Source organism: Rhamphochromis sp. 'chilingali', assembly GCF_963969265.1.
Source record: "Rhamphochromis sp. 'chilingali' genome assembly, chromosome: 8".
NCBI lineage: Eukaryota > Metazoa > Chordata > Actinopteri > Cichliformes > Cichlidae > Rhamphochromis > Rhamphochromis sp. 'chilingali'.
Genome location: NC_137935.1, coordinates 12,669,570 through 12,730,517, shown reverse-complemented (window position 1 = coordinate 12,730,517; position 60,948 = coordinate 12,669,570). Strand labels below are relative to the sequence as shown.

Here is a 60,948-nt window from a genome sequence, read left to right as displayed (position 1 = left end):
TAGGAAAGAGTTCATATTCAGTGAGGGACAAAATTTGGTACAAACAACATGACATTGTGTATCCATCCTGCCTTGTATCATATGTTGGTGCAGGTTGTGTAATGATGTCAGAAACGTTTTCTTGTCACACTTTGGAACAATGAGTATTATTGGTGACCATGTCCATCTCTTTATAGCAAGTGAATCCATTTTCTAATAGCTTCTGCTAGCAAGATAATGTTCCATATCAAAAATCTAGATCAATGACCATGACAAAGGGATTACTGTACTCATATGACCTCCAGCCAAACACGATCAGGGCACCTTTGCAATGTGACGGAACAGGAGACTTGCAATACGGATGTGTGTAGTCGACAAATCAGAGGCAACATTGTGATGCTATCAAGACCAAAATCTCTGAGGAATGTTTCCAGCACCTTGTTGAATCTTTGGTTCAATTAAGACAGTCAATAGGGTTCCAACCTGGGTACTTTTAAACAGTTTCTGTTCATGGACTCAGCCTTATTCATTTCCACTTAATCATGCCTTTTTTTTTTTTTTAAATAAATGTGTTTAATGTGATCATTGAAGCAAAATACATTAAAAAAAAAATACACAACCACAAAGTAAGCCATACTAAAATTACTTTATTACAGCTGATTTCTGTTCAATATCCCTCTGCCCACACAATAGTAAATACAATACAAACAATATAGTAAATTTGATCCTATTTTTTTAAATTCTGCTCAATATTTGTACACAATTTAAATCCACTTTTTGTACTTTACCATATCTTATGTAGTATCTTCATAATCTCTCTGACATTCAATAACAAGTTCCACCATCTATACATTTTATTATAGGTTATAAGTTGTAGTGGTAATGTGGCAAACAATACTGACATCTTCAAAGAAATGCAATATCTTTTTCAGAATTTGCCTGTCACCCCATCATCTTTTCAAGCCTTTTTACTTTGGCCACTACACCAGAACCTTGTTGTTTTGTTTCATACATTACATGTGGTCAGCCCAATGATAGGTTACAACCATGGAGATGAAACAAATGCAGTGGTATCTGGGCTTGGCAACTAAGGTATGGCACAGTGTTGGACCATAAAAAGGATCGCTATTTTCTGTCGCTGATTCTCATTCAGTATCCTACATGCTTTCAGTCAGTAGGAGAAATATCTGAAAGTTAAAGTCAAACAAATAAAACAAAACAAAATCTAATCCAGGCTGGTGGAGAAGTCTTTCGACTGATAACAAAATCCAGGTTCCCTCACACAAAACTATGACACAAAAGTGAACAAAATGTGTCCGCATAAACAAAGTTGGCATCTATGTGAGGTCTGATCGACCTAACATTCAAACTCTTGGCCGTGGCCTATGAATATAGTAACAATCCAATAAAGATAAATACATTCTCATCTTCTTTACAACATGAATAACTCAAAAGAAAAAAAATGATGACTACAACCTGTTTTGTTACAGTAGCTGGAACTAATCAGTTGGCATAACAGAAAAAAAAGTTTCGGGTTCAAACCATATGTAACTTGATACAATGCATACTTTCTAGGCAGAATATATACATAATGAAAGTTAAAATCCCACCTAGAAAGAAAAATATCCCAGCATTTTTGTGTGTCCTCAAATATGATAGGAATAGAGCAACAAACAACATTCAGAAAGAGCCAGCCAGAAAGGGCGGCTCTGAATCAGAGTGGAATGGAGACAAATGGTCGAATGTGTGCAGCGACAGAGAACTAACTCCGCAGTGGTAATACTCAGAGATGGTGACTAAACGAGTGGTATTTAAAGATGATAGTAAAGGCAATTTGTCAGTGTACACAAACCAAGCGTAACATTGAGATATGTCCACACAACTTAACACCTAAACTCTGAGCGTGAAAGGTTTACACATGTCACTGTAGTCTGTCAGTTTTTAGAAATCATTTTCTTAAAATGTGGGTTTACATTTAAAATTCCTGTAATTAAAAAAAAAAAAAAAAAAAAAAAAAAAAAAAAAAAACCCATACACACGCATACACACACATAAATTCCAGCTTTGTGAGGAGGAGCAGTCACTTTTGCCAACTCCAGAGAATTATCTTTAAAGTGTTTTATATTCTCAGTGTCAAAATGCCAAGTCTCACTTGAATGGAGAGGCTGTTAAAAGGTAAAATGGGAACATACTTCTCCAGCGATAGTTCATTAACTACAAACTGAAGAGAGAGAAAGAATGCAGACATGAATATAATTCAGAGGAGGAAAGGAAGTGTTTTTGCCACATGTATTTCGCACTTGGCTTGTGTTTTTTTTTTTTTTTTTTAAACTGTGCACTGACTAAGTTTTACATGCTACAACGTCAAAATGCAAGCATGTGCTCAATTCAGTCACCCAAGTTTTGGGGTTCAATGACTTGGTGTAACATTATTAACTTAGCACCTTTTAAATTATTAGTGTTGCTTACTTGGGCCCAGTGTTTTCATATTTAGTTGTGCCAAGCCTGCTGTTATGGTCATGACAATTAACTCTAACTTCCTGCCTGCCATAATAAACTCTCCAGTTTACTCGCTTCAGTTCATAGAAACTCTAGCCAAAACATACGCGCACACACACAAAAAAAAAGCACCATCCTCACATATTCTCTTCACTCTGAATTTAACATAAACACAACTGAGAGCAACAACAGCCATAGCTTCACTGACTGGCAATCTCCTTAGTTACAATTGTATTGGGTGTAGTTGTACTCTGTACTTGGGAAATTGCTCTAAAGAAAAAAAGAAAATGGATCACAGCACATCTAAGTCTGCCTCCTAAACTTAACAATATGCGTACCAATGATCACTCACCAGGTGTTTTGCGAAAAGAAGTCAACTATTAAATCTCACACACATTTAGTTGTATAAAGTGCTTTGAACAAGGCAGCAGTTTTAAAAGGCACTAATAAAAATAAACAGATGTCTATTAGGATTCTTTATGAAGGCCAATAAGTCACAATTCCTTCTGAGAACATGTACAGTGACATTCTCTGTAACGCAAGGGTTTCCCCCTCAAGTACCATGTGAAGGCATGAGAACTGGTTGCAGATATGCACCAGCAATGTTCTGTTTCTCGACATACATAGGACTTAAACTGTACTGAATATGAGAATCTGAGGAAAATGTCTGAAAACCTGCTAAAATAGGCTAAACAAAAGAAGCTAACACTGATAAGAAGTGGAAGAAGGAAATTTAAACTATAAAGATCTGAGACTAATTTCAGTTATCATAGGTTAAAAAGGCACTGTAGGATAGTTGTAGCATGTGTGAAACAGTTAAGACTAGATTATTTGGCTCTGAATCTGTAATGTTTCGTTTTGGTAGAGGAAAGAAAACTAACTAAGATAAGAGGAATCGAAGTCATCATGACGACCATTACAGCAGGCTGGCATCACAAGCATCTTCACTCACTCTGCTGCGTTCGTAACCACCATCAAACAATTGCCCAGTGTATTACTGAATACGAATGGGGAGAGTGAAGAAGGGAGGTCCTGAATAAAATCAGTTCTGTGATTGTTTGATACATTTAAAAAAAAGGACAAAATTAACACATGTCAAAGGCTTTTAACAGTGTTTCATGTGCAAAATGAGAGCAATGGCTGTGAGTAGCACAAACTTATGTTTTTTTTGTTTCTTTATTTTATTCTTTTAAATCCTCCTTAGGAGAGAACTGTAACTAAACACAAATGAAAGTAACATATTGACACTCAAACTGCTTATGCAACATAAATTTTAAGGATCTGTATGTGTGCCGATAAACTGCCGTGAGGGCGGGCTGTGCTTTTTCCAGCCCTTTTGACCTGAGCAACATTTATTTCATCACACATCCACATCTGTACATGGGAGAAATGGTAAATGGTGGGGTAGTGTCTGAGAAAGACGGAGCAATAGAGCTCTGCCTTGATGTGTTTTTAGATTCCCCGCACTTGGATTCTTGATTCCATGGCTGATGAGGGATCTATGTGTAGGAGAGGTGGGACCCGTTAGATATTTGAGAGGTCACACTGGTGCTCCTGCTCATTCCCTGCTCACTGTGCCCTCCCGAGGGTGTCCTTCCCATCCCCTGGGGGCTGTTCTGAATACCACTAGTGCGTGCGCCCAGAACTCCAGCTGATGGGTGGCCCCATGGCGTCGAATCCCCTCCTCCCTGTATGCCCTGTCCCCAGCCATGTTGCATAGATGCCCCTCCTGGACTGGAGTGATATCGATGGTAACTGCCTTGGTGACTGAACCCTGCACCTGAGCTGCTGCTGCCCCAGTGTGCACCTTGAGAGCTTCCAGATGGGTGCTGCTGCTGATGTTGACACCAACTTACTTGAGCCCCGGGAAAGTTATTGCCCATGGCCTCTGGAGAGATGTTTGATAGCACCATGTTGCTAAAGCCTAGGCGCATACTCTCAGAGTCAAAAGCCTCAACTTCTCTGGCTTGGCGTTCCAGCACGCTCTGGATTCGCGCTGAGCATTCATTCTGCAAGGACTGCATTTCTTCCTCAATCTATAGCAGAAAAGGAGGGAAAAAAATGAAATTCATATTAAACTGTTCGCAATATTGTTATGGCTTACAAACATGGCAACTAAAGTAATGTTCAGGACTCTTAAAATCCCAGGACGCTCTCTACTATGCCATAGTTTCCCCCCTTTTTTAACCTGCTTAAAGGTAAATAGTAAACATGTACACAGTGGACATTATTGCTTTCCCTTTCTCTCATTTTAATCATGTTGCAGCTCGTATGGCAGGACGAATTAACTCTTTATCATTATAACGATGAGAAGGCCACTGACCTCATGTAAATCCCATCAGCACTTCACCCACATTGCATGTAAAACAAACTGGATTAACTGAAGGTAGGAGCATTTTGCCCCTTTACATCCAAACTCTGAGACTCAATAGCTTAAGAAAATATAAATGTAAATCTTAACATGAACATAATTTATGGCGGAGAACCTTTGTTTCCAGCAGGGCCCTTCGGAGTGACACCCTCTGCTCCAGATCTTTCTTTTCACGCTCATGCTGGGCATCTGTCTGCATCTTGATCTTGCTCTGGTAGGCGTTGAGAAGCTCCAGCTCTTGCTGTAGCTGCATTCGTAGGGCTTGGTACTGAGCCTCCTGAGTCTCATCCAGACGAAGCTAAGACCAGCGAGAAGATCACATTCAGGGTCCAAGCAGTAAAACATATACTCAACTATTACTGATGTGGCCATATCCATTACAGGTAAGAGACTAACAGTCTTACAGTTTTACCAGACTCACCGCCTGAGTAGAAAGCATTTCATTGATAGAGTGGTCATACTGCTCGGCCAAAATGGCAAGTTTGCGGTGCTGCTCTTGCTTCAGCCGTTTAAGGACAGCTTTGTGCTCCGACTTTGGTGTCGTCTCCAGCAGATGGTTCCTCAGTGCTTTATACTGCCTAGTTTGGATCTTGCAAGTGTCCTGGAACTGCTTCTTGATCTGTAGCTCTTTGGACTAGATTGTAGAGAAAGGAGTAAATACTATATGCACTATACTTCCCAACTATTATCTACAGATAATAGCTAGCATGCTTAGAAGTGAGGAAGTACAACCAGAAAACAAAGCATTACATTAAAGTAATTCTGGGTTACGGTCTATTCAGTTTGTTGCTGTTTTTTTTCATTAAAACAGTAAAATATCAAGAGGTATAAAGCTGGGCACTCCTAATTCTGAGGCTGACATTTTATTCCTAAATCTGTGCATCTTTTTTTCCAGCTAGTCCTGACCCAAGCATGATGAAGTATAATTCAAATAGTGCCTAGACAAGCACTTTTACTAAAATCAGCGTCTGAATATTTAATATACACCCATGTTCAGAAACTTCTCCTGACCTTGAGACTTTTGGGTTGCTGGCGAACCTCCATAGCATGTTTGCGTCTAAGTTCTCTCTCCCTTCGCTTGTTGTACTCCTGCTGATTGGTAAGCTCCGTCTGGTGCTGTAGTCGGGTCAGCTCAGCCCTCGTCTTTTGGATGTTGTTTAGCTGGCGGAACTCCAACTCTTGCATGGACTCGTGGTGCCGGAGAAGCATAGCATGTTCCAAGTCCTTCTGGGTTTGACGCTTACTTAGCTCCTAATGATGTCCAAATGGAGATAAATAACATTTACAAGATAAGATTACTTCCAGAACAACAGACCATTTTTAGTTTGTGGATTACTTAATATTTGTAACATACTGTTCAACAGTATAGTGGTAGAGAAAGGTACAGACCTCTCGCAATAGATCCTTTTCGATTCTGTGGCGAGTAGTCAAAATCCTCCTTTTGAACCTGCGGCACTCTAGCTCCAGATACTGCCTCTGTCTGCGCTGTAAATTGGCCTCTTCTTCTGCTTGATAGTTTTGGAAGTTCTCCTTCTGTTTGGACAACCACTCCTGCTTTTCTTTCTTGGGAGTTGACTGGTTTTCATTCAATTCCTAAAGTAATAACAGACTGAAGGTCACTACCAGCACTTAATTTATACTGATTAATGTTTACTAACTGCTAGTTTAAAAAGAAAAAAGAAATCTGTATGTATTTCTGTGTCTGTAACACCAATCTGCCTGCCTCTTTAAGTTGCTCCTTGCGAAGTTTGTATTCCCGTTTCTGGTTTTCAAGAAAGCTGTTGAGCTCTTTTTTCTGTTGACTCTGGATGTGTTGCTGGAACTTCTTTTCATCATTGCTAAAGGTTTTTGCCTGATAAAGAAACAAATATAATCAGTTTTTTCTATGCACAATAACAGTGAGTGAATGATAACACTGACAACACACTTAATGAACACTTAGAAGCTGAAAGCATACATCTTTCTCCATTGACGCTTGGTGTTTCTTGATCAGTTTCTCCATCTCTTGGGCGAAGCTATTCCTCTGATTCTCCAGTTCCTTGTCCAGACGGAGTCTGTTCTCGTCCATTTCAGTCTTCAGCTTGTTTTCCAGAGCCATCAGCTGTTTTTGATGCTGTCGCCTCATGCGCTTGTAGCCTAATATCTGCTCTCTTAACTCAGAATCTTGCTCATGCTCCTTAATCTGGCGAGTGAGCTAGCAAACACAAGACAAAATACTTATCTTTAGACATGAAGTTTATAAGGCACACAAGTATTGTGAATAGATTTAATTGCAAGCTTGTTCAAAACACTTCTGATGATTACATGAAAAAATATATTGCTTGCCTTAAGGTAAACGCTTCTAATAATCACGAGGACACTGGGTGAAAATATTTTTGCCTTTTTACAATCACAGAAACACCCAGCAGGTATATGCATGGTTATCTGAGATATTAAACAGTTCGTTAGCAATGATGTACAAATGAAATGACAGCATCATTACCACTGAAGCTGTGCGTATTGTGGCAAAGTGTTCACGGTTTCTTCTTGGCCGTGGCGTGTGTGGAGGAGGGGACTGCTGCTCAGTTGGCTGGTTGTGAGTCTGTAAATCTTGGTTACACGTCTCTTCTCCCTAAAAGGTGCACAACAATACAGACATTGCAGGCTATTTAGAACCAATCTAAACAAGACTCCAGTGAGAATAATACTAATAACACTTTACTCAATGAAAAGTGAAAGAAAGATGTCTTACTTGTTTGACATGTATGACAGAGCTGTTGGACATTACTGTGTGGTCCCCTTCGATGTCTGCCTCACTTTTGTCATCGCCTGCATCTGTTAAACTATTAACAGAGCTGCTCTGCGAACTGGCACTGATTGACATACTGGGGATGGATTGGTTGCTCCCTACACTGTTCACTGTACCGGTCCTACTCACACTTGGTTCTGGCTCCTAAAAGTAAAAGAAAGTAGAAAGTAACAAGATTACAACACATCTTGTGTCAGAGGACACAATACTATGAAAGGCAGAGAGGCAAGCAAGGAGGGGTTAACACAATTTCAAACAGACCTCCTCTTCATCTTGTGTTGTTGGGCCATTGTGGACTTCCTGAAACAAGATCTTCTTCATCTTGCGATACTGCAGATTGTCTAGCTCCCGTACTGCATCCTTTGTCCGGCTTATCAAGTCTATTAAAACCGATTCAGGTCGCTCACGCTGGACAAATGCATGCTGGACGAGCAACAGAAAAGCCATTTTGCGTTAAATTCATGAATTTGTCTATAAGGATTCATCACAATAACAAATCGGTCACAATCATTTTTGGTTGATTACCTTTAGAAGCTCCTCAGAGTTTGGCCTATCCTGGGGTAATTTCTGAAGGCAAGAATCTACAAAGTTTCGGAAATAATCCGTCCTACAGTTGGGAGATCATATATGAACAAAGTTTAGAATGTAGAAGAACAACATAAATAATAAATAGACATTATTCAATTTGAAAAACAAAATATGGATCCAATTCTAAACTCACCATTCACTCGACTGCAGTGTGGGGCTGTCATTCTGTGCTATATGGTATAAGGCACTCATTGCATTCATGTTAAAGAGTGGCGGCTTCCTCTCAGCTATGAACCAAGAAACAGGTTACATTAAGAAATGCATACAAGGAAAGTGAGGATGAAAGAAGAAAAAGCCACATCAGTAATTGAATGAACCTAATGGTGTGAGAAACACTGCTGCTGACTGTGAGCAGTTAACTGAAGTATAAAAGCAGATGTGTGAATTCTAACAATGCAACAGCAAAGGAGCTAGGACATACCTAATTCAATGCAGGTTATACCCATAGACCAAATATCCACCTTTCCATCATATTCACCTTCATCCATGGCTAAAATTACTTCTGGGGCCATCCTGAAAAAATAACAAAAAACAAAGAAGGCATCACATTCACAATGCTAACTTCATATTCCAGTGGAAGGCAGGGATGTGAAGCTGCAAATGGGCACCTGACAGCTGTCGCTACGTGACGGATCTGAATCTCAACAAGTAAAAATTGAGTTGGCCTCAACTCTGTTCAGGCAATGCACTTTATCCATGACGCTGTGAAAATGTCGCTGGCCATGATTGGTCACTGGTAACTTGGCTGCTCGCAGTGTGAAAGTAGCAATAACATTAGTCTGGCAGCATTTCTTTCCATATTTAGTGAAAAGAATGGGGATTTAGAAGGTTTTTTCACATATAGATGTTAATTATGTTTAATATGTGACAATGTTCTTGTAAACAGATTGCCCATCTGTTAAGAAGGAGACAGGGTATATACAGACATATATAGATAAATTATTATAGTAAGATGTTTTGAATTTTACCAATATGGAGTCCCAACGAAGGAGTTCGCAGGACAGGCGATGGAAGCAGAGCCAAAATCTGCTAGTTTTACCTGCCCTGGCTCTGTCAGCAAGATGTTTCCTGCCTTGATATCTCTGTCAAACACATGAGAGGAAATGGTTATAGCAAGACGTAGAAGACACAGTGCATGAGGGCTAAAGCAATCTGTGCACAGCATGCTCCTAAAAAAAACTTGAAACACTCACCGGTGAATCATAGTTTGGGAGTGAAGATAAGCCAAACCTTGAAGAGCACCATGTGTAATTGCAGCTATTTCAACTTCCTGCAGAGGTTTCTTGTGAACTGAAGAAGATGTATAATAAGTGATGTAAATCAAGAAAAAAGGTGATGGGGATAAAAATGGCAAATACAGGAATGTAATTTCTTCCAAGGTTTTCCACTCACCTTCTAACAAATCGGAAGCAGAGCCAAGGCAATACTCCATTACCAGCTGTAAGGAAATCAGAAGTGCTTTGTGTGAATTTATATTTGGCCCTTAAATAATTAATAAATATTAGTCTTACATCAAGATCATCATCATTAACACAATGTTGTAGAACCTCACCCATGCAGTGTGCTCTCGTAGGTAGCATCCTTTGTACTCTATGGTGTTTGGGTGTTGTATTCGTTGCAGGAATTTCACTTCTTTGATTATGTCTTGCCATTTCTGGGACAACAGTAAAACAACAAAAGGACTGTTACAGCAAGAACAAGTTTATTCATGAATAAACAGTTTATTAACCTAATATAGAACATTTGAGGTCATCATACCTCACTGGATTGCTTCCCACTATATGACATCTTCTTGATGGCCACCACATCATTTGTCTGCACGTCCCGTGCCTGAATAAAAAACACATTACATAAAACTGATTGTCAAGATTTTTGTGATTTAAGCTACGGCGAGATAAATAAGGCAATAAAGGTCCTACTTCCATATAGCTTAATTAACTTTGCATTATGAAACTGTAAAGATTAAATTATATCTATGTGCTTTGAATCAACATTAAAAAGCCCCATTGTGATATCATGATACCTGAGCTAATCGGTATTAAGTCACATGCACAACAGCTACAAGCAGACATGTTGGGGCAACATGGGAACAACATTATGGTAATCAGTTCTCTCTAAGCTGACTAACATAAGCAAAGTTTAGGCGTAATATCTGTATTAAAACCTTCTAAATCCATTACACGCATCTAATTGATTTGTGGGTATGTCTGTATGCATGTGTTGTTAAATACTCACAAAATATACAGCACCAAAGCTGCCATGTCCAATTTCATGAAGATCCGTAAAGAGCTTTTCTGGGTCCTCCTTGAAGAAGAGTTCAGCAATTTCGGGGTCTTTGAGGTTCCCCGCCCGACTGTTATTGGGCATAATTAGGGGTTGGGGGCAATGCCGCTGCCGCCAGGAACTATCTGGGTCTGCGACAGCGACGTGAAAGCCCCCACTGATGACTCATCTGCAGGACAGTGGTTTCATATGTGTTCAGAACTGAAAGTACAAGAAAAAAAAACAAGAGTAAACACACTAGCAGAGATGTACACATGCATTGCTATTCTAAATTAGAAAGCTACAGCAACACTGTATGGACTGTGAAGCACAGCACACTACAAGAAAAGGAAAGCTGGATGTTATGAAGTAAGATTCACTTAAATGCTGAATTACTAATAATACTTCTTAACACTGATTATATCATATTAGAAGTGAGAAAGCTCTTAGTTGTTCGGATGAGCAACAGACATGCCTAATAATGTGGGCATGAGAAGGCTAAACAAAGCATGAACTTAACCATGATGTCAGAAATCCTGAGGTAGCAAGAGATAAGTCTCCTGTTTCCATAGTAACCACAGCAATGAAATCAGGCCAACAAAACTGGCCTCACACCTTCAGTGACTGGTGTGTACACAAAAAGATGTGAGGAGGATACAAAGACGTGCCTGAGAGCTGCCCATCTCCAGCCTGAACGTGGAAGAGAAATTGAGCACCTTCACAGTGTTAATGACTGAAGGAAAACTCAGTATTCCAGTGACGGGATGACTGGTTAAACCTGCAGGTACATGGAAAACATTCTCAAACGCAGCAAACAGCGTACATGCATCTTCCTAAAAGTGATCAAAGGGTTTGTTCAGCAAAAAAAAAAAGTTTATTCAAAGGTTATATTTATTAGTTTATTAAAAGTATTGTTTGAAACCACTTATTCAAAGTGGTGTCATACCACAGTAACGGCTTAGTTTTCCTTTGCCCTGACTTTGGAATATCCACAACAGAAACACTCATTAGAATTAAAATAAATTACTTGTTTGTGATTCACACCATGTGGGAAAATGACATCTGAAAAGCAGCGTGCCTTTTCATAAGTGGTGTCTTACTGGAAGCAGTCAAGTGTGCCGCCTTCTCGTGAATGTAAACAAATTAAACAAACAAACAAACAAACAAATAAATAGATCAAAATAACCAAAAAATAATCACAGTAGCGTGTGTGGATTAACATAATATATCAAAAGCTCAATATAATTTCACTGGGGTTATGGGGGTTAACATGGTTAGCTCTTCATTGTCAGCAAAGCCAATACCAAAATTATGAAAAAAACCCCCAACAACAGTCATTTTGTTAGTTCGTTTTTTTCAGTACATCACAATAACTGCTCCATCGTGTAGTAACACATTCACCTTATACGCAATAGATACCCGGTTTGAGACTGAGTGGAGACACTAAACTTAGTTTAAGGAGTCACAAGCTAGTATAAGCCTAGTGCCAAGCAAAGATAAATGGAGAGGTTGTGTCAGGAAGGGAATGTAGTGTAAAATCTGTGCCAAAACAAACATACTGATCCATCTGCTGTGGCGACCCTTAGGAAATAATGGAGCAGCCAAAAGTCACTGGCAGAGTATGTATTGACTCTTCTGGAAGTGATGGGGGCAAAAACGCCTACAAGTGTTCCAGTCTATCTTTACATGATGAAGGAGGAGGAGGAGGATGCCCATGAGCCCAGGAAAAACTACACATGGAAGATGGCTACGACTATAGCGGCCACTATAGCGCAGGCTCTACTCATTGATATAAAAGGCAGTATGAGTAGCGTGTGGAACTACTTTGTGTTATTATCCTGAAATACACTAACCTTTTCTTTTTGGAGACACCTGGCACTGCCATTGTGAAATCACTCATGCACCTAAATGTTTGCAGTGGTTAACTATCAATAAAATGTTAACATTTTAAATGTTTTAAACCACCATGACAGTGATTTAAAATGACTTTTGTGCGATTAAAGGTATTTTATGTCCAAGTACATCAAATTGGGTATTGAGACTCGTGCAATTCTACTGATATTGATATCAACTACTAAATTTCAGGTTATCATGATGTCTCTGCCTTTTAAAAATACAGAAATTAATAAAAGATTATTACTAAGCCCGCAACACCACGCTCAATACGTTAATTTCCATTATTACTTTGAAACAGCTTCACTAATACTAATGTAGACTGTAAAAGATCACCGAGAAAAGTTTACTGAGTCCATTCGGCTCAGATGATCAGTTGCAAACAGATGCAAGGCTGACGCTAGAGTCACAAGACTTCTTTCCCAGCCTGGGAGAAACAGCCCCCAGTTCCAAGCAGACATCTTTTGTCTCACAACAACACTGAACAACTCACTATACTACACAGTTGTAGCCACAGCTCTGAAATAAAGCCCCATTACCATGTGGGACTGTGGCTCTTTATTGCCATTGTTCTTCACTACATTGTTTCTCATGAATGAGCTTTGTTGTCATATCTCATGATAGCATTTTCAACTTGTGAACATGTGAGCACAAAAGAGAATGATGATAACTGATACTTTCATTAAACAAAAGAAGAAAACAACAAACACAAACAACAAGATCAACAACAATATAAATACCCTGGTGTTCCAACTTGCACAAATGCATGCACAAGAATGCAGCAGGACAGGACAACAGAACTGGAGGGCTGGAATTCTCAATGTATGCCCTCACTGCGCTGCATTTCTCAGCATTTCCTGTTCGTGCAGCTATAGGGAGGTAGGAATGGGCCTTGCTGAGCATTTTCACTAGTGATTATCTGTCTATCTTGGTATTGCAGCAATGGCACGCCTTCTTAAGTGCGCCGCAATTTAATAAAGTAAAACATTTTTTCTTTCCATGTCCTAGAAGTAACTTAAAAAAATACAGGTAGTTTTCATTACTTTGAAGAATCCATTAAACAAATGTAAGCGTAATGGAGGTCATTTAAGACACCTCCGTTTGGCACGCCAACCTATGGCACAACATAGCACAGGGTTTACGTCTGTTTCACCCAAAAACAAACAGAAACGGCACTGTAACATTGTAGCCAGTGTATCTTTATGCCTTCAAGTATATTAAGTTAGTTGGTAACTAGGCACCAGTTACCCAAGAGGAATGGGGGCGATAGATCTGAAAACCTTTAAAATATCCAACGTTTGCCCAAACTAAGATTGGTGAGGCAAACAGCAGCGCAGCATTACCTGCTGCGTTTTTACCTGTCTCCTCCTCCTAGAGTTTCAAAACAACCGGAATTTCACAGATTATTTGGTTGGGATTCATTAAAAGTTAACACTTTCCCACAGCGGTTTTAAGCGTCGTGTTAAAAAAAAAAAATCACATCAAAAAGACGGAAATATAAAAAGACAGCAGCTTGGGAGTGTGATGTCATCTACACACACCAAACTTAACGTTAGCCAAGTTACGTGTCATATGGCGAAACAGCCCAAGCATAATTGGCGTCGTGTTTACGACGTGAACAGCTGAACATAAACATGGATAATGTGGAATTAAGCGACCTGTAAGAACTCGCTTATCAGAAAAAGCTAAATTAGCTGGCTAACGTTTGTTATGTTTGCTAAGTTAGCTTAGCCAGTTAGCTGAAACTCACCCTCTTTTGACAGGCCAGGCTTCAGCGCTGTGGAGAATGTCGCTAATTCAAAACAGTTTGGGATTTGAAAAGTATCCCCTCAGTTTCATCGCCAGTGAGGCAACTTCGTGCGCCAAATCCTTGTGGTTCTTCACGCTGTCAGTCGATTATAACGCGCACATTTGTGAATTGTTACAGGTTAAAATCCCCACCCTTCAAGTAACTGGGGTGCCAGAGATCCCACTCCCAGACAGGTCCAAAGATGGCTGCCGAGCGATCCGCTGCCGCCTCCCTTCGTGGAAATGCGTCGGGGGGAATGTGAGGGAAGTTCAAACACCTCCAGAACCGCATTAAACAAGCCGCGATAATGTCCGCCTTATCGTTGGGGGAAAAAAACCTCGGGATTTAACCTCTCACACTGGCAGACTAACCGCAGCCGTTTAGACGTGTGTATGTGCCAGGCTGTCTGTGCTCCTCAGTGCAAACAGCAGTTCCGCCCTGCCTGTTGAATTTGCTGTAAACTCTCCCTGACCCATGTACATCCAGAGGCGGAGACACTGGAACATCATTAAAGAACACTGGACCTGCGATCACGTTCATATTTTTATCGAAGTTACTTTTAATAATTTCACTTTTGACATTTCTGGCATAAGATGTGAGTGGGGGGGGGGGGGGGGGGGGGGACTTTATAAATGTAATATGTATTTTAAATGAAAGGACTTGGTTATCGATGATGAGGAAATACAAGAACATTATAGAACTGAGACAGACTGTTAGAGAGCCCAAAGGTGGATAGTAGCTGTATTTCACAGTAGTACTGTATATTCATGAGGCAGTAAAACATCTTTGGCTTATTACACATTTGCCTAACAAGGGAACGCTGTTTCGATTCCGTGAGGAGACACAACTCTCTTGGGAGTTGCGTCAGGAAGCGCATCCGGCGTTAAACTCCGGCAACTCAAATATGCAAAGCAGCTACCCGCTGTGGCGACCCCTTGTGAGTAAGGGAAGCATTGTATGCAGTTTACTGTATATTAAATTTATCTATTTGTTCATCCATTCAGAAGTGGAATACTTCTTTCCTAATAGGGGCACCATTGTTAACTGTCTGTAAGCAACAACTCATTGCTCCACATCACCTTTTGTTGCTTTTGTTTTGTTTTCTTAAATAATAAGAACATGAAAACTAACAGAAAAATACAATAAATGAATGGATACACAAAGCCACCCAGGGGGAATGTTAACACAGACATGTAAGATAGGTTGTAGCAGTTTATCTATCACAAACGCAAGTTAACAGAAAACAAGTGATCTCAAGGTAATTTCGGTAGATTGTACAATGCAACAGAGGGTATGTATCTAACAGCAATCACATAATCACACTGTGGCCATGAGCAGCCACATGACTACAGTGGGGAGGAAAAACTCCCTTTTAACAGGAAGAGACATTTGGCAGAACCAAGCTCAAGGAGGAGCAGCCACATGCTACAACTGGAGTTAATGACATGCATTTGACATGTAAATGTATTGGGTGTGACAAGAAGGAAATAGAGAAGGAATGCTCATTGTATCATAGGAAATCCCCTGCAAGCCTGAGGCTATAGCACAATAGCTAAGGGACATGATCCAGCCCAGCTTTCTTAAAAAGGAAAGATTCATATGCTCATTTCTAATCCTTGCCACTCCATCCTGCTCACTCTCGTTAAAAATCTTAATATCTTCAGCTCTGCCACTTCCAGCTTGGCCTCCTGTCTTTTTGTTAGTCCCACTCTCTCCAGACCATACATCATAGCAGATCTCAATACCATCTTGTAAACTTTCCCTCTTTTGCTGCCATCCTTCTGTCACAAATCACCCCTGACACTGCCTGCACTCACTTTTTCACCACTCTTTGTGGACCATCTGTTGCTTTTGGTGGTTGATCCCAGATAATTAAATTTATCCACCTTCATAACATCTATTTCTTGCACTTTCACTGTTACACCCGTCTCCCCCTCATTCCTCATTCCACATGTACTCTGTCTTGCTTCTACTTTTCACTCCACTTCTCTTCAGAGTAGAGCTGGGCGATATGAGATTTTTTCATATCACGATATGTTTTTTTCATTTCAGGCGATAACGATATCTATCACGATATAAGCCAAATAACTATATTTGTAAGATTTAAATGTGCCGTTGCTCACAAGTAAAATGTGAAATAATCAGCAGCTTGTTTTTATTTAAATATTTATTTCCCATAATAAGTTCAACAGGGTAGATGTACTTAAGGAACATGAGACTTTTTCAGATAAATAAAGGCAAATATTGCAAACTACACAAAAGGCAGCCGCTAAAGCGTTTAAGTTTCAAAATAGAACAAACGAAACAGACTAAATTGTCAATTCCACTTAGAAACAAAATATTAATTCTAAAAATAAATCTTAGTTTGTTTTACAGAAGAACAGACAAAATTGACTAACTTTTGTCAATATCAAATAAACTGAGAACTAAAAGGAAATTCTCAATCTCTCCTTGTTGTATAGCTTAGCTTTTCAAACAGTTTTAACAGTTACTTTAGTCTGACAAAAGCCGAATGACGCATTAGCGCTTCCAGTCAGAGACTGAGGCTACGTCCACACGTACACGGGTATTTTTGAAAACGGAGATTTTCCGTTTTCGTTTTAAAAAATAATCCCGTCCACACATAAAGGCAGAAATGAAGGAAAACGCTGCTATGAACACGCCAAAGCAGCAGGTGGCGCTAGATTCCTAACCGTGCAGAAATGTTGGCCAATCAGAAGTCTAGAAGCCTCGGTGGGAAAAAGTAAACAAAGCTGGGGCATAGAAGCAGAACCGAGTCGTATGTGTGGACGGACAGTAACTGTGTGTATATGTAAGCATTTAAACACTGCAGAGAGTAGAATTAACAGTAACAGTATTGTAGAAATTAATTTCACCGAAACAATAACGTGGCGCACAGTGTGACGCATGCACCAGTTTATTGTATTTCCAGACTTGCTTTCGGCACGCTACTCTGTTTTTTGTCAGACTTGAAATAGCCGAAATACCTTCACACTACGGAACTTCTATGGCTCTTCCGTTCGACAATCTCTCCGGCATTGGAACCATCATCTGTTTTCTCTTCGGTCATGCTCGGTTGATTTTTCTAGTCGGCACACTCATTTCCTCCATTATGCGCTGGCTCCATTACCCGCCGGCTGCTTCCCAAACAAACACACGTGCGGCTTGGTACTTGTGCTGTACGTAACGCGACGTGACGCTGCGGCTGTGATTGGTTCGGCTCTGCGCTACGATACTTGATTTGGATTGGCTGACCTTTTTTTTTTTTTTTTTTTTTTATATTAAGAGGACAAGAGCGGGAGGTCTATCGCGATAGCTTGATTTCTCTATCGAGTAAAAGTTATATCGCGATACATATCGTTATCGTTCTATCGCCCAGCTCTACTTCAGAGCATACCTCCACCTCTTAGGCTTTCTTTCTCTTCCTCACTACTCTCACAAGAGATCACAACATCATCTGTAAACACTGCAGTCCACAGAAACTCCTGCCTGACCTCATATATCAACCTGTCCATCACCACTGCACACAAGAAGGTGCTCAGAGCCTCTGTGCCTCCACCGAGGCACAGAGCAGCTCCTTTTGACCTCATTTACACCTCTTCATCAAGACTATCAAAGCAAGTTCAAATAATGCTTATCCAAGCTTTTATTTTGAAGAAAAGCTTTCCGGAAGACACGTCCCTATCGTGACGTTGCTGCAAGTGCGGAAGTAAATTAGCTGACATACCCACATGGTGGAAATGGCTGCTGATGGGGAAAAACAACAGGGCCACAGACCCGGCATATACAAACAAAAAAATAAAGGACACAAACATGGCAAGCACCGGACGAAAGGAGAAATTGAAAGGGAAAACAAAGGCAAGTCGCGTCCAGCTGCACAGCGTTAAACCTGGGGCTTACATGTGTGTTGTTAGCATGTAGCGGTTGCTTCTGCAAGTACACGTGTTGGGCTTTAAGTGCTCAATCCTTTCAGTACAGTATCTTATATCGTAGCACTTTTCTTTTAAAGGTATTTAGTGAAAGTCTGTATTCGCTTGCGAGCCTCGTTTGGTGTTTAACTGGAGATTGCCAATGAGCTTCAGCTATTTAAACGTGGTCCGGGGGTCTTCCAGATATCCAGTTACTGGAAAATCAGAGGACTTAACACTCTGTATTACACCGAGAAAGTTTATCATTAAAAACATTTTTGTTCTATTTAAATTCAAGCTCACATTCCGACTTGTACACGTTTTACACCTGATTTGAATGATCGTCAGATAGTAACACTACATGTCAAGCAGTACAGCAATGATAGTTTATGCTATAATTTAATGTTCATTTCATTTCATTCAACGTAAAGCAGTACACAAACACATTTGGACACCTTGTAGCTTAAACAAATATATTCAGGCAAAAGTCTTATATCTGTAAACAAACCTAAATTTTGTGGATTAGTGAATTTGTCGGCATTTTACATTTATTGGAATGTCTGAGATACAAAGTAACGTGGACACTTTAATAAAAAATTATTTGAGCACACGTGATTAACATACAGCCAGATGACGCAATCGTGCCCTAAAGAGTACACACAATAACCCCCACTGCTCAATAAAAGCCAGGAATGTTGATTTAAATGACTGAAGTGTCTGCACTGCAGTTAAACTGGATTCCAACAGAGGGCGCTCCACTAATGTGTGAGAATAAATGTATTATGTATTATGGCTGATGGATAATCATCCAGCCGGCTTGTGCTGTTATTCAACATCATATATGCTGTCAGACCTTAGCAGTGATGTGTCATTCATCAATATATCAGGTATAAATAAACCCCAGTCTCAAACTGGAAAAATATATTCACATATAAGGCAGTGTGGTAGTTAAAAACAACAAAGGAATGTTCGTCTCATTGTTGTTCATTGATGCTTGTATGTATTGCAGTGGTATCAAAGTTGGTTAGTAAAAATAGTTTAACATAAACAGAACAACATAATGAAAAATTATTTCAGTTAATTGATATTTATGATAATTATGAGTATGGATTTGTTCATAATTTGTCTTCAATATGAAATTCATTATTATTCATTCACTGATGCACATGTGTACTAATACTAAATGGTAAATGTCAGTCATTGTACAGTCTGTATTGTAATATGTTTTATCAGTTACATCTGCAGTAATGCATAATTGACAGTAGGCAATTGGCTTTAAAAGCTAAACAAGAATTTAAGTGGACTGTTTAATGTAAGTAATCTTTTTATTGGATTATCAGAGTATAGCACTACAGTCTTGTCTGCAGACTTTAGCCAGCGGGGACAACAGCAATTTTCTGGGGGCTCCTGGTGAAACCAGCATATCAGTTTCAACTACAAGTGGGATACAAATGAAAACCAGAAAACTCTTGGAACAAAAATGACTGTTTCTTGTCTATAGAGTCTGCTTTATCTCTTGTTATATAAGGTTTGACACATAGCTGTAAAAAATAAAATATTCTAACAAAGTATAGTGCCATTTCTACTGAATTCATTGACTATGAAACAAATCAGTACTGTGCATATAAAATTTAGTCCAGTTGTCTAATGTGTGGTCTTTTGCTTACTTTATTTATATCAGCATGACCCTCTGGGGGCGGGGAAGCTTTGTCTGCTGCAACAGCTGCGCTGTTGTGTTGACTTGAACTTCATTCTGCAGGTGTTTTTGATTGGTTGTCTTGCCAGCATATGTTTTAAAGCAGCAAAGATATTGTAAAAATCAAACGGCCGATGTTCACACACTGTTTTTGTATTTGCCGAGATTTACTGACATCTTAGACTTCAGCTGCTTTAACATTGTGCAGCAGAGTGGAGCATGATCCATATGTGTGTGTTAGAATAGAAGTTCTTTCTAAGCAGCAAGGTTGTGGGTTGTAGTAAGGCCTATATTAAAAGAATACTATACACATTGTATAAATTAATAAATAACTTGTGTTGCAATGTCTCACAGGCAGAGTGTCGGTGACAGTCCTTACCAAAAAACAGAGGAAGGAGCAAAAGAAGATGGACAGAAGGCACAAAGCCAACCAGCTGCGCAAGAATAAGAAAGACATGGTAATTTAAAATATCACATGATGGATCGCTGTTCTTAAATTCTTAATGTAACGAATCTGGAGTTGCTTGAGTTTCTTTCTCTCTTCCCAGGTCCTGACTGAAAAGCGACGTCTTGGCAGCAGGGATGGTCCTCCTCATTTGGTTGTTGTGGTGTCCCTACATGCTCAAGCCGATGCTGGAGCCATCACTAAGCTGCTTCGTGGAGAAGGCGCTGGGGGCATTGTACATCACGACCGGTGCATCAGTGGTGTCAGTGACAGTTTTGGGCTGATTCTGCCTCGTTTTAAACAGAGGTTCACCTTTCTAAGTCAGAGTACAGGTAAGCATTAGAAAAGAGATTTCCTTTGGGGAAAAAAAAGTGAGCCAGAAGCACAAGTAGTGTTGCTTCTGTGATATCTATTGATGTAATTTTAGTTTATCAAATGTAAAAGACATTACAATTTGAGAATTTTGTTCATAGAATAAGTAAACATCCCTGGTAATGCTGACACACTTGTGACATACTGTAGAATACCATAGAAGAATAAGAAGTTAAGTCAGATATGTTACTGTACTTTAGATACGATTTTTTTTATCTATTTATATTTTGTGTTGTAAAATTGATGTTGTGTTCAGTAAATGACATTCTAAAACAAATATTTTAAAAATGTACTCTGTTTTTTGTGTGTGTGTGTGTCTTTAACACTTCTGTAATCTCTTTTTATAGCTGACATGCACTCCCTACTGGATGTGACAAAGATTGCAGATAGCCTTGTATTTGTGTTGGATTCTACTGAAGGCTGGGACACCTATGGAGACTATTGTCTCTCTTGCGTCTTTGCTCAGGGTCTCCCCAGCTATGGTAATTATAAATCTTTCTTCCTTTTTTCTTTTTTAATTTAATTGACTTCGTTTCTGATGTGCCTCTACTAAGCCCTTGTCTCTCTCCCATATTCAACCTACATAGCACTGGTGTGTCAGGGTGTGTCTGAGCTCCCTGTGAAGAAGAGGGTTGAGTCCAGAAGAGCTTTGTCAAAGATCACAGAGGCCCGTTTTCCTGATGCTCGTCTCTTCCCGCTGGACTCCGAGCAAGATGCCACACTACTTCTCAGACACCTGGGGACTCAGAGACAGAGAAAGTTGGGTTTCCGCTCCAAACGGTCACATCTCATTGCTCAACATGTCACTTTTACACCCAACAACCCTGTTGATAGTACAAGTGGAGCCACTGGCCTGGGCACACTCTGTGTGTCCGGGTATGTCCGTGGCCGCCCTCTGCGGGTTGACAGACTGGTACACATCAGTGGTCATGGTGATTTTCAGCTCAGCCAGATTGATGCCCCAGTAGACCCTCTTCCTCTGAACTTAACAGTGTCCAGACCACTGAAGCCGAGCAAAGGAGGAGATGTTGACATGCAGGTAGTTGTTGCTGCTTTTTTTTAATACTTTAACTTTGCAAATGTACATGCAGACCTGATAGCGTACACTTTATTAAACAATAAATTATATAAATGACTTCATTTATTGCTCTACTGCATCACCAAAATTAAAATTTTTGGGGGAGTTTTACCTAGCTTTGGACTTTTTTGATAAGTTGTATTATGGATATTTGTTTCTCACTTGTGGACTCAGGCATGCATTTTCCACACTATACAAAGCATAGCTCCAAACTTGAAGCATGGAAACCTGTTTAAGTTAGGTAATCCATTACAACTGTCAGCATCTGTTTTTATCAGTGTAATATTACTGTTGCATAACAATTGGAATGTACCCCTGCTAAAACTCTGTGCATTTTCCCCACGCTGTTTTTAACCATTAAAACTAATTCAAAGTGAATATAATGAATGGTGGTCAGTTGGTTTAAATGCGAAGTGAAACTTTAACACCTTTAACTGTTTTGGAGTGTTAGTTGATATGGGTCACATTTACCTGCTCATTTGCGTTTCCCACAGGAAAATGAGGCCCCTGTGAGGGTGCTCATGAAAGCGGACCCATCCAACAGGGAGAGTCTGCAGGCAGAGGCTGAGGTGGATCCCATGGACGGAGAGCAGACATGGCCAACAGAATCAGAACTGCTGGAAGCTGAAGGTGAAGAAACAGAATTTATAGATAATGCTCTCAGAAAATGATGATGACTAAGATACAAAATGACAGATCTTGTGTTAGAACAGTCACACTTGATTTGAAGTTACAACTATATCACTTTATACTTTCAAGTAGTGGGAAACTGTCTGACTGATGTAAATATATGTAACTTAATTGACAGTTTTAATAGACACAACAAACCAGTTAAACAAAGACTTTGCTATAATGTTATTGATGTACAGTAAAAATTTGGATGGTTACACATAGCTGAAGCAATTCAGTCATTTCTAGTAAATAGAAATGAGTAATGTGCTTTTCTTGATGCAAGAGTATACAGTTTATCGTGCCAGGAAAACACAGGATTCAAAGTTGTTTTTTGATGTTTCTCTCTTTAGAAGCCAGGAAGAAAAAACGTGTAATGAAGGTCCCTAAAGGAACATCAGACTATCAGGCCACGTGGATTGTTGATGAAGGTGAGGAGGAGAATGGCGACATGGATGAAGAAAGTAGTGACAACGATGATGATGATGATGACATGATGGATGAAGCCATGGATAAAGAGGATGGGGAGATTGACTCTCAGGTACACATTTAAAGTAATTTTGACATAAGTCTTTAATGACACAGTGAAGCAGAAGATAAATAAAATGCAAATATCAGTTTAAATTTTCCTTTTTTAAAACTTTTCACAAAAAAGACGGGTATAAAGTTTATAATGATATGACAGCCTAGCCTTGTAAAATGCGATACACTGAAAAGTGGGCATTAATTGAAATGGACATAAATAGTATATATATTTTTTTAAATAAAGCTCAGGTCAGGATATAATCTAAGCCAGGGGTGGCCAACCCGCGGCTCTCGAGCCGCATGCGGCTCTTTGCCTGGTTTCATGCGGCTCTTACGTTCATATCAAAGTTTGTGTTTTGATTTTTTTTATGTTGTTGTTTTAAAATGTGCGCGTTCGCTTCGCTTGAGTTCAATACGGTATTTTCATCAAATGCGCATGTGTGTGAGATGAAAATACCGCAAAGTTTCCCAGTAGGAGCAAGTTCGCCCTTAAAATGGCAGGAAAAAAATGCACAGCAAAAAGAAAATATGAAGATGAACACAGGACGTTTTTAACAGAGTGGGAGAGTTTATATTTTTTTGTTGAACGCAATGGTAAGCCATTCTGCCTTATATGTCAGACGTCATTAGCACATTTCAAAGATTCAAATCTTCAGCGCCACTTCAGCTCACTCCATGCTAACATCGACCAGGAATTTCCAAAAGGGACTGAACTTCGCAAGTACGAGTTGGCCACTTTGAAAAGTCAGGCAGAAAAGCAGATACAGTTTTTCCAAAAATTTACGAAGCGGTCAGAGCTTCTTTGAGCTTTTGGATGCCGTGAAACTGTTTATGGAAAAGAAGGACAAGGACTATCCCGAGCTCTCGGACCTCAAGTGGATTATGGATCTGGCCTTTTTGGTCGACATGCTGTGTCACTTGGACAGACTGAACCTGACCCTGCAGGGTAAGTTAAAAATGCTCCCTGACCTAGTGCAAAGTGTGTTTGCGTTTGTCAACAAACTGAAGCTGTTCAAGACACATATTCAAAAGGGAGATTTAACGCATTTTCCCACTCTGCTAAAAGCCAGCGGGCAAGTCGCCAGTGCTGCCCTGAGTAAGCAAAGAGCCAGATATGCAACGCTGATTGAAAACTTGCACGAAAGCTTCGTGACCCGGTTCCATGATCTACAATTGAAAAGGCCACAGATTACGTTCCTCGTCGACCCATTTAATGCAGAGACCGGCTGTTTGAAAGTCCCGCTAGTCACAGATGAAGCTGCGGCTGAGTTGGAGATGATCGATCTTTGTGAAGAGGACCAATTGAAACCTGCTTTAAGGGAAGGGACCATTGAGTTCTGGAAAAGTGTGCCAATGGAAAAATACCCCAATGTCAAACGGGCTGCGCTTAAGATACTGTCAATGTTTGGGTCAACATACGTCTGCGAGTCTGTGTTTTCTACCCTAAAACATGTGAAATCAAAGCATCGATCTGTTCTGACTGACACACATGTGAAAGAATTGCTTCGAGTGACAACAACGGAATACAAGCCAGATTTAAAGAGGATTGTTCAAGGCAAGGAATGCCAGAAGTCCCACTAAACAACATGCATTATAAAAGTAAATGCTATTGTAGATTATTATATTTTTGTTTGTGGACTTGGTTGAACTGAGAGTTTGTGTGTGTGAGACAGTGCACACAATGTTCATTGTTGAAAATGACTGGCCTGTGGTTTTAGTACTGTAGGAGTCCATTTCTGTCATTAACATGTTGGTGTGTGACATTTACAATAAATCTGGCTGAGCAGAGATGTGTGTATTTTGTGTGTGTGTGTGTGTATGTGAGTGAGTGAGTGAGTGAGTGAGTGAGTGAGTGAGAGAGAGAGAGAGAGAGAGAGGAAAGGATGGGTGATGTTCATGTGTGCCCATGCGTATGATGTGGCTCTTTGCGGTAACACAGTAAAAAAAAAGTGGCTCTTGGTCTCTGACTGGTTGGCCACCCCTGATCTAAGCAGAGATGCTCAGACATCTCTTTGTTTAGCCAGCTCGTCTGTCTAGCTAGGTCTTGAGGTCTACTGGTTTGTTAACGAGGCGTTCCCAAGCCAGCCAAGATGTCTGTCCAGCTTGTCCTCAGTCTACCTTGGTCTCTTCCTGGGTTGGACATTCAACTCACCTAGGAAGCATGCAGGAGATATCCTAGGCTCATGCCCTCACCATGTCAGCTAGCTCTTTTCAATGGAGGGGAGAAGCAGCACGACTGTGAGTGACTCTGCTTTTCACCCTACCTTTAAGGCTGAGACCCCCTTTGGAGGAAACTAATTTCCCGTGCCTGTATCCCTGTTCTTACTGTTTCAGTAACTACAGCTTTGCCTTCCTGCTTAGCTCTCTTCGTAACAGCAGTCTGTTTCAGTGCAGATACTGCACTAATCCTCTTTCAACCTCTTGCTCAATTCTTCCCTGACTTGTGAGCAAGATTTAAAGATACTTGCTCTCAATGGGGCAGGTTCCTAACTTGGGGTGGACACGCCATGATTGAAGAAGTGCTCTGTTTCAAGCCATGAGGCCTGAGTAGGCTCAGACTAAAAAAAAAAAACAACACACGAGTCTGCCTACCTGTGGGCGCACCACCAAAAATTAAAGCTGGATAATTTACCACTGTGGTAAGAATAATAAAGCGTGCTTACATGCTAAAATTGAATAATTCAGAGAAGCCCTTAGTCCGTAGTATCATATTTAATAAAACGTTTAACAGCATTTTACTGCAAAACAAGGTACAGTAAGTTACCAATTACTTAGATAACAACGCTTTCCATGGAAAATACCAGAGACTCACTACAGGATTCAGATGACTTGATTACGACAGGTTTTTCATTCTAGTATGGATGATGTAGAGGGTTTGTGTGTCAGTGATTGTACAAATGTTGTTATATTTGGAATTTTTCTTTCATTTCTCATTTAGTAGTTTGACCAGAAGTTCAGCCAGAACATACCTTTTATGGTTATTTTGTTGCGCGGGGTCGTGTTGTCATAGCAACAGTGTACCGGTAGCTAAGGTCAGGCGGTGCAGTCCTGTGGAGGATGATGAGGATGGTAATTTGTGAAGAAGCAATAAAGTGTTGGCGGTTCCGGGGCTGAAGCGGTGCATACGTGACCCACAGGCAGTGCACCTCACTGCTGAGAGGCACTGTTTATTTTCTCAGTGTCTGACTCTGGCGTGTAGTGCCAGGCTGCTCACCACAACAATAGTGTTTGGAGCAGGAATCCCAAGAGAAGCCTCCTGTCTTCCTGTCTTGTGAACAGAACTTCCTGTCTGGACGAAGGGAGGGGTTGGCCATTTATTTATTTCCCACTCCGCTTGAAAAGAAGTCAGGGAAACTTTCCTTATGCAACAGGTTCATTACGATCTGTGATTGTTATTAGCATGCATTTGATGTCAAGGTTAGCGCACAGTCATACGTATCTAGACGAAGGTAACAATAGTGGAAAGGGTACTTCAAATGATAATGATTATTATTACTATTGCAGCAAGGATGTTGGAAAGGTTGTGTATCAGCCGCATGCTGAGAGCTTTCCGCTCTTGCGTCTGGCTTCTCCTGTAATTTGCCAGCCAAGGGAGCACAGCAAAGCATGTCTTCTTTGATGATTCATTTCCTTATCCAAATATGTTGCCCTTGGATGCTCAATTTCTAGATATTGTTTTAAGAGTGGATGTCTTGCACTGGAGAGTGTCTTTACGTAACACACTGAATTCAAATGTATGCAAAGCAGGGATTCCCATAGTTTGAATTCGGGCAATTGCTTATCCCATTCACACATACAAGGCCCCTCAGTGCTGTTTGTTTATTGTGGCGGAGTTGTTGGTTATGTTACATAAATATTTTCTATAATTAGGATCGTTTTGATGTCATTTGTTTTCCTGCCATTTGTGTCTGGTTATTGTTAATACTGGCAGCAACTAACAAAGTAAGTGTTTTGTAATAGTAGGACAACAATATTGTACATTACATTACAGCAAGAGAACATTATCCAGGAGTAAGGCTGGGCGATTTTGTTTTTTGGCTATATCATGATATATGATATATACCACGATATGTTTAACTAGCCTCCAAAAACAAATGTTATATTCAACCATATATATCATTCATACAGTCACTGTCTGTGGTCAACACAGACCTTTTTTTTTGTCGTATGGGATCACTTTGGCAAACGAAGACGCCAGTGTCATCTGCGTCATGGCTGGTTTATTTAGAGTTTTCTGTGGTGTGTGGGGAGATGTTGACATGCGGACTTTAAAACATTCTTCATTTTGCAATGGATGACTTCTCAGGTGGTGGAATAAATTTGTGGTGCTGCGACCTTTTGTGGCAATGGTTTTATGCCATGTTTTGCAAATTATGGCATTTTGTTTGACATGCTCCTTTTGAAAACCAAACCACTGCCAGTAAATGTTTCTCTTTGGAACTAGCTTGTCCGACTCGTCTTCAGTTACAGTCTCATTCATTTCCTCGTCTGAAACTCCGGCTGTCACCATATTTTTTTCTTATAAGGTAGAATATAAACACGCATGCTCAGCGCAGTGTGCCGTGCAGAAAACCTTCTGCTTTGGAGGGAGGATTAGTCATGCAGTCGCTCCAAAAAAACCTCTGAAAAGCTTAATATTGCCAGGGCAGTTCATACTCAATGGTTCCGATAGACCCATTTTAACCATCGTACGTGGAAAAACTTTTGATACATGAAGTATATTCAATATATCGCCCATGCCTACCCAGGACACTTGTTTAACTCAGTATATTAGGATTAGAAGCTCAGGGTTTTAAAAAGAGGGAGCCAGACTCACAGCTGGTAAAAGGTTATTTAAACATGTTTTCAGTGGTCTTGTAATTTGAAAATATAGTTTGTTTGTTATCTGAGTTATATCTACTATATAATGCTGAAATTTGGCCTTGGCACAGAAAATTCCATATAAAATTTTGTTTGGGTGGCAAAAATGTCAGAGACAGATGTCTTAAAGTCAAGGCCAACCAAACTAAAACTACTGTGAGGCTAGCCGTATTCCCCTTGTGGCCCATGACCTTCCTTCCTTCCTTGAATTAACCAATAGTGTTATCTCTGTCACTGCATTTGCTGTTAGTAAATGCCAAAGCATCAAAGCTTCTTCACTGATCACTAAAAATGAGTACAATGATTGTTGTGTTTATGGTCAGAGAGCAGCTTGCATTCTTTGTTCAAACCTCTTGTACTAAATTTGTCCTGTGTCCTCTCTGCCCAGGACCCAGGTTCATGCTGTGATTCAGAAGAGGAGGAGGAGGAAGAGGTGTGCTCCACAGAGCGAGCGGGTGCAGATCAGCGCTATGATGAACATATGGATGAAGCTGCCGAAGAAGAAGGCCTAAAACGCTACCGTGACGCTCGAGCCAATGAAATGTTCCCCGATGAGGTGGACACGCCCCTCGACACTCCAGCTAGAATCAGGTCAGTAGCGTTTCTTTTATGCTTTTTGTTTCTTTTACATTTCCTTTTGGGATGGAATATTTATTGTTTCCTGTTTGTTTGGGTTGCCGTCCTGTTCTCGCAGGTTCCAGCGTTACAGGGGGTTAAAAAGTTTCCGCTCGTCACCTTGGGACCCCATGGAAAACTTGCCCCTCGACTATTCGCGTATATTCCAGTTCCAGAGCTTTGAACGCACTCGCCGCCGCATATTGGCTGAGGCTGCAGCTGAGGAGGATGGAGCCATGGTAAAGTAGACAACAGTAGTTGTCTTCAGCTGTAAATGCTCTCATGTTTAACCATGATTTTTGGCTTCACTCACTCTGCTGTCCTCCACGTTTCAGGATGGCTGGTATGTGACCCTGCACATCATTGATGTGCCTTTTTCTGTGATGGAGAGTGTCCAGTCAGGCAAACCTCTGGTTCTCGTGTCTCTCTTGCCCCATGAACAGAAGGTATTCACATCTGAAAATGTTTCCTTTTCGTAAGAAAAGCTGCACCAGCTACACAGAATAATTTTTGCTGACCTCATGTTTTTTTCTTCTGTGCATAGATGTCAGTCATGCATGTTTTGGTGCAGAGACACCCCAGTAACACAGAACCGATCAAATCTAAAGAGGAGCTTGTGTTCCATTGTGGATTTCGGAGATTCCGAGCCTCTCCCATCTTCTCTCAACACACATCAGGTAGAAAACCTGCTGAATTCATCCAGTACATTCATCAGAACAAATGGCAGTAGTGATCCTACATAAACAAACTTAAATCAAACGCATTGCCAGAGATGTATCAATTCAGGGCTAAGGGCTTGTAACGTCCAACTTCCTGCATTCTTGACTGACCGGTAACTGACTGATCAGTCTAACTAACATATCGTTTATTGTTTGGCTATAGCTATCAAGAAGAGATAAAGCTTGCCAAACTAAGTCACAAACCGCCATAATGTTTGTAACAACAAACCAAATCAAACAGTTAAATCGCCCTCACCGAGCTGAACATGGGCATTTTAAATAAGCTAACAAAGTAACGTGGTTAAAGCGAAAACTATCCAGAGTTTAGAGCTAGCCGCAAGCTAGCAGCCTCGGTATGAGCAAAAGATCCAACCAGTTATGACGAAAATTATGGAGATGAGAGAAAAGGATATCCTGTTATCTGGTGAGTTTATAAACACTTGAAAATTATACAAGAACCTGACATTTGCTTTGTTATATAAATATGTTGTACCTGCTTCTGTTTGCCAAGGTAAAATATGTCAGATAAAGGTGGATGTACAGCAGGTCGTTTTGCCTCTTTGCAAAAGCAGAGCACTTTATTTTCACTTGTTTCACTGAGAGAAGTTCCTGTAACTTACTGCAGTTGAGGGCAAAAATCGGTTAAAAAATACAACAACAAAAAAAATCAGATATCATAACCAGCCAACATGCAGACTAAATGCAGTGTTTTAACATCTGGTTCATATTACAAGTAAATCTTGTAATATTGAAACACACCTGGTGCTAATCTAGTATCTATTATTCCACGAATTTAGTTATGATGGGTCACCTGGAACTCGGTGGGTTCATTGTACCACTTGATTTTTTTTTATTTTTTATGATGTTGAGACGGCGTCCTTAAACAGAACCACCTCTATGCATTTGCATTACGGGAGTGCTATTACTGTAATATTTGTTGTTATAATGCTATGCTGTGTTCTTTTGAAAAAAAATGTATAAAAAGGTATCATCCAGTAAAAAACATAAACGTAACCTTTTTATTATTAAAATAACCTTTTCATTATTATTATCATTAGTATTATTATTATTATTATTGACATTTTAATTAAGATGTGTCGATCTTAAGCTGAAAAAGTCAGAAACTGAAAAATGTCTTTCCACCATGTAAGGTCGACTTTCGGTTCTTTACAAAACAAGAACTGTTAATCAAGTTACTTTATTAGTATAATGATCTTAAAAGCTACTTCTGGAAACAAGATATCTGTTGGATATATTATTATTATTACTATTATTATTATTATTATTATTAATAATAAAATCTTTTTTTTTCCCCTCCACCTTTTTTTCTAGCTGACAAGCATAAGATGGAGCGCTTCCTCAGACCAGATGCCCCCATTGTAGTGTCACTGTATGCCCCCATCACCTTCCCCCCTTCAGGAGTCCTGCTTTTTAAGCAAAGGAATGATGGTGAGATGGAAAGTCCTGTTTACGTCAACACGAGTAAATTGAATTAGTGGCCTGGCTGCCCTCAAGTTAAACTTTAGACCATTCATCCTGTTGGTGGTTTTGATTAATTATCCACTTAAGCAAATTCTGTACTGGCCTTTGAGCACGTGTTCTTCTTACTGTGTCTTTCTAGGCATCCAGGACCTTGTGGCTACAGGCAGTCTGCTCAGTTGTGACCCTCAGCGTGTTGTGCTGAAGAGGATTGTTCTGAGTGGACACCCATTCAAAATTAACAGGCGCTCTGCTGTTGTTCGTTACATGTTCTTTAACAGGGGTGAGAGGACGTTCTCATACTGTTATTACTGTCACTGCAGACATAATTCCTAATTTTTTCATTAAAATTTTCTTGACTTTCTTTTACAGATGATATCATGTGGTTCAAGCCAGTGGAGCTGCGAACAAAATGGGGTCGGAGAGGTCACATCAAGGAGGCCTTAGGTGAGAAAATTTAAGAATAAAACCCTGTGTCTGTGTCTCTGTGCCTTATTCGCTGTGGATTCTCACTGCCATTTCTTATTTTTCAGGAACACACGGTCACATGAAATGCGTGTTTGACAATCAGCTACGCTCTCAAGACACTGTGCTGATGAATTTGTACAAGAGAGTGTATCCTCGGTGGACGTATGACCCCTATGTGCCCGCGCCTTTAACTTGGGTGAAGAGAGAAGGCACTGTGGAAATGGAAGACTTGGATATGGAATAGTGGAGGGACAGAATGACAAGCCATGTAATAACAGAAACATCCAAGTGGTTTCAGGACACTTTAAAAGAGTGGAATGCGTATTAAATAAATCTATTTTGATCCAAAGTTAAGCTTTCTTGTTCCATTTTGCATCCAAGCCTCAAACATGCTGCAGAGTTTGTTTTGACCACTAGATGGCAGGAATGGATAAGTATTAATAAAGCTTCCTACGTGTTTGTAGAGCATCTCACTTTTTCTTTTTTCCTAAATGGGTAAAAAAGATTTGAGTCACTGCCTCTAAACAAATAGTTGAGTTGCACTGAGTGCTTTATGATTAAACAAATCTGAGAGCTGGTACCACGACGACTGGGTGAGTTCAGTAATTTAACATTAGGCATGTATCGAGCTCATTACATGGGCAACTCTTTGAAGTCATGCATGTGTGGCTTAATGCCTACGCACATTAAAATGTAGAAAGCTAGGACGAAATTATGTATTGATAATGACCGAGATACGTGAGGAACTTTAATCATGGAAAGAGAACTCCCAAGTCGCACTTTTAAGGAAACGTTCTTTTCTGTAATCGCTTAATGAAATGCTGTTTAAGATTTGGAAAAATCACAGCTTTGAGCATTATTTATGTTATCTTTTATCATACACATGCCTCAGTATAGTTTACTTAAAAAATATAGGCTGAAGAACTAATAAATGACTTGAATTTTAGCACAGAGTGAAACAACAATGGTGCAAAATAGAAGACGAATTGCCACCATTACATGAGTGAGAAGCCAAAAGGTTGATTGATCTCCACAAAATTCACTCTTGCTACACTTTCCTGTACATGATAATTCCCTGATGTAATTTACGAATCGAGTGCATGACATTGTATGAGCACTCAAAAATAAAAGCACTGATAAGACTGTGCCTCCTACCAGCAATGTTTAGCCCCCCCCCCCCCCCCCCCCCACACACACACACACACACACACACTCTGGCAGTTTGGCTCTTCATGGTGGTCTTGCCCTGACCTGTAGCCTTCTTTTCAGTTCTAGTCAACACACATACACACAGATCATAACCCCTGTTAATTTGAAACTAAAGCTGAAATGCTCTACACTTTTGCGTCCTCCCCTGCGCCGTACTTTCTTTCTTCGGAGAACGCTGATTTATGAATTGCAATATTTATCGTAAAAACTGAGCCCCTGCATGCCTGCAGCAACATGATTCATCCGTGGACTCTGTTGGGATTGCACCATAAAGGCATGCCAGTGTGTCTGGGAAACCTGAAGGTGAAGTCTTTTGGATGAAGTGGAGAACATGATCCAAGAAAAGAAGATGGAGGGAGGCAAAAAAGTCCACCCTGAGCATTTTTGTTTGAGAACAGTGGAAAAAAAATTACATAAATTGAAAAAAAGACAATGCAAGAAAGACAAATGTCCCTACTATTTTTGGAGCCAGGGAAGGTGGGAGCACTGGACAGTTTTGAGGTAACACTTCATATATTTAGTACCTCACTATGGATTCCTACAGGGGCACGGCAACAGTGATGTGTTGAACACATCTTGTTCAGGCTGAGAGGCAGAGAGTATGCTCTGCCGCTAAAGGGGAGGGGGACTTCAATACCCCGATGATGGAGAACGCTCTTACACTAACACATACAAAAATGGAACTGTATTTAGATGCGTGCACTACATTTTTCCCTGACACTATCAATTTGAAACAGATAAACATTTAGCTGTTTGGGGACCAACTGCGACGTGGTAAGACTGAATCCAGCCCATAAGTGAAGTGTGTGTTTGGCAAAGGCCACCCTCTGAAGACTTGAATGCTGGTGACTTAGTGCTGTTTGGATCAGGAATGTCTTGTGGTTCCCAGTTCACTGCCACCACACTCAGTTGGCTCTCACAGAAGATATAATGGGTGAGAGATTTTTCCGTTGGATGTGGATAAAGAAACGGAAGGAGAGAAAAGGGGCAGCGAGGGAGTGAGAGATAAGGGAAGAACTAGTTGATGTTCTGCCTGAATAAAGCCAGAAGTGGTGGGAGGAAGCAGTCAAAGGAATGTTAAAAAAAAAAAGGGGGGGATGCATAGAATTTGGAAATTAAAATAAAACATTAGTGGGTGAGAGAGCCAGTGAGAGAGAGAGTGAAATGGAGGAGTGTGAGAGTCTGAGGCGGTGTGGGCGAGGGAGTAAGGAGAGCGAGAGTGGCTGGCGTTTATGGATTGCAGATGTGGCGCTATGGGGTTTTGGCAGGGGCCATGCGCGCCTGAATCCTGCACCGGCTGGGTGGCACCGGGGTGAGAGCGAGGTCACCGCACCGCAGCACACAGCCCATAAAACACTGACTAGTGGGGGGAACGAGAGAAAGAGAAGGTAGGCCTCAAACGCACACTAAGCCGGGACTGCGTTGCGGAGTGGGTGAGCAGATTACATTTGGGGTGCAATCACACACAAGCAGACCCAAGCAAGAGTCAGGCTTGGGTCAAGTCATATATAAAGCTCGGAGCTGATGAGCTTATCTCAGATACAAAAGATGAGCTTTCTGTAAATAAACTCTATCTGCCCCACCCATCAACTATGACAAGTCACACCATCTCTTCTGTTGACAGAAAACTTTCCACTTCTGCACTTAATGCTAAATTTAGTTTATACAGTACAAAGGAGCAGCAAGCTAGCCAAGTGTAGACCAAAAGTGTTCAACTCGTGGTTTTTCTCATAGGCTCATCCTGTAAAGTTTGCCATTTCTCATGCCATCCTCAGGCCAACCTCACTGGATCTGGTCCAAGCAAAAATGCTTATTAAAAAAATGAGAAACTGTACTTGTTTTATTTTATTTCTTTGCCAAACTCATTGGAGTTACAGTTCTGAGAATGAACAATATGACTGCAATAATTTGCCTCAAGTAGGCCTATTTAAGTTTTAATGGAGCAGAGAGTGTTGCTGACACACTCTGCGCACAGATATATTTGATTAGTAACCTTAGGTTTATCATACGTGTACAGTAATTGGCAAGCATCTTTAGATGACCTGTGTATACATATGGCACTATGTACACTCTGAGCAGCACACAGTACATATGGTTTACTGCAAATTAAACTTTACTTACAGCAAAATTTTAAAAGTGGGATATGAGGCAGTCATTAGCTGCCTTTGCGTGTTTACAGGGGAAATATGTTCTGTAATCAAGTAGATATTGGCAAAAATTATTTTGGCACAAATTTCTAAGGCACTCTTTAGAAACAATGCTGCCTACGTGCTATGGAGCTTATTTGCTTGAGTAATAGTGAGATTTAGTATAAAGTTATTGTTATTATGTGTATTATCGCTCGCACATCTGAATATTTAAATTTGACTAATTATTTTATTTTTGCTTAAATATTTTCCATCCATCGATTTTCCTAACCCCTTGTCCAAATGCAGCTTGCAGAGAAGCTGAAGCATATCACAGGTGTTCTAATTTTTATAAAGTATTAAGCACAAAAAATAAATAAATTGAAGCTCACTTACCGTACATATGAAATATAAATGAGTTTTCACGCATGCTTTTGTTGATCAAAAACACAATGCAGATGCCTAAAAACGATTAAAAAAACATTCCAGTAAAATGTTAATATGTTTTCAAAAAACAAAAAAAGATATCCGGCTTTTAAGTAATATTAATATTGTGCCAACTCAGAGCTGAGTATGTTTTTGATGCATTGTAAAACCAAATGACAGCACCAGTATTAAATTAAAAAACACACTTTATCAAATGTTTTGGAAAAATTATGCTTTTTGTAACATTTTCATAAACGTTTGATGAACATCTCACATGCTCCCCTGTTTTTGTAGGTGCTGCCTGACAATACTTGCATATTAGGTCAGCTCTGTTTTTCTCTTTCTTTTGTGTTATCCTTCCTTCCCTCTGTTGTTCCCCTTTTTCTCCCTCTTAGCCTGGTCCTGACTCCCTGGTTCCTGGGGCTTGGCCAAGGCTCGTGTCCTCGGAGGAGCCAGAGAGGAGATGGAGAGGGGGCAGCAAGGGGGTGCTGAGACTGACTCCAAAACCACAGCTGCAGCAGCAGCCCCTCCTCCTCTCCTCTCCTCTCCTCTCCTCTCCTCTCCTCTCCTCTCCTCTCCTCTCCTCTCCTCTCCTCTCCTCTCCTCTCCTTTCCTTTCCGTTCCGTTCCGTTCCTTTCCTTTCCCACCCTCTCGCCTGGCACACTCCCCAGCTCTTCCATTAATCAGAAGGGAAAGGGTATTTTAGTGCATGTGTGTTTGTGTGTGAAAGACAAAGATGCTGACTGTGTGAGTGTCTAACTGAGTGTTTATGTGTATCTATGTGTGTGTGTTGATAGAGAGCTGGATGGGTCCGGAGTGATGGTATGGAGACCAGGATCTCACAACAAAGCCGGAGAGTTCACCCAGAGAACAAAAGGAGGAGGAAGGGGGTTGACAGACATAAAGCCTGGTGAGCAGATTGGGACTGCCAGCGACGAAAAGGAAGAGGTAGACAGATGATCTGCAGAAGTTTTAAGGATAACAGGATGAGTCCAAAGCATCTAAATATGGTCCAAACCTAGTTTGCAACAATCTGAAATCCCTCTGATCCAGATTGTTTGGGGCATTTTTTAACAAAAGCGCTGCAGCAACACCTGCACACCAATTTATAATAGGCTCACAAGGCCAACAATCCATGACCTCGGATGTTAACAAATGTCATCAATATTCCCTTTAAGGTGCACACTGCCTCTCTACTTGCCTTCCTTCATCCTCTGATTATCCAGGTGGGAGTGAAATCTTTAAGAAAAGAAAAGAATAAATTCCAACCTGCTCTGCTTTCACCCCCCAACGGGCCTCCAAGAGTGCTTTTCTGCTGATATCACTGCACAGAGACCTGGCAAGCCAATCTCTCCCCAGCTCTATCATTCCCTTCTCCCTGCTTCCTGCCCTGATGATGTCACACACCATATGGTTTTCGGCAGTATCAAGCCGGAAAAGAGATTTAGTCAGTGGAGGGGAGAAGGAGAAAAAAGGAGGAGGGCTGGAGCTGTGCACAGGTTGGACACAGAAAACAAAAGGTTTGCTCTTCCCCCTGTGTGCACTGTGAGTAGAAGGTAGAGAGAGAAAGCGAGAGAGGAGGGGTGGTGGAGTGGGAGGGAAGGGGAATGTTTGCATTGTGTGCGGCTAATGAGGAGAGACCAGGGAGCAGAGACCATGCATCGGACAGCCATGTGCTGCACAGGCGCCCGTTGGATTGGCCTACACACATGTGCGCACACACAGATACACAGATTTTAACATAGTTACTGATACCCACACTGCAGTTCAGGAGGAGGCCAGATATGTGTTGCACTACTTACTCAGTTTCAGTATCAGTCGAAAAAATATGTTCCCATTTCAATCTCCCTTTAACACCAGATCACATAACTGTCTGGCAGTCATACGTGGGCAGAAAAGTACAACCTAAAAGCAGTTAATCTGCTTTAAAGAGCATTTTAGCATCTTTCAGCTCATGATGTGGATTTTTCTTTTTTGCCACAACTTTACTGTCCTGAAGGCAAATGTTCATTAAAAAAAAAGAGAAAAAAACCAACTGCATGCCTGCTCAGCCTCAAACTGTAGAAAAAGTTGGCAACTATCTGGTGATAATAGAGCATTTAACTGCTAAAGTGCTAGATACATATGCATCTCTGAGGAGGCGGTGGAAACCCAACCGCAGCTAAACGGAGAGTGAGCACTGGATGGATGCCATATCAGTGTCAGTATTATGTTTGTTTCACATGATTTTTCTCGATTCTTCAAGTGTAAGAAAATGGAAATTTGAATTATAATTACATAAACAACAGGATAAACTCCCTCAGCTGAGGGAGAGTCACAGAGCTCAGGTTAAAGCTCAGAAGTAGACCTTAAATGAACATTTTGAAATTGTGCTTTTACCTCTATGGTAGCCCAAAGAATGTCTCCTTGCACCTTTAAAACACAATTTCACTGCAATATCTAATATGTACAATCAAAAAAGATTTCAACATGTAAGCTGCCTTGCTTCCATTATTAACGTTTAAATGAAGTCTGTTTACCATACAGAATTAATACTATTTATTTAATGCTCTTATCTCAATGATTGCAAGAATAGGTGAAAAATCCAGTTTCCTAAAATGCTAAATAAATTTTGTTTATTATTATTATTATTATTTTAAGTGGCTCCAATATTTTTGTATATTTTAATTTAATTTATATTAATTGACTGGATACATTAACAAACTGTGAAGGTCAAATAGTCGAAAATGTTTAGAGAATAAAATATGCTATGGTGTGAGTGTTCTCAACCCAGAAACTATCTTGCATTTATTCATCCCCCCACACCACTCTTGCCTTTCAAGTATTTCTTATCTGGCACTAATCATGGCAAGATAATTGTGCATCACCATCAGATGGGCAACCCAGAATAGAGGCCAAACGCACACAACAACTCTGCTTATTCAGATGACATGCCTTGCACGCCTATGTACTAAAGCTGTCGTGCAACTGCTCATTACAATGAATTAAGAGAGGTCTGTGTGTAAATGTTGAGCCTACCATTCAATTTTTGGTGGTGAAGGGAATCTGAAGCTGGAGGGGTGTGCGTCTGGTATGGTGAGGCGGCCACAGCCAGCATCTGGAGATATGTGTGGCCATGTCCACTGGAAGGAAGGAAGGAAAGAAAGTAAGGACGGACGGAGAGATGATTGATGAGAATGAAAGACAGAAAAGAGAGCGCGCAAAAGACCTGATGTTAGTAGTTGAGAAAAGTGTGGAAGATTACACTCAGATAGTCTGTTTCAGTGTTAAAATTACTTTAAGACTGTCCTGTCTATTGTCCAGACCTGCTTTGTCTGTGCTGGCAGACAGAAATGGAGCAATAATAAGGTAATTGCAATATTCGTCACTCAAAGTCTTAATTGAAACAAGGTGGACTGGGCCTTAGAGACACGATGACCCTGCAACATATCTGATCGAAGATGTCTGAAGAAGTTGGCTGCAGTCGTTCAGACTATTCAACGCCTCACTGTGTTTCCATATCCACCAATCTTCGGTGAGATATGTCACATGTACAACTTGCAATGCTCACACTTGGAGAAACTGTGGGAAAGGTGTGTGATTTAGAGAGTGACAGCAAAATGTTAAGGGATTTAGCTGTTCAGCCTGCCTTATCTCCAGCTCTGGTTCCTGACCAAGTGTTGGTCTTTGGGAAAGTAGTCAGGCACAGGCTTTGGGATGTGCTCCCTGGGCTGTGTCTGGGCCTTTGCGCTTGCAACTTTAATTGAATCATTGCTTACAACCAGCAATTTGGAGGCCTTTTCAGTTCATTAAAAGTTCAGCCATTCAGGTTTGCTGTGCTCCAGATTACGGCATGTTAAATTGTGTTTTGACAGGCTGAAGTTTAATGTCCAGCACAAGCCTCAGGAGGCTGATTGATTAAAGAGATAACGCCTGTCTGGGAAGACAATAGTTGTACCTAGAGACACACAAAACAACTGAAATTAAGAAACTTTTATGTAGTTTTATATTTGGGAAAAATGGTTTATTTATGGCATATTTGCTTTTATTGGACAGTCAGCAACAAAGAGGCATAAAACATAGAGGGAAAGACAGAGGATGACAAGCAACACAAGTCCCTAGCTACAAATGAAATCGTGACCGCGCTGTCATGTGATGACTCTTTCCTCAGAGACTGAGCACATGCCACTGTTGTTCATATCAAAACCACTGTATTTGCCTTTAATCTCATCTGTCCAAGCTGTTCTGGGGTGCTCACTATTAGACAGCGTATCAATATGTTTGCAAGCAACAAACAAGATCATGCTCTCTTCCTTAAGTGTTGTTATAGCGCTCTCAGAAACATGTGATATTTAAAAAATGATATTAATTGGTTATGATGCATCCGTAAACTGGTCAGACCCTGGGCTTTGAAGACAGACTTCCAGTTTGGCTTGAATAAAGCCTGTCAAAAGTTGATTGAATGCATATTGTTGGAACTATTCAAGTTCTTGTATCATTTATTGGTTATGAAACTACTACATTTACATATTTACTGCATATTTATAGTTACTCTTCCCACCCTCCACCCTCCCCTGTCCTTAAAAGACTAGTTTTGAGTATTGCACGTAGTGAATGATAGGCTGCTTAATACTGCTAAGATTAAAAGGTTGTGTCTCTTTTTATATCAATTTTGCAAAACCGGAGACTTTTCCTTAACAGGCAGCATCACAGTTTGCTGATTGTTAAACGGCTGTTATTCACTCTTAGATTTTACCTATTCTAGCCTTGTGATTAGAGCATTTTAAAAAATAGTTTACATTTGAAGGCATCAATTAGATTGTTGTTCTTTATTCATTGTTCTTTACAGATGTGTCATAACTCCTTAATAAAAAAAATCATATAGCAACTGAAATTTTCTAGGCAAATGTAAAGCCTGCATATGTCTAATCTGTCATCTTAAATGCTTTCTGCCAACAAATAATTGGAATTAATAAAAATCAGAGACAGTTATCGTGTAAATATTGAGACTATTAGGATTTAAATGGGTAAAAATGCTGCCAGCCCTATACTCCTTTTTAAATCTACATATAGCCTACCTGACAAAATGACATCACAACAACGTTTCCTTTGGTGGAAACTATTTTGGACTATGAATTGAAACACTGTCATATCCTTGATAGAAGATATTTATCTCCACCTACAGAAAACTCTGTCTCTCTCTGTCTGTGAGGTTATCATCAGTTCATCAAGGGAACATGGAAGTCAGAGACAATACCTTCCCCAACTTCACCAGGCACTAAGTTTTGAAGCAGAGCATTTCAGTGAAAGACCAGCACCTTGAGGTTGGATAATTTAAAGAGGAAGAGGCCCTGTGTGCTTTATGACATTGTCAGATGCTGCTGCTGTGATCAAAACAAACATGAATCGGCCTCAGTTTGGTAAGTGTTTCACCGAATCACATCGGCTGTCTCTCTCAATATGATGGCAAAATAATTTGTTTCATCAATTTCAGTCTGCGGTCTTAAAAAAACAAGAAGCTTTTGGATGGTTATAGAAAGGCTTGAGGCCTGAATAACATAATCCGTCCAAATGCAGTTAAAGGTGATGATTCCTGCTTGTTATAGTTTGCAAGCAGAATCAAAATGTACTTTTTCAAAGGTACTGAAACTAATTAGGAGCCATAAAAACACAGCATTTTTGTGCACATGTTTTGTTTGATTTGTAATAACAGCTCAGAGTGCAACTGATACAAAGGGAGTCTAAGGCTTTTTATTAGTCTACTGCTAATGTTCACTAATGCTCAGCTCAACTACTCTGCGTGAAAAGATACTAAGGTACAGCGTTTACTTAAACGTTTACTGCTACTTTACGCTTCTCCTGAGAGACATACTGTACTTGTAGTCAGCTACATTTGGCAACTGCAGTCGCTTCTTAAATTAAGCATTAGTACACCACACATATAAATACTCTGTTATGCAGCATATAAAGCACTTAAAATCGACTCAAATGCGAGTCATTACATCATTAAAGACCTTTTAACGTGTTAATGACTCAACAAGATAATCATACAATGTAATATAGTTGTTAGAAGTAAAAGTACCTAAAGCTTTTTGTTGTAATTTTTAACTGGAAGCTGCTGGGGGGTGTTTGTACTTCTGAATGATTCTTACATAACAACGCATTTTATCGTGAAAATGAACAATGACTATGGCACTCTCCCTGTGCTTACCCGTAATATGCAGCCGTCTCTCGTTGACATTCTGGCGAACGACGTGGCTGATCTTATCTTATCAATATAACTGGTTTATAAGTTACTGTACGCTTGTCATATGGCGTTCACAAATTAGAGGCCAGCGCTTACCGACTTTTTCATCCCCCCCAACATCACTGCAACCCGCGTCCCACTCTCGATAAGGCCTTTGGGACTCACTGCCATTGGGTGTCGCTGTGCGCGTAAAGTCTCAGCCGGCAGGTTTGGTCCGAACGGACCTCAACACAGTCTGAAGTGTCAGACAATCTTGTTAACACGTGAGAAATTCAGTGTGTGGAAGAAGGTGAAAGAGGGGGAGACCGGGAGAGAGGGGGCTGCAAATTTACGCGGAAGAGAAGTTTTTGAGAGAGAGCTGGACACTGAGGGAACTGCGGAGATCTTATTGAGGGAATGCCGAAAAGGGGAGAAGACATACGGCCAGAGCACCAGACATGAGTCCGAGGTAAGATTGAGAAACGGGTAGAAAGGCGGGGATGGCACACAGGCAGACGTGTCAGAATGAGCAGTTTTATTGAATTACAGAGATGAGTTGATCCAATTACTGTATGCTTCCCCAGGTCTTTTCCTTTTGAGCAGATTGATGTAACCCGTACTGACAGAGACGGTAACATCTGGATTATAGCACCACCGCTCATTTGATATGCAATATTTCAGACTTAGGTTTTCTGTTGATATTTGGCAAACAACATGCAAGTTATTCAACTAAACTGGAAACGGGGTGAAAAAACGTTGTGCTGGCACAGAATATGAAACTGTAATAGATATTAGATAAAGTTTCACGTAATTAATTTAAATACTTTATAGAGAAGCTGCAAAGGACTTCTTCAGAAAAGGGAAATACAATTTCTGTTTATCTAAAAACCGTCATCATGGCACTATCTGCGAGGGCGCACAACTTTGACTTCATTACTTATCTTAAAAATATGACATCAGAGGAAGAGCTTGATTATTTTTAAGTAGCCAAGAAAAGGCCCTCGTGTCATCGAGTTGCTAGTTTCCCTTTGTATCCCAAACTCGTACTGGTGTTTGGTTCAGTCACCAATCCGGGTCATGATCGAGGGCTTTAACTGCGCAACAGGTGTTTTACCTGAGCGGGTGAGGGAGAGCGCACGCGCGCGAGAGAGAGAATTTTAAGGTGCCCAAAGTTTATCTAACCTGCTTTAACTTTCCCTGTAACGGAGGCTAATTGTTTTCTTTAAGGCTCGTATTGTGGCAGGTTTTTGTCAGGGGAAGTCTGGAGAAAAGGACACGGACACTTTTATTTTAACCGTTTTTTTGATTTATTCAATGAAACGGCTTCAATTATACAATATCAACACATTTATTCCCTCAGTGATTTGTGATTGAACTTGATTGAATTTTGAGCTGAGTTTTGAAGAAAAAAATAAAAATAAAATCAGCGTCGTTATGGAAGAAGTCTGACTGCTTTAAGCTCCTGACATGTTATTGATTCGCTGTCCAAGCTATTTCCGTCATTACGCTTCTGTCTAAAATTAAGGTGGGCTACCTAAGGATCATAGGTATAACACACACATATGTATACAATTGCTGCCTGTCTCTTTAAGACGATGTGTTGAGAAGTTCAAGTCGGGGTCACATGAAGTTCCTGCCCTCGATTTTACCTTTTAGTTTTATTATAGACTGACATCACACGGGGCGCTAAAACACTTAGGGCGCATAGAGGGTCCATTATCATCCCTGTGCGCGTTATTGCTCCAACTCAAAAATAGCTAAGGAAATTACTTGAAAAAAAGGGAGGAAAATGATGCTGTACTAAGCACGTATTTTTTTTTTATAGGAGGGGACGAGAAAGAGGGGAGAGGAGGGACAGAGAGACAGAGAGACAGAGGGAGAGGGAGGAAAGTGGGTGGGAGGACGGACCTAAGGAGTGAAAAGAAATTCATATCAATTAATAATCATAAAAAAAAGAGCTGGCAGACGAGCTCGGAAAACTGGCATGGTTTTTTGGAGGCTGGCAGTTCAAAGCTGAAACGTCAGATATGACTCCTAGAGACTGCTGAGATGATCATTAAGGGAGACTTAGATCGGATGGCAGAAGACATCGGGCATGCAGGTAAGAGCTGATATGTACAGAGGCAAGAAGAGGGGAAGGATGACATTTCTATTAATAATGACTGAACTCTGTGCGTGCTTTCAGAAGGAAACTTCCTGGAGTCGATGAGATATTAGTGGAACTTGTTTTACAACATATGGCGTCTTTCTCTGTTTTTTAAATCCTGTTTTAATTCGGACACGGAACATTGCACATGTTCTTTATAGCGCATTTAATTCGCATTGGTTGAAACATAGAATTGTTTAATACCTTGTTCCTTACGTTATAAAAAATTGTCACGTAAAGAGGAAGCTGGTAATTTGTATATTTCTTCAAGATCACGCCGATGTAACCGGCGGTTTTCAAATAAAAATAATCTGACATGCTTCGAGTACAAAACAAGAAAAAAAATCCCTCTGTAAAATGAGATTTTAACGTGTTTTATATTGACTGATAGTGTATTTGAAAAAAACTTTAAAAACGTTAAAAACTCAGAATTAAAAATATAAATACATTTTTAAAAAGCTGTATTTAGTAAAATAAATGTCTTATAAATTTGTCAGGGATGCTGCAACAAAATCCTTAAGCAAAGTCCTCACTGGGGATCTGTCTTTATGTGTAACAACAGCAGTGCGGAGCTTAGGTGAGGACACAAGCGCAGGAGAGCGTTATATGAATTTTTTTTTTTTTTTTGTGGGGGGTGATTTGCAGTGTATAAATTTCTGGTTTCCTTTGTACAAGTGGAGACTTTACACAGCTGCCCGGAAAGAGATGCTCTCTCAATGCTGCTGACAGGTCTGAAAAGGGAAAAAAGAGTTGCTATAAGAAACAGCTGTGTGATACACCTCGTAGCGCAATGAGGTGAAATCGGCCTGTTTCTGGAGATGATTTCATTTCTTTTTCTTCTTCTTCTTCTTTGGCGGAGATAAGGAGAAGCAGAGGGTAGATGAGGCGCTGCAGCGCAGAGGAGATGCATTCACTCGTGACTCGGTTTACTGCTCAGTGTGTGAAGGGCAAATTAAAACGTTAGAAACCGAGAGGTCGGGTCCTCTCGGCGACTCACGAAGGCGGGACACGACTTTTTGTTTTGCGACATGTAGTATTCCGATGTGTATGTACATGTATATTTTAACAGTGAAATCAAAGCCAACACCGAAGTTAAGAATTTACTCCTTAATAATCGCACAGGAAAACAATAATAATAACTGCATCCAAGCAAGCTGCAGAAATTATTATCATACATATTGTCTTTGATAATTGCTTAGGGGAAAAAAGGAAATTAAAAAAAGGAACGACTTGCTTTGAAAACTTTAGTATATCATTTAAAAAACAAGCAAACAGGTTACCTCCGTAATACTAGCATAGAAGTTTGGATTATTATAATGTCATGGTTAATATGACCATCTCGTTATCTCATTGTTAACTCAGTTACAATCTACATGAAGAAGATGTCACCCTCATGTCTTTATCAGTAGTCTATTTCTAAATTTGTGATGATTTTTAGGATTATAGAAATATAGAAATCAAACAGGAAAATGATTAACTGCCCATCCTGTTTACTGATGTGACGAAAAAAAAACCCAAACTGTCAAATATAATCACTAATCATCACTGCAAACACCCAGTCTATTCATTTTTTTCCCAAACTTCAAACTCTAAAACAGTTCGCCTCCATTGAGTCACAAAAATGACAAAATAAATTAGGTGGGCTGAAGTTGTAAAAAAGTACGGTAAAAGTCTTTGCGAAAAATTTACACTGACTTTGTATTTATTCTAAAATAAACAAGGCTATAGGAATATGGGTCCCAAATTGAAAAGAAAGAAAATAAAACATCAGCACAACGTTTTAAGCAGATGTGTGGCGTGTTTATATGACTGAGGCTGTATGCAGAGGTAGGAAGTTTAGTCTTGCTTCACCCCAAACCACAAAAGTGACAAAACAGACAAAACTTAGAAACAATGACTATTAATCTAATGCAAAAAGGTGAATGTCATTGCCATAAACTACATAACAATCATAAGAGATTTTCTAGCCTGTTCAGGGGTCTTTTAGAAGAAAGCTATCAATCTACGAGGGAGCTGTAAGCTTCCCTCAGGAAACTGCACTGTATGTGCAGTCTTGAAGAATAACATTACAGCGCATGTTTAACATAACAAAACAAGCAGTTTTTGTGGCTTATTATAGGCTTAAAATGTGTTTTCAAGTTCACGGCATGTAGCAGGTTCTCTTTAAGATGTGTTCTCTGACTAAATATTGCAATCATCGATAGCTTCCTAACAGGATGCAGCCAGCTTACACATGGCCTCAAGATCAAGCGTTTTGTATTACATCTTTTACTGTAATGTTTCACTTTTTGTCAGGGGCTATAGTAAGTCGAGAGTTTATTTAAAGGGCAAGTTGTAGCCTGTCAAACAACTCAAAGAGCAAAAGCATAGAGGTCTTTGTTGTCTTGATAGTAAACTCACAAACACTGTGCCTGTTGTTATCACAAAACATTACTAAAAAAAATTGTTAGGCTGTATCCACAGGACATTGCAGGTGCACATAGATGTTGTAATATGTCAATTAAGAAAAAGATTTTTATGTACTGTGAAGAAGTATTTAATCAGAAGTCAGGATATAAAGAAGGCTTAGTTTTCTGCCAGGCTTTCTGATGAAATTCTAATGCTTAAATGTGCACTACAAACCACATACAGGAGAGAATGTACACAGTCTGTTAACATACGGTTCAGAGTAACAAGTAATCAGCTCAGTGCGATGAAGACTGCAACAGCTCAGCAAGTTATGGAAATTACTCGGTCAATTCTTCATATTTACTTAGATCTTAAACTCGTTTGATGTCATGAAAATTTCTAGTAAATTATGTCCGCTGAAAGCCGAAAAGAAGAGAAGCCGGCGGTGGATGCACTTCACATGTCAGCTGGAAACAGGATGGAGTGTGAGCCCACGTACTACCCTTACTAGAACTGTCTTTTTAAAAGATATACTTCCGATCATACAATAGTTCAGCTGTACGTGTGGAAATGACGACATGACCTTTTAAAAAAATTCAAAATGAATTATTTTTTTAAAATGGCATTTGTTGTTAAAAACAGAAATTTCCTTTGATATTTATCGCATGATGCTTATCAGATGATCACTTGCTGGACTTGACTGTGACTTGTCATTTTCCATTTTGTGAGTGATGACATTTCTGTCTGATTTCGCAGCTCTAATGCTGAACAATCAACATTTTAAAAATGCTCAGTCTTAGCTGTGGAAGATTTTTGGAGGAAAAAATTGACACATTTTGCTCGGGAATTGTCATAATTCCTCAGTAACTCATTTGTCAGGTTTTTTTTTTTAAACTCATACTTCTCCCTTCTTATGCTGAGTGTGTACACTTAATGAAATAAACAAGAAGTGAATGAGCTGGTGTCAGGAAGACAGCGATCAGATGGATGACACGATATTTATTTAGCTGCTTGTTTCCCATCAGTGAGACTGAGCCTTTAGGGACAGTTTGAGACGTTTAATCTTGTAAGTAAACTAGGCTCAGATGCCACTGATTGAACAATACGTGGGATTTCATTCGTGCAGCCAATATAGTTTGTTTTAAGATTGGTGGAACAATTACTGTCGGGATTTGAGCGTGTACATGTGCATGTTTGTGCGCGTGTGTGTAGGCGCACACTGGATCTTTGAAACCTACCTCAACGTAGCGTATTGAAACACCTAATGTTGATTTACATCCCGTGTGCTCAGTGTTCCTTATATGACTGGGCAAGAAGGGGAGCTGAAATCTCGATCTTTTTTTGGATGTGTCCTTCCCCCACAGGTTTATACCTGCTCTTCGTCATATTAGCAAAACATTTGTCCCTAAGCTTTGTTTAAAACTGTGTGCAGCACTTCTGGAATACTTTATCAGGAAGCCAGCAATTACAAAATATATATTTGTGGCTCTCTCTCTTGAGCTCTTTCTCTTTTTTTGCTTGCTGCAGAGGAAGTGAATGCAAAGACTTGAATTTCTTATAATGAGAAAACCACTGCAACTGCTCACCTTTTGCAAAAGTTCACTTCTACCGAGTGGCCTTTCCGTGCACTTTCCACACATAAGTTTTGCACTTTACTGTCAAAGCTGGTCAATCTGCTTAAATAGCTGTTACGCAAATAATAAGCGAATCATAAAAGCGTAACTGTGAGCTTCCATTAAGACGTATTTAAATATTGCTTATGTTTTAAAAGAAAATCTGACAGCGGTTAATTCATCTTAATAAGTGCATCCATATGCGAGGTCTTTTTTTTAATGGTTTACATTACTAGCCCGTTTGCTGTTAAAGCTTTTGGCACTCAAACTTCTGAAAATATACTCTTATTTAATGTAATGTGTTTATTGTAACTTTTGATAGATTGTGATTATGAAATGTATCAATAATACTTTTAGTGGTGCAGAAAATTGCACATTAATTGGCTTATTGTGACTTGAAATGATGACTGCTGCATGACGTTTTACAGATATCTGTTGTTGCAGGTGGTGGACTGAAAACAATGCTGGATGCCATGGAAGTTCCAAGTCATGCTAGGGATCTCCTCCTGCAACTCAACAGCCAACGCACCAAGGGCTTCCTGTGTGATGTTATCATCGTGGTGCAGAACGCCCTCTTCAGAGCTCACAAGAACATTCTGGCTGCCAGCAGCCTCTACTTGAAGTCTTTGGTGGTCCATGACAATCTCATCAACCTCGATCACGAGATGGTGAGTCCAGGGGTCTTCAGGGTAATTCTGGACTACATCTACACAGGCCGCCTTAGTGATGGAGACCCCACTTCTCCAAATGAACCAAATCTAGGGGCTGTCTTGGCAGCAGCCAGCTACCTTCAACTGCTTGACTTAGTGGCTTTGTGCAAAAAGAAGCTAAGAAGAAATGGCAAGTACCCTCCCCGCCCAAGTCCAGCATTTCTACCCTACTCAAAGATGGGGCCAAATAGCATGGGTTTAGGGAGTGGTGGCAGGTATAGGGTTTCTACTCCTGTCATTCAATCCTGTCCTCCAGGCGGAATTTTGAACAGCCACGGACCCCGGGCACTACCACCAGAGGAGCTTGTTCCACATCGACTAGCTGTTCATACAGGAGAGTTGTATGCTCCCACCTCCACCCAGGGCTCTCAGGTGTTCCCCTCTCTGCAGTCACCTCTGCCTTCTCAGCTTGGGCGTGCAGCCCTATCCGACAGGAACTGCTCACCCAGCTTCGGCCTTGATCTCTCTAAGAAAAGTCCCACCTCTCATTCTCAGCTCACACCTTCTCAGACCCATCTGGGGAACACTCATAATGACGAGGAGCGAGATGGGACTCTGAGTGACCGCACAAGTCCTATCCATGGGACGAATGGCAGAGCTTTCCCCTCAGAAAAAATGGAATCAACTGACCAGGGAGGCTCCCTCACTCCGCCACCTTTTCCACCTCTCAACCAACCGATAGCCCCGCACCTTCCCCACCTGCATCGCTCAGGTTCCCAGGGGACAGACCGCTACCCATGCCCCCCAAGTCCGGACACCCCCACGGAAGGCGGAGAGGCAGGCAGAGAAATGGGCAACATCTACCGCTGGGTAAAACACGAACCGCTGTCATACACAGCTGAAGATGAAGATGAGGATGAAGATGAAGAGGAAGGGGGTGAAAATGGAGATCAGCATCATAACCATCACAAGACTGGGGAGGAGAGTGAAGGAGCAGATGACAAGAGCGGGTCAGGCACAGAAGAGACAGGCAGCAGTGAGGGTCGCCCATCCCCGACTGGACCAATGGGGAGGTTCCACATGCCGTACGAGCCGGAGAGCTTCGGGGACAATCTGTATGTGTGCATTCCCTGTGACAAAGGCTTCCCAAGCTCAGAGCAGCTCAATGCACATGTGGAGACACACACGGAAGAGGAGCTGTACGGCAACTCAGGCGGGGACATAGGAAACGGCAATAACAGCAGCAGCAAAAACATGAGCAGTAACACAAACGGTTATGGAAGCCTCAACAGCAGCAACACTCTGAACAGTTTGTCACACCTGGAGACCAAGTCGAGCCAGCTGAATCCAGCGAGCATCGGGGAGATGATTCGACCCTACCGCTGTTCCACCTGTGACAAGTCTTACAAAGATCCAGCCACTTTGCGCCAACATGAGAAGACCCACTGGCTGACACGGCCTTACCCCTGCAGTATTTGTGGCAAGAAATTTACACAGCGCGGTACCATGACCCGCCACATGCGTAGCCACCTGGGCCTCAAACCTTTTGCCTGTGACTCCTGTGGCATGCGCTTCACCCGGCAGTACCGCCTCACTGAGCACATGCGCATTCACTCTGGTGAGAAGCCCTATGAATGTCAGGTGTGTGGGGGAAAGTTCGCTCAGCAGCGCAATCTCATCAGCCACATGAAGATGCACAGCAGTGGAGGGACTGCAGGGAGCCTGACCACAGATGGGAAACTGAAGCTGGACTTTGCAGAGGGCATTTATCCTCTGAGTAAATACACAGCAGAGCATCTTGGACTCAAACAAGAGAAGGCTAGTGAGCTTCTCATCCAAGCGCAGCAGCAACTGGTGGCTGATGCAAAGGTCATGGAGAGCCTGTATCCACTCTCCAAACTGGCCTCTGAACACCTGGGCCTCACCCACGACAAGATGGACATCCTGGGCCAATCACTGCCCCCACAGGCCCTCTCTGACGCCCGAACCATCGACCGCTACTCACCAAGTTAAGACATGTGATATCACCGATAAGTCTGTGTGCACACACAATTTGCAGTATCCTTATTCCATTCACCTCAACTCAATATCTCTGCACCTCAGACTCAGGCCATAAACAATTGGTCTGCTAATGCACACCAAAATGTGTAGACTGTAAGTGCCTTTCTATGCATCTAATGTATCCTAAAGACCTCCTTCATAAAGGAGCTTTGTGCTATTACGTGACCAAGGGACACTCACTTTAAAAAAAAAGTACAGTATTTATGTACAGTGTATGCAAAGAAACTTTTTTTCCTATGATTACAGCCATTGAGCCAAAGTGAAAAATTGAAAACCAAAATGAAAATTGTTTTATTTATTTTTTATTATGGTGGAATCCAAAGAAAACAAAAACTATCCCTGACCCTAAACCTGTGTACTATTCAACTTTGTAAAAAAAAAAAAAAAGAAAGAAAGAAAAAGCACATAAGGACAAATTTCAGGGTTTGTCCAGAACTTTTATAATATGAATAAGGCCACTCACCTGGACTTTAAAGGAATGGGAGTACATTTCGTCTGTTTTTTTCTATTATTTCATTTTTTAATTTCCTGTTTTTGGGGTACTGGACAATTTATGTATCTCGCTCTCCAGCTTCTCACCATCTTGGGAAATGACTGAATGATAAGAGCATTTTGATAGTCACCAGGGCAATATATTCCCCAATCACCATTTATTTTAAAGTAACACCACTCACCACTCTGCATATTTGTGTGGATAAAGGGCTTGTACTATATGACAGCAGTTGAATCCACCTTATGCCCAGCTTTCAACCACTTATGAGCCGAAACTTCCTGTGCAGTTCGACAACCACCCCTTTGCGCTCAGTTGTTTTTGAGATGCAGCAAGCACAGCCCTGTGATCTCATAACTGGGACATGATTGCACATACCCAACTGATGACACACTAATCCCCGTTCACGGCCAGTGGAGCTTCATCTTATGGTGTACATGAAGCATGGGTGTTGCCGCTGACATTGTGCAATTATTACAATTATGGATACAGTTGAGCATAGAGGCAGGGGTAAGGATGGGCTTAATGACACAGAAATCTGTCATTTACTGTCATCAGCAGTTAAACCATTCATTGCGGTCTGATGATTAATCGTGGAGCAGCAGTAGTCAGAGGCTTTGTTGGATGCTTCTCTGTTCCACCGTCCGGCCTCTCATTTGACCTCCCTCCCCTGTAGTCTGTTGTCTGGGAGCCCCGCTACTGTTGACAGGCCAAAGTGAGTGCTCTACTCAGCCCTTTGCCTTAGAAGCACTCCAAACACCGGATGCATATACGCTCCCCCTTCACACACAGCAAGCTGCTAATCTGTCAGTGATATGAACATAAGAAGGGGTTTGTGGGTCTTCCTTGGAAGCCAGCGGGTGAATAGCACTCCCAGCTGCTGTGCTTCAGTAATCCCTGTGAAATCTCACTTTCTCCTGGACAATTCACACTGCTCGCTGGCGTGATGTCCCATTTCATGCCTGCCATTGTACCCCTCTGATCCACTTATTAACATTAGATCCCAGCCTAGCAAATGTGTCCTGGCCTTGCCTCTCGGCCCTGCTGGTATTAAATGCGGAAACAATGAATGACTGATTTGTGTGTTGGCTGAGCAGCCTGAAAACAAAAGAGCACTTAAAGATTGTGGGTTGAAGGCACATTTTTGTTTGTAAATCTTTATTCCAAAAAAAAAAAGAAGTTGCATTTTTTTTCTTCTTTTTTTGGGTCTTTGTCCACTTTTACTAGTCCTCAATTCAGATTAGAAATGTTTGACCACTATAGTGCCGATGCCAACCTCAGAGGGTGAATGTGAAGATTAAAGCCATAAATACACTGTGATAGACGTAGTGAATCATAAAGGCTAAAAAAAAAAAAAATCATACAGTGTGCCTTACTTACTTTTCCTTTTTCTTTTTAAATGTAACGATAATTTAAGGGCTTATTTTCTGTAGCATATGATCATATCAAACATGTTGTTTCTTGTCACTTTTCTTCATTTTAATTTGAACTGAAAGCAGCGCACGTGAAATTGGTGCTTACCTCAGGACTGAACCCAGCGTGGAGATGCTAATCTTTTGTAAACTATAGATCAACAGTATCAACACACATACATGCACACACTCACCCACACTCACCTTAGTATTTTTTTTTTTTATTAACAGGATCGTTGTCCTGTGTTAAACCTGTGGTTAATTCTTTGTTTATCCATTTGTTGTTACAGTTTTGTTGTGGAGAGATAAGGTGGTATTAACATTTTTGTTATAGTACGTGGTATACATTTTTTCTATTTTGTCTTCTTCAATGACATTTATGTCTGACCAGTTCCATTGTTGTAACATAAGGCAAAGCCATTTATGCTTGTACCTTAAGTGCTTGTCGATATCTGAACCACAGTTTAGTAAGTATGAAGGCAGCGAGATCAATATATTACAGTAAAGTTGAGCTGACAAGCTTTGTGTTGTGAAATATCTCCCTCTCTCTCTGTGTCTCTCTCCCTCTCTTGCTTTCTCTGTGAAAGACATGATGCATCATCTGTACTTCCTTAAACAGACACGCAGTGGCTTTGCTGGTTGACTATGAAAGCTAGCCTCGTATTGTTTGGCCCCCTTTTCCTCAGAGGTTAGTGAACTTTTGACAAGAGTCAGACGGAGGTCGCTCATGCACACAAGCACACAGGAAGCCAGCTTGTTTTGTTTGGTGCTCTGCAAAAAAAGAAAAAAAGGAAAAGAACATAGCAGAAAAAATAAAAATAAAACCAGTAGAGGCTTCATCTACAAACGTGTGTGTATGTGTTCAAAACCTAAAAAACAGGCAGAGGCAGTCATGAGAATTTCCACACTCCCCTTCACTAGTTAAAATAACATACCGCTTCCACTGTCACACCAAATCTGTATAAGAGGGAAGACCAAGATAATGCCCGAGCATTTCTGTAGGAAGCGCACTGTTTGAAATCTGCTTAATTTCATTTATGTGCGAATGTTACTGGAGGGGAGCGTTTCACGTCTTTAGAAAGGGGAAGCAGTTGCTTGTCTGTTTGTGTGTCCCTGTGCTATTTAAGCGCATGAAGGCCTGGTAATGCATGTCCTGGGAATAGGGTTGGTGTGAAGGAGAAGAGCTGAGGAGCAGGAAGTGAACTTTTGGCTGGTGTGTTGTGCTGAGCAGGATGTGCCGTGTGTTTCTACTCAGAAGCAGATAGAAAGACGGAGAACGGGGAGGGAGAGGAGCAGGGAGAGCACAGCAGGGTGGATGCGAGGCATTGTCCTAATATGAAAGCCTGTCCACACTTCTGAAACTCTCCATTCAGAAAACAAGTAGTCTGTATCTTCTCTTTTCCTTCCCCTTGTTGCTTTTTGGGAATAAATCTCTGCTCAGTATCACAGTGATGTTGCATTGAAGGCTTTCAAGGGCTGCATGGTGAGACATTTAGATGCTTTGTTAGAATTTGAGGATATTGTAGACTCAATACTTTTGGCATCCTCGTGGTTTTTTAAAATAAATTTCCCCTCTATTTGCTATATATCCATATTTTGAACATTTTATTTAAATTTGAGGCAAGACTAAATAATAGGAAGACCCCAGTGAGTGTATTGTAGAGCCTAATTGAAAAACTTGGCAGTGTTTCCTTTGCTCTGTGGTTGTTTCACTTAGTCTAATTAGAAGAGCCTTGTTTCAATTTACTGATGTAGCCACCCACCCCATGGGTTTTATGCCCTTTGCCTTTGTTAATGTTATTTATATGACAAGTAAGCCCAGCAAAACTCTTATTGCCACCACAGTGGTTTTGATGAAGATGTTTGGAGCGTAACATAATTAGGCATCTAAAGAGTTTATTAGTTAAATGAATTTTTAGAATCAAATGAGTGAATGCAAATATAAATGAATGCACTAACAAAAGCCACAAAAAATTAGGTGTGGGTTGTTTTTGTACTTTACTTGTCATGTCATTTCCCCTTTTTTAATTTCTTTCTTTTTTTATGGCAACCATCCCAGTCCTGTAACTTTTTGTAACACTAACATTATAGAAGTTAAAAGGGTTCTGGATGATCTGCAGTAGCATCTCGTGGACCAAAAAAGGATTTGGCTTTAACGTTAAAAAATGCAAAGCATGCCTTTAAGCTTTCTTCCAGTTGCAGGAGGCCAAGGTCACCTCTGTGCCGCCTGTCGGCATCACAGTCTGAAATCATACCACTGTTTGACATTTATTATATTTTGCAAGGTGTGCCACAAAAGACTGAAGCTTTCGATAGACATCGCAGATGCACAAAACTAAACTCAGCAACAAACGTTGAGGTTTGCATCGGTGAGCTTAGCTTGTAACCATCTTTACCTTGTTAGGAAAGTCATTATCAGTGTGGGTAATCGTGAGAACGTGAGCACAAGTTACTATTGTCCTGTGTACAGTACATATTTTTCTATTTATGAGCACTTATGTTTAAATATAAGCTAGAGTCAGATATTGATATTCAAGCCTAAGCTTGTCCTTTAAATGGGAAAACTGACTCTGAAGTCAGTCAGTTCAAACGTGCCTTCGGTATAAAAAGTATGAAGTTATCCTGCAATAAATTGTACGACTGTAGCATGGGGAGGTTTCTGATGTGGCTACTTAATGCACCTGCCCATCTACATGTCTGAATGCCTTTCCCACAGTGTAGCAGGGTGAAGTACAAGGGAGATACCTGACACTTTCGAGGCTCTTTATTACAAGCAGCTGCTTTTGATTTATTTCTCTGAACTGCACTTTTCTGGAAAAATCATTGTATTGTGATTTTTTATTGCTCTTATGATCCCCTAGAAGTCCCACAATTGCCTTTCCTCTGGCACTTTGCTTCCTTTTCTTCCTCCCTCCAGTGCAGAGCTCGGCCACACTCGTTCACCGCCCTCGTACCCTCAAAGCACAGCTTCCCTCTTCACCTCTCTCTGTGCCTTCTCTCTTCTTACACTTAACACAAACCGCTGACCCACAGCACCCGCTGCCTCCCCTCCTCTCCCATGATCCACTTACTTCCAGCTGTTTTTCATGCTGAAGAAGACAGTTGTCTAAATGTTTATGTGAAGAGCTACTTTCTTTTTCTTTAAGCCCTGATCAATTTCCAAAATGAACTTTGTGGCATGTGTTAAAATACAACAAATGACGGACCCAAAAAAACCCTGTATTTGACAACATTATTGTATTGTGATCTTCAAGCCAAGGAATGGCTTACAAAGGAGAGATTAAAGACATCTTATTGTTGTAGAGGAAATGCAGAATAATGTGAGAGGAAATGTTCAGGGAAAATATGCTCAGAAAGATGCCAGTAAAGTAAACATGTATGAAATTGCACAATTGAGTCGGGCCTCAGCTGCACCAGCCAAGTCATGCGCTGAGATGGAGAGAACAAACAGAGAGAGGGTTGAGAGGAAAAGAAGCAGAAACAGAGAGAAAAATAGCTTGTGCTTGATAGTCTTAACCTTCAGTAAATAACAAAGGAAAGCTGGCAGCATTGTGTGTGTCTGCTCACCACTCTTTTTCCACCCGCTTCCAATTTAATCTTATGAGGACATGTTTATTTTTCTTTTTTTCTTTTTTTATCACTGCAGGTCAATTTCAGGTTTTTAATTTTAACGTTCATGTCAGTGTGACATTGGAAATGACACCCTCTTTCCAGGCCTAGCAATTATCACCAAATCAGCACATGACCTACAGTAGGCTCTTTGTAGCGAAATAGTGAAGGGGCTTCTGTCTGTCCATATCCTCCTGCATCTGTTTTGTTTGGATCTCTTTTTCTCTCTCTACCTTGAACACATACAAAGTCCACTGAGTGGACCTTGGCTTTAATTGCTTAGTTTACAGTGCACAACTTCTGCTCCAGAAGTTTAAATCTGAAGACAAACAGAGAGCTAGGACAAAACAAGCAGGAATTTGGTGCAGTGAAAGTCAGCCGGGGGAGAATATTCGATTGTATATCTCTCTAACACACTCCTGCTCACGCACACATAAACACACAGCTGGATGGCAGACTGCTGCTCCAGATTAGGTCAGATTTAATTAGCTTGCTCTGCTCCGTTTGGAGTGTCGCTTCTTGTAGAAAAACCCATTTTTAAAGAAAGGCGATTCCACTGACGGCTTTCACCCGTCACACGCTGAAACCTGTGCCAAAATGTTACAGAGCCTCAGGGTCCTCACACACACACTTACGTACACAAAGGCACAAGCATCTATTTTGGTTTTGGAAAATCGGTAAGGAGAAGTGTAGAAATGATGGATTATGATCTAATGAAGACCACTTTGACATTTTGAGGTGGTTGTGCCCGACTGTGGTTCAGGGACAAATATGTTATGCAGGAACACAGGCTGCCACGTAGACAATTGTAGCTGTGAATAAATGGAAAAATGCATGGCAGAATACATGCATCACAAATTTACAATGGAAATTAGATTTTTTTTTTTTTTTTTTTTTTTTTTTTTAGTAGACGACAGGATCATATTTCAGCAGGCATGAACCAGGCGTGCCAGAAGCATCAGCAGCGTCCGATGTTTTTGTTACATGGTTTTACCTTTTATACCAAAATGACAAGTAAAAGCAATACACTTAAACCAAAACAGTATTTTCTCTTTGTGCATTCTGTGTATTTCAGTGTCTATATTGATCTTACTTTGCTTTAGTGAAATGAATGTATTTATTGCATGTCAAAAGTTTTATAGGTAATTTCTTTTGTGTAAATTCTTATTGTGGGTTTTTATCATTTTATTTGATTATGGTGTCTTGATAAAATGTTGATAAGGCTTTTATTTTTTTTAAAAGCCAATGTGAAAAATGTCTTTTCTTGTTTGTTTGTTACTATACTCGAAATCAACTTGGCAATAAAATGAATTGCATAACGGATTTACACGGACGTTTGTCAAGTTATTTAATTAATTTGCACATCCAAATCAAATAGTCCAGTAAATGATCACATTTATATTTTTATTAATTTAATTACCCTTGATTACTGCAGTGCAAAATCTCTCATAACAAAACTTGTTGTAGACCACTGCAATGATTTGTGTTTTTGGAAAATTTATTTTGCATGAAATGAGTTTTACATTAAAAGAAAGAATGGGACATAAGACCACAGCGGAGACCATTTCACAGCAATGATGACCGCAAAAATGAACGACTTCTGTTCATTTTCCTACAACACGCTGGCCTTCAGGTCTGTATTCTCCCACATGGAGACATGTGAGTGCCTCATTTAAGACAGAGAATTTCAAATGAATCTCATACATCACACACAGTCCACATGCAACAATGAACAGATCCATTACTCTGTCAGCAGGAGCAAAGCCAGCCAGACAGGCACACACACACACACACACACACACACACACACACACACACACACACACACACACACACACACACACACACACACACACACACACATCCTTTTCCACTGTGTGAAAATCACCTTATTATCACCAGCACATAAGAAATCATAGTGCCTTCCAGATGTTTTATATAATTCAAGCAACTTGCCACAAATTACTTCTTGACATTAAACAAATTAGCATTTCTTCTCTCAGGTGCATTAAATCAACATTCATGAGCTGGAGGTGCTTCCTGAGAGATCATATTCACCAGGTGTAATGACAGACATCATCCGCTCTATGCTGCTTGAACAGTGGGTGAAAACAAAAGGAACAGCATGACATTTATCACAAGTCTCGCACAATTCTGCTACACAAACGTGGAACAGGAACATTTTTCTCTCATGGTAATCCCCTCACATTACAATCCACGTACTGTTTAATCAGTTACGGTCATTGTATGCATGTTTAGCAAAAATATTAACAGAATGTCTAACTTAACAGCTTCCCCCTCCCCAGACATTTCCCAATTATTAGCTGTTAATATGCATTGAAACTCCTCAGTGAATTATTTAGATGTGTCATCAAATGGCCCTGTTACATGTAGGTCGTATGAGGCACAAACTTTCAGAACAGAAGACAGGTCATAAAGACTGCCGGCAGTTTAACCAGATTATCTAAACCGCTTTATTCAAGTGTAATTGTGTAAATAGAACAACCCTGCATACAAAAAAACAAAACAAAAAACTACACGGTGTGATGGCTTGTTGCCTTAGATACTAGTAAGACAGGAAATATTTTCCAGGAAGTTCAACCTGTGTGATAAATTAGGACTTTTCAAAAACCTATCTGTGGCCAAAAATGTATGCATAGCAGGTTATACCTTTATGCAGAATAATTCTAAAACTTATTTTAATGAATAGTATATATTTAGCAGTGTTTGCATGCACGTTGGCTAATGAAGCAGCTGTGATAATGAGGAACGGCAGAATTTGAGCTTGGTTCAGTCTGGCCCTGTGCTAGCGTGCTTGATAAATAAGTGTGATAGCCTCATTCAAAGAAATGATAGAGTTTGTGCTTTCAGCCTAAAATTGAAACATAGTTATGTTGGCAAAAATTCCTCTGTGTGGACACACATAGTCAGAAAGCTATATGTGTCCATGAGAAAGAAGATAGGTGCACTAGGTCTAAAGTTGAAGGGCAGTTGGTACCCACTGCTCACTCTGAGAAACCAGGATATTCATGGCAGGTGGCCTACAGCCACTCTGGTCTCTTGCCACTCTTCCATTCAGAGACACTGCATATTAAATGGCAAAGGTCTGTGGTGTTTGGTTTCCCTCAGTGGGTGACAGAAACTGGGTGCCAGGCTCTGGAAACTCCACCATCCCTTTGAGCTTTCAGTGCCCTCTGTCAGAGAAACTACCAGAAGCTCAGGGGCTGTAAACTCTACGCTAGTCTGTGTAGAGTTTACACCTTCTCCTTAAGTTTGCTTTGGTTTACTCCCACAAAACATAGTCAATGAAATTTTCGCAGACGTTAATAAAAAATGTGAGAGATTGTCAGTCCTTCTGTGTCATCTAAGTGATGGAAATGTTACGGATGTTTGCCCTCCTTGGGGGGGAAATGTACACTGGAAGAAGTGCTAGACCTTTTTCACCCTGATCTGGGATAATTGTGGAAAAACATAAATAGATAAGGTGGATGATCAGTAGGTTTCCAGTGGAAGTTTGCGTAACCTTCTCACAAACATTCTTCAGTAGGTGAGACATGAGAAGGGCAAAGGTATTGACTGCTGAGTCATTTAAACAGTCAGGGACTGTCTGCTGTGGGCACATTAAGGGACTTAATCATAACTGTAGTTGTGCTCCAGAGAGTAAGTATCTATACCATTACAGAGAAATGACTTATGTTTAAATTAGGTGCATACACTTCTGCAGCTTCTCTTAAATTCCAGGAATTTGCTTGGGGACTCCTAATACGGTTTCCAACATTATGACACATTTTTGCATCTAAAGTTTGCTCTGGAGCTGTCAAAAGGTCAACATAAGTTTCAGTCCCGCTTTTATAGCAATATGCAATCACTCAGAAACCAAAAAACTGAAATGAGATAGGATTATTTCTTGCTTCACTGACATCTGCTTTTTTCCTCTTTCAAATTAAATTTTCATTCAATAGCTCCTGTCCTTTGAGTCCACAATCAGACAGGCATTCTCTTTTGTCAGTCACACCTCAGTGGAGCCAGCAATCAAACCAAAGCAAGATAGTTCAGTTGGTTGTTGTCCATATAATAAGTAATGAGTTTAAGATTGACATCTTTCTCTGATTTTTTTTTTGTGTGTGTTCAAATAAAGAATGTACCAGCAATATAAAGTACCTATTAGCTGTAAAGTGATTCTGGCAAACTTGAAACAAACCAGAGAACTAGCAAATGGGTTTAAATATTTATTTATCGTGTATATACTATGCCCTTTCTATAAGTGTAGCACAGAATTTTTTTAAAGACCTATGATATTTGTTTTACTCAGAACAGGATGGCCAGATACTGATTATGAAAGTCCTGCCAGTAACTCCCCGTGACATCTATATGCAGAGGGCTTCAAATATGAATGGCAGAGAAAACAAGTGAGACATTTATGTGCTTGAGTAGGATGGTATGAAAACAGTGCTTAATGTTTATCAGGAGCGGAGCTTAAGCTTTTGTTTAGTATGTTCTTTACATGTTTAGTTACTAAAGTTTGCACAATAGTTATGTCTGACTCTTACTTGACCTCAGAAATGTGTCCACAGTTTTTGAATTCACTCTCAGGTTAAAAAGGCTATTTAACTGCTTCGCATTTTATAATTTTATTGTGGTTAGTTGATGCTTTTAGTTTATCACTGGGAATGCTGTGTTTGTGTTGGTAATTGTACTTTTGCAGTAGCTTATAACTTTTAAACCACTGCTGAAGTGGCATTTATTATCACCATATATACACGTCTGACTTAGGAAGCTTTAGTCTGCTGTAATAACTAAAACAAATGCTCCCCCGGTCTCTTTTTGCGCTGCTGCCTTTCTCATTATTACATGAAGTGGATGAAGGAATTGTAAGGCAGTACATTGTTTTCCCATATTACATAAAAAAGAAAACCGTTCGTTCAAGGGCTAGGAATTTCAAACTCAAGATCCGAACTCTGAAATATGCTCCAATTAGGTTTGTGAGAAAAATACGACAACATCGGGAAAAAGGAAAAAAAGGAGACAAACAGATCACTTAAATAGCCCCCATCATGACCTTGATATGAAGTGTCTCACGTCATATTTTATTGTCTCTCTCCTCCTCATCCTCTTTTTCACTTCTTTCTTTGTCCGTCTATCCCACCCTTGCTACATTTCACCTCTTAAGACTCCCACTGAATGGAAAACAGCTGGGTCGGGGACTGCCCAGAGCACATTATGCCCAATTCTTCAATGAATTCCCATCTACCTCTCCCCGCTCCCTCTCTGTCCAGTGCGCTCCCCTGCTCCCTGTCCTCATTTAAGGTGGGGCTGTGCAGCTGAAACAAAAGAAAAACAGCCTGCATGAGAACATGTTTCTCACCCACATATGGTACACTTTCTCCCTCTCCTCCTTTCTGTGAATTTGTTTCCCAACCCTACTCCCTGGTGATACTCTGCTGTTATGGCTGGTTCTGCTTTTGACAAGCTGAAAAGCACCAAGATATAATGCAGCTGAGCTGAATGGCCAAGTATGCATACAGAGTAATGTGTCAGAATTATTAGTTTGCCCCGATACCCATAGTTCACCTGCTGTGGTAGACGATGAATCGTGTGAAGACAAACACT

General features: G+C 40.5%; 3 protein-coding genes across 6 annotated transcripts; 2 read left to right on the top strand and 1 right to left on the bottom strand.

Annotated features, from left to right (window-relative positions):
* Window positions 1-601: 601 nt before the first annotated feature.
* Window positions 602-14,634, bottom strand: taok1a (TAO kinase 1a). 2 transcript variants are annotated; one of them, XM_080889709.1, is made up of 21 exons: window positions 14,131-14,634; window positions 11,156-11,265; window positions 10,461-10,709; window positions 9,984-10,055; window positions 9,778-9,879; window positions 9,618-9,663; window positions 9,419-9,515; window positions 9,194-9,307; window positions 8,647-8,738; window positions 8,359-8,452; window positions 8,163-8,244; window positions 7,899-8,060; window positions 7,581-7,781; window positions 7,332-7,460; window positions 6,807-7,043; window positions 6,573-6,701; window positions 6,239-6,442; window positions 5,861-6,100; window positions 5,271-5,483; window positions 4,965-5,147; window positions 602-4,514 (listed from the first exon to the last, which is right to left on the bottom strand). In XM_080889709.1, the coding sequence occupies exons 3-21, from the start codon at window positions 10,590-10,592 to the stop codon at window positions 3,978-3,980; spliced, it is 3,066 nt and encodes a 1,021-aa protein (XP_080745835.1). In that variant the 5' UTR covers window positions 10,593-10,709; window positions 11,156-11,265; window positions 14,131-14,634; the 3' UTR covers window positions 602-3,977. The 2 variants fall into 2 exon arrangements, with proteins under 2 accessions (XP_080745835.1, XP_080745834.1); XM_080889708.1 differs by lacking the exon at window positions 11,156-11,265.
* Window positions 14,635-17,868: 3,234 nt separating this feature from the next.
* Window positions 17,869-31,352, top strand: tsr1 (TSR1 ribosome maturation factor). The gene is made up of 15 exons (XM_080889710.1): window positions 17,869-18,031; window positions 20,132-20,231; window positions 20,322-20,550; window positions 20,938-21,072; window positions 21,178-21,629; window positions 22,163-22,298; window positions 22,691-22,878; window positions 28,111-28,313; window positions 28,417-28,576; window positions 28,673-28,783; window positions 28,882-29,014; window positions 30,389-30,505; window positions 30,678-30,818; window positions 30,908-30,982; window positions 31,069-31,352. Exons 1-15 carry the CDS (start codon window positions 17,901-17,903, stop codon window positions 31,245-31,247), a joined length of 2,490 nt encoding a protein of 829 aa, XP_080745836.1. The 5' UTR covers window positions 17,869-17,900; the 3' UTR covers window positions 31,248-31,352.
* Window positions 31,353-40,071: 8,719 nt separating this feature from the next.
* Window positions 40,072-56,628, top strand: hic1 (hypermethylated in cancer 1). Of its 3 annotated transcripts, none has more exons than XM_080889599.1 (2): window positions 40,072-40,163; window positions 47,561-56,628. In XM_080889599.1, exons 1-2 carry the CDS (start codon window positions 40,106-40,108, stop codon window positions 49,777-49,779), a joined length of 2,277 nt encoding a protein of 758 aa, XP_080745725.1. In that variant the 5' UTR covers window positions 40,072-40,105; the 3' UTR covers window positions 49,780-56,628. The 3 variants fall into 3 exon arrangements, with proteins under 3 accessions (XP_080745725.1, XP_080745727.1, XP_080745726.1); XM_080889601.1 differs by lacking the exon at window positions 40,072-40,163 and adding an exon at window positions 41,348-41,438; XM_080889600.1 differs by lacking the exon at window positions 40,072-40,163 and adding an exon at window positions 42,978-43,070.
* Window positions 56,629-60,948: the final 4,320 nt, after the last annotated feature.

What these genes read in the sequence shown, in the direction of transcription:
- taok1a (XM_080889709.1), bottom strand. Translation starts at nt 10,592, where the DNA reads ATGCCCAATAACAGTCGGGCGGGGAACCTCAAAGACCCCGAAATTGCT. An exon ending in ACACTGCAGTCGAGTGAATG is followed by an intron (nt 8,245 to 8,358) that starts GTGAGTTTAGAA and finishes TCCCAACTGTAG; the next exon opens with GACGGATTATTTCCGAAACT. An exon ending in AAGCGTCAATGGAGAAAGAT is followed by an intron (nt 6,702 to 6,806) that starts GTATGCTTTCAG and finishes TTTCTTTATCAG; the next exon opens with GCAAAAACCTTTAGCAATGA.
- tsr1 (XM_080889710.1), top strand. Translation starts at nt 17,901, where the DNA reads ATGGTGGAAATGGCTGCTGATGGGGAAAAACAACAGGGCCACAGACCC. An exon ending in GAAAGGGAAAACAAAGGCAA is followed by an intron (nt 18,032 to 20,131) that starts GTCGCGTCCAGC and finishes TCTCACAGGCAG; the next exon opens with AGTGTCGGTGACAGTCCTTA. An exon ending in CTGAGGAGGATGGAGCCATG is followed by an intron (nt 28,577 to 28,672) that starts GTAAAGTAGACA and finishes TCCACGTTTCAG; the next exon opens with GATGGCTGGTATGTGACCCT.
- hic1 (XM_080889599.1), top strand. Translation starts at nt 40,106, where the DNA reads ATGACATTGTCAGATGCTGCTGCTGTGATCAAAACAAACATGAATCGG. An exon ending in CATGAATCGGCCTCAGTTTG is followed by an intron (nt 40,164 to 47,560) that starts GTAAGTGTTTCA and finishes CTGTTGTTGCAG; the next exon opens with GTGGTGGACTGAAAACAATG.